We start from the raw sequence: 72,089 nt of genomic DNA on the forward strand, positions 1-72,089 counted from the left end.
AATCCACCTGCCAAATGAAGTTAAAACTTTCAACAACCTAGAGGAAGCTTTGTCTTTTATCAGAAACAACATAATTCCATCCCAGTTGATGTGTACTGGTCATCTTCATCCCTGAAGAGAGCTTTGGGAAAAAAACTCATGGATTGATGTAAAAAAAGTAACAAAAGATATAACCTATGGCTGTGAATTCCAACAAAACTGTAAAAACATCAACCTCTAAATGATGTCTGTTTTACTTAATGCTATAACACTTATTTCATCTTATAATATTTACCATCAAAACTAAGGTTGATTTTCAATGACTAATTCACAGTTTTATTGCATTCACATTCTTAACTTGTCACAAACATTTCTCACAGGTAACTTGTTTCTTTGTTTATAAAGCATAATTGAAAAGTTTATTTAAAAATTAACTGGTATAACATGCATTTCTGTTGTAGTCAGAGTTAACTCTCACGGGTGAATTGTTTCTTATTTTGCACTATAAATGGCTGTTTGCACTTTTATTCATTTGGTGTTAGTTGGGTGGTTGGTTTGTGGGTTCTTGGATCTGTTGTACTTGACAGACTCATTTATTTTTCAAATAAGGTTTTAGCAGTGTATTTTGGAGATGAAATCTGTTTAAAACAATCTGTAAATGATCTGTTTGTGTGACTGCCTGGAATTTTCTTCATTCTGTGATACTGGGAGAGGTGAATGAGGAATGCATGAGTTTTTGTTGCAGTTTTTTTCTGCATGTAGAATGCTGCCCTAGTTCAATGTTAAAAAGAAAAAAAGAAGGAAAGCTGAAGGTTGCTCATTTTCATCTCGACCATTATTTTAGTGGAAATTTCAGTAAGAAACCTTTACACTTACCTTCAAGACATTTTCGTGAGCTGTTTTTGGACTTGTGTATCTCCTGTGCAGTTGCTGCTTAAATAAGCATTTCCTGCTCATACTATTTATGAAGGGATGTTATAAACTTCCGTAATAAAACTGCTTCCTGTGCCGAGTGGTTTAGAATCACTTCCTTTCCCTCTAGAAATGAACACTTTGAATTATGTCTGCACTTGCATTGTTTGTATGAAGATATATATTTGGAAATAAGCAGAAAGAGTATATTTCTGCCATGTAAGCATCGCAAGTGTACTATGTGACTCTAAAGAGAAGAATGATAAAACGCAAGACCAGTAATCGCAGATACATCAGTTACGATGAAGAACAAGATCCTAGTGACTAAAACAGATCTTTCAGGAAACTGGAAGTACTAAAGGGAAAATAAGACTGCATGGGGCATCAAAGAGGGTAATTGATGAAGATCTTTTGTCATATTCTCGTAGTAATTCTCTCTGCTTTAATGTTCCTACTGACATGCAATCGAAGGTAAATAGAAATTAGAGACTTGGGAGGAATGTAAAAAGAATCAGTAGAGCCAGACAGGTTATCTTCATATTTCATTCATGTGCAACTGGTTTGTTTTCCGGAAAACCTTCTGAAGTGACTATTTAGTTATTAGTGGAAATCATTGTATGCAACCAAAGTTTATTTTTTAAATGCTGTTTGTATACTTCATGGTGGTCAGGTAAAAGGATCCCATAAGCAAATTTCAGCATAATTCCAAACCTTGTTATTAGTGATGAGGGCATTCGGTGAAGTAAGGTAGGAACTGAAAAAAAATGTCCCTTGTTTGGTTGAGTTGTTGTAGTTGTGCAGATTAAAGATTTTCCATTCCAGAGGTAGTTCAGAAATGTATCTGAAAAATATAAGATGCAACAGTGTCTACCTTGCTAGACTTCAGAACAGTGAAGGTAGCTACTTAGTGGGAATTCTGGGGAATTACTTAGTCATCCAGCAAAGGGAGAGAAATTAAGGATATAGCTCTCCATCCAGATGTGACAGCGAAAAGGGCATAGCACAAAAGACAAGGGAGATATTAAACCTGATTGGTTACAAATATTTTATAACTGTTTTCTGCTAAAACAATGTTGGTGGGTTTTAGATGAGTTTTAAAAGATTTGTTTTCTGATTCCTTTTCATTATCAAAATCTTTAATTTTATTTAATGTTAATGATAGTCTTGCTTTGAATAAAAATAACCTATTTTTACTTTGGACTATACTTGCAGTTGCAAGGAAAAGTATTTCCAGAAAATAGAAATCCACTGAGGTGCCGCTTTTGAGAACTTTTTGTCCTTTCTAAACGAAACAGCTCACAAGCAAACTAAAGTTAAAGAACTCAGGATTTTTCCCAAATCTTTCATCAACAACCCTTGGAAGAAAGTGATATCTCTTACTGATATTCTTCAGCTGGATCATGACTCTGCATAATGGGAACTAGAAGGTCTATATTTTTTTCTTCATTTATTCATCTAAGAATGCAATGCTTTAATTTTTTTTTCTTTTTTCAGGCCTTTATATATATTGTAAATAGTTTATTTTGGTTAATGAGTATTACTAGTTACTAGTTTATTGTAATGTATTATTTCATTATCATTAACAAACAATAAAAAAATCTTTGAGTAAAAAAAAAACAAAATGTTCCATCATGGTACCAGATACATTCATGCATAGCTCTCAACTGTCCAGATTTTTGTCTCAGATTCTTGGTCTGTTCCTCATAAAATTTGTGGTTTTCTGGAAAATCATGTAGGACTATTAATGAATGACAGGCATCTGAGTTTCAGACTTCATATCCTTCTGAAAATGCAGGTTAATGCCAAATCTTTTATTCTAAAAACTTTCTATAATTATAAAAGTAATATTTAAAATCTTTTCCTATTTTTGGGGCTTTCTCCCCACATAATTTAAGGCTTTGCCTAGATTTCTTGCACTAAGAAGTTGTGAGCTAACTTGGCAGAAGGAGGCTCTATGACTAGTCAACTAAGTCTTACCAAAAGTAATGCAAGGCTAAATATTCCAAGCATTTCTTAAATAAGTTCTATTTTTTGGAAAATGTTTCACATTAATGATTACTTCTGTTTATGTAGTAGTCCTTAAAATAGCATAAACAGATGCAGCGGTGGTTCACTTGAGCTTTGACTCCCTTAAGTAGCAGATATGGTCAATTAAAGTTTTGAAGTAAGTAAGTAAAAGTATTTTAAGATACAGCTGTCTTATAAATAACTGCAAATGAATCCTGAAGGCCTGAGATACTTCTGTAGATGATATTTTGTGGTTACTACAATACTGAATTTCTGGTATGGACTTTTTTTCTACATGCTATATAGAGAACTCTAGCAAAATATGGCATTGCACCTCAATAATTATTAATTTGGTCCATTTATCATTTCCTTTTGCAAATTTAAGTAGCCATGACTTGCATCCAGTGTCTCCAGTACTTATCTCATGTAAATAACATCAGCAAATGCCACCAAGGCAAAGTTTAACCAAATTAATAATTTGGGGGAGTAAATTACTATAATCTGAATCCAGACACATTTATACAAATGTGGCTGTGTCACCGTTTGTCCATGGAGTAGATGTTGAAACTCTGGCTAAGAACCAGGCATAGCATAAGGTTTAGAATTCATTGTAAAATGCACAGAAAATCTTGGAATTTCATTTGTATAAAATAGAAAGCAAACTCATTATTAAAATTTCCTTAGAAAATAGGCTCATATGTAACAAAGCCTTCAATCTCTGAGTTCCATAGGTGTGTGTGTGTTGGGGGGGGGGGGGTGAAATATAAGGCAGAAGCCATAGTTAAACTTAAATATGAATTTAAAAAATCAGAATAAAAATAACTTTGCAGACTGCCTGGGGCAATACTTGATCTTGTAGTCTGACCTAAAATGCCAATGGGCATTATTATTTCTCAGTATCAGTCAATTTTTCTGGTATTATTGTTTGTATTATCATTGCAACTACCCTACCACATACCTCACTTCATAACCATAACTGACTGGTCACAGAGACTGTAAAAGGAGACGCCTTAAACTCATGGTATCAGTTGTTTACTGTCTACTTCCTACCTTACTATACGGTGTTAATAATGCTAATGAAAGAATGACACCCTACTTATCAAACCATAATAAACTGTTAATAAAATATCTGTTCATATTCAGTTGTGGTTCAGCGGTATAATTCTTGCCAACCATGTGGAAGACCTGGCTTTAGTTCTAGGCCAGTGGTCTGAATCTAGTATATCCAAGGCTGATATTAGTGTAACATGATTTAGGGTTGGGGTTGTCATAATTGTTAAAGTGTTTCCTTTACAGACACAAGGTGCAGGGCTTGATTCTCACATCTGCAAAACATGGTTAGGTTTAGAAAGCCCACACTAGGGTCATTAGCCTAATAATCATGTATGAACAATGGCTGAGGTTGCATTTATGTGACAGCAAAAGGATACAATGAGCCTATCTAGTCTGCTTTTTTGCCTCCTGTCCATACTTATCTTCTACATTACCCCGTTTCCACCTGCACTGTGCCATCTTGAATGTGTGTGTGTGTGTGTATTCCTTCTCCAACACCTATTCCAGTAGTCTATTCCATGCGTCCACAACGCTCTCGCTGTAAAAAATACAGTCAGATGTCAATGGAATAGTTAGTCTGTACATTCATACATACAAAGATAATATACTTTTGAATACTTTAATTATACGCTGTATAGTGCAAATGATCATGTCTCCCAGCAGTCAAAACTACAACACTTTAGTTTATTTATTTTATTTTTTATTTTATTTTACATTTGTTGACAAGGAAAGTCTGACTGGAACGAGTTCCATTTACAGCGGTGGTCCGGGGAGAAAAGCTCAACATTAAACAATATTTGCAGTGGTAATTATATAAGCAAAAAGACAAATCATACAAGAAATAATATATTTTTACAATGGTTTGTTCCAAGCAAGCTTAATTTGCACATAGTCAGGCCCTGGATGGCAGCATTTGAAGAGCTTAGTACTGTAGCACAAAGACAGTAAGCAGAGAAGAGAGGAAGGTAAGAAGGATTGGAAGAAAGAAGGAGAGTGTTTATGTGATGCAAGGACAGAGCCAGGAATCCATGAGGTGTGACTTAAGTGATTTTTTGAACTGTGAAATAGATGGTGCCAAAGAGACATTCTGGGGAAGGTTATTTCACTTTCTAGCCATGGTATGAGAGAAAAAAGCTTTCCCTGCAGTGTTGTTGGCATTGGATATACAGAGAAGGGTTTTGCTGGATGAGCAGAGAGGATGATTTGCTGAATATTGGGTTAGTAGTTGGTTTAGGGCTGGAGTCTTGTGAGGATTATTTAGGATGCTAAAGGTAAGAACTAGTTGGTGGTAACTAAGCAACTGAGGAAGTTCTAGCCACTGTAGTTCCTTTAGGGCAAGGCAATGATGGCTTCTAAAAGCAGAGTTATTGGCAAATTTTGCAATCTTATTGTAACATGACTCAAGTTTGTCTAGGTCTATTTTCCTGATGTGGGTTAGGATTGGTGCTGCATGCATCAGGGTAGATAAAAGGTGGGTTTGGGCTAGGGTGACCAGTGCTTGACGTGATAGGAAGTTTTTGTGTTTGTATAAAGTCCAAAATTTTTATGTACTTTTTTGATGGTTTGAAAAATATGGACATCAAAGTGAAGATTTTTATCTATTTCAACACCAAGGAGCATAGTATGGGGAGAGGGAGAAATTGCAGTGCCATTACTGGAGGTGACAGTGAAGGAAAGAGGAGTGGTTTTGGATTTGTTGGGGGTAAATAGAAGTAATTTGGTCTTGCTGGGGTTTAGGATAAGTTGGATATCAGTGATCCATTTTTTCACGGTGCTGAAGGATTCCTGGGTAAGTTTTTGTAACGTGGTTAGGGATGGGGCTGAGAAGATATAGGTAGAATCATCTGTGTACTGTATAAGTGATGCATGCTGGGTGGAGGTGCATAGTTTGTTGGTGTAAATGGAGAATAGTAGTGGCTCCAATATTGAGCCTTGTGGAACACCTATGGTAGTTGGCAGTAGAGGTGATAATACATCTTGCCATTTGATTGATTCTTTCCTATCAGAGAGATAGCTTTTGAACCAGGCAGTAGTAGAGGGGTCAAAGGACAGGGAGGACTGAGTGTCTAAAAGTAGGGTATGTGAGACCATGTCAAATGCCTTAGAGAGATCTAAGAATATAGCTGATACAAAATTGTTGTTGTTTCTAAGTTGGTTAACCTGATTAGTAAAAGAGAGAAGTGCAGTAGTTGTACTATGGTTTGGGCGGAAGACATGCTGTGTGAAGGAGAGGAGATTATGTGAATTTAAGAAGTGCATCACTTGAGTGTAAATGCATTTCTCAAGGAGCTTAGACACGGATAGGATAGCAATTGGGCGGTAGTTTGATAGCTCACAGGAGTTGCCGCCTTTGTGTAGGGGGATGATATATGACACTTTCCATAGTAGAGGGATGTAAGCTTCCTGTATGGAGTGGTTGATAAGAACTGAGATGGTATGCTAAGGATTCTGCTGCTATTTGTAGGAAATTAGCAGGTAAACCATCGGCTGTGAGAGCGGTATGTTTCAGTTTTGAGATTAGTTTTTTTTAATTATGGAGGTTGGTATGGATGAGAGTGTAAAGGAAGGTATATTATTGTGACTTGTGGTGGGGATGGATATAGAGTTATTCTTGGATAGTTGGGTAGATAATGACAGAATAGATTCTGTGAAGTGATGGTTAAATTGAGAAGCTATGCTGTCATTATTAGTGTTGGTGTTAGGAGCTAGGGTGGTAGTTTTGCCGGGTTTTAGAAGGGAATTGATAGCTTGCCAGAACTTTTGGGGGGTTTTGGAATGTTTGTTTTGGATACCTAGGAAGTAGTTCTGTTTATCAAGTTTTGTTTGTTTTTTACCTGATTCCTAAGTTGTTGGTAGTTTTTTTTTGGCTAGGCTAATGTTATTCTTTTTCCAGATCTTCCAGGCTTCATCTCTGGACTTTAGTAAGGCTCATGTGCTCCTACTTAGCCATGGGGCATAGTTTGCTTTAGCTCTAATTTTTCTAATGGGAGCAACTGTATTAAGGACATTGGTAAAAGTACTGTTGAAGAAATCAACTGCCTGGTCTAATGCTAGAGTTTGTAGTGGGTGCCAGTTACATTGTTTTAAAATACTGTTAAGAATTTGTGGGTTTAGTTTGTGTTCATCCCTAGTTTGCTTATAAAGTAAGGGTTTGGGTATGTTTACATGTTTCTGAAGGAGGAATGTGGGGAGGTGATCACTAAGCTCATCAGATAGACAACCCACTTGTTAATTTTGTTTGGGGAAGTTTACTAAAGTCTGATCAACGATTGATTGTTTTTGGGATTTTCTGCCCACTCTAGTGGGTTCTTGGATGAGTTGTGAGAACCCAAATAAGTTAATATGATTTGAGGGACTGTCAGAGTTGTAGGCTAGCCAGTTTACATTTAGGTTGCCTAATAGGAACCTTACCAATAGACATTATACCAACCACTGCTTTTAGAAATTACTATATAATAGTAACCGTAATTTGCAGTGATAAAAAATGTTAGTACTTGGCTATGATTTAGAACATTTATTAAAAGAGCCATCAGCCTTTTCCCCCATTGGAATGGGAGCAAGTACTTCAACAAATTGATTAAAGTGCCCCATTTGAACACTTTCAAGATATTCTATTAGCACTGCAGAATAATTTTCACTCCTCCAGAAGACGCTGCTCTTTGGATTGCACAAGACATAAGAAAAATCATCAAGGCATATGATAAGACATAGGCTAAAAGCAAAGTAACTAACTCACCTGCTGAATGGAATTCACACTGCAACCTTAATAATGAAAAGAAAAAAATGCACAACAGAGTCAGAGTCTAAAAACTACACACCTTACTCCTGCATAATTCTACACATTTATGGAAATAAAATTGCCTAGCAGTGATGTACAAAACAAACTCTAATCTAGATATTGTGCAGAACTAGCATATTTTAACAGCATCAAGTGTTATTGCTGAGACTTTCTGCAAATACTGTCACCACAGTTTAAGCATCTTGATATAAATGTGAGCAAGTAGCAACATTACACACCTGTGAATGTTTATTTATTTATTTATTTATCAATTTATTAACATTTAACTACCAGGAAAGTCCGACTGGATAGAAGCCCGTTTTCAGCAGAAGCCTGGGGAGGAAACCTCCAAATTATTACAAAACATTTTAAGAACAATAATTTTACAATCTTCAAAAATAAAACAAAAACATCTGCAGTTTAAATAATTATAACAAATTAGATAAAATATAAAAACACTGGTTAAGAATCAATACAAGGTATATGACAATCATTTAATATTTAGAAAAAATTCAGTTTGTAGTGAAATTAAAAGTAAGTTCATCTAATACAAATAGGAATTGCAATATGAAGTGAGGGAAAAACTGGCTTATGGTATATTTAGAGAGAAAGTCAGAGAAGACAACTAGATAACAATAAGGAAGTAAGTAAAGAAGGGAAAGTAAGGAGGTATAAGGAATAAAAAGGTACTTGTTCGCATTTAGAGATATAGGTTTTGAACAATAGAAGGATGGGCTGACAGAGATCTAGTGAGGACATTTGAAGTTGAAGTTTGCTTTGACCAACTATGTTGAAAGCTTTAGACATGTCTAGAAATAAGGAAGAGACTAGTTTGCCATTACCTCTAGCTTATTGATGTATCTATATAGGTCAGAAGGGTAGTGCTAGTACTATTGGAATGACAGAAGTCATGTTGTTTAGGGGATAGGAGTTCTTTCTGCAGGAGATAGTCTAGCAATTGTTTTTGAATACATTTTTCAAGAACCTCCTGAAGGGCGGTTCACTCCGAAAACACACCACAAATAACTGAAAAGGAGTGAAAAAGAATGTTGGAAACCACAGTCCATAAAATATATTTTTAATCCAAACCACAGGAATACAACACAAAGAAAAATGATTAAGCGCTTTTGTCTCACTTGGTGGACTTCATCAGAATGCCCTTATCAAATTCATTACATAATTTGTACCCTAATTAATCACCATCTAACTGTATTACCTAGAATAGTGCCTAATACATTAAATTTAAAGAGACATACACATAGAAAACAGTGAGGGAACATATAATAGTTTATGAGGAAAATATACACCACAATCATACTATTACAGCAGGGTTTCAATTAAAATTCATTGAGCATATAGAATCCTGCATAAAATATACATAGATATAAAATAAAAAAGTTCAAAATTTGTTTTACCTATGTCCTTCATTTAACAACATAATACTGTTCATGTTAACAACTGTAATTACAATTATCATAAAATCACTACTAAAAATTGAATTTATTACTACTTCAAAACCAGTCCTAGAACACCTTATTATGTTAAATTCCCTTGGTAGATAATGCCAGAATGGTTAAAGCTAAATAATATTTATGCAAATGGATTATCATATTTTAACTTTTTGTTGCTCTTAATAGTAGTGCTAGTTGTAGATTAATAGCATCATTTAAATCTGCAGGAAAGGTATTCAACAGTATTTACCATATAATTTATCTGTACTCCAAATAATTCTCCCAAATACCCTCACAGGGATTGATCTTGAGATAATAAATTCAGTTATAGTACTGAGTTTGTAATAGTTGTACTTACATTTGTTTACAATAGTAGTGTTATGTTTAAAAGAAGAACATAGGTAAAATAATTTTTTAACTTTTTATATATATATATATATATATATATATATATATATATATATATATATATATATATATATATATATACATATATATATATATATATATATATATATATATATATATATAAATTATTTTTAGATATATTAATGTTTCTGAGAGGATTCTTTAAAGGTGATCAGATGGATCTGGACAAGGTGGGGAAAAACCTTATATTGTGTATAAGAAGGCAAAGCCTTTCAAATGTTTTTAGAGAGAAATAACACTTTGGGAGGTGGAAATTAAATTTTAAAGGTACACCAAGGTATGCTCAATTGTGGATGTTGTCCTTATTGTGCTCAAATAAAGGTAGTTGACAGTTCCCAAATCAGAGACACTATGTATAAGTTAAGTGGTAAATATTCCTGTAATTCAAAAAATGGTGGTCTATTTAGCCCAATGTAAAAAGCGTCCAGCATTTTATATTGGAAAGAATAGTTGGAAGAGCAAAGAAAGTATTTATGAGCATTTGTTTGATATTTATAAATATAACACTACCAATGCATTATATAAGCATGTTGAGAGAGAGAGAGCACACACTGATTTTTGTTTATGGTTATTGAACAAGTAAGCAAGGATCCCCGTGGAGTGATTACATATGATCATCCTGATTAATGGGAATTAGAATGGCAGTTGAAACTAGATGCAATGAATCACCCGGAATTAAATGAATCCTATTCTATTTATTCTGTTAGGTAAGATCGAAACACTGGATGTTGTATAATCATGTAACTTTTTAAATTTCTATTTTAATGAATAGTAAAGTATGTTTTTTATTGTTCTGAGGAAGTGGTGGAATGAAAGTGCTCAACTTTCAAATAAAGTGTTTTTTTTATATCAGTTTCATCAGTTTGTGCCTACAGCAAGTCAAGTAGATCACGACTCCTAACCAACTCACCATACAGCTCTTATGATACCCTCCCCTTTTCAAAATCACTTGCATTATCACCTAATCTCTCTTCAGGAGATGTGTATGACATATGTGCCCTTGGCATACTATGATTCAGATATGACATTTCTGTTACAATTTGATACACATCAGTGTTTAACTCAAAGGGGCTAATGTAAAAAAAAAAAAAAAAACATAACACACTTTTCAACTTTATGCCTTTCATTCCTCTAATGGTATTGCTTAAAACGTCATGGAACTGTGTAAATAAAACTATATATCATAACATAACATAACATGCCAGTGATTAACATCATTAATGCTGCATGCATTATCGTTGTTACATTTGACAATTATCTACAACTTAAAAGTGATGATACACAAGTATTCAGAGAAACACTAAAAACAAAACTAAATGTGAAATGAGTATCCTGTCATATAAACAAACACTGCTAACACTTCACCCTCACTACTGCAGAAATGATTTTTTTTCTCTCCAAGACTACAAATTACTGTATATAACAGTATGAAATAATCTGATGTGCAGTACTTTAACACACAAAATAATTTAAACTGAGGAAACACTGCATGATATAAAAACCAATAAAACATTTTCATTAAAATACAAGGTATGCACTCATGTTAAATACTGAAGTAATGCTTTTTTACTAATTGTACCACTTCAGGACATTCAGTGTGTACACACGTAGGTACACAGACTCAGCAAAATACATTGTGCAGAACAGTTACAAATGTGATTATTCATAGGTTCATAGGTAGGTACTAGGCTATCAGCCCAAGGGCCTACGTAAGCCTAGCCAGAGCAAGGTTCCATAGCTTACACCACTCAAGAAAGTTATTTTCCTGTGCCACTGTCCAGCAGAGACACAGAAGTAATCCCTGGGGTGTATTTCCTATTTCCCATCCACTCATCAAGATTTTTCTTGAAGAGTGCTAATGAAGAACTTTGCTTGACATAGATGGGTAGCTTGTTCCAGAGTATAGGAAGTCCCTGGAACAGGAATCTATCCGTCCAGCATGTCCTGTTTACTGTGGTGACAAGGTTTAGGTCCCTATAAAGTGTAGCTCAGATTGGGATTTCTTTAAGTGGAGCATGTCCAACAGCTCTGAGTTTTACATAGTATTCAAATTAAAAGGATAGTAGCTCTGTTTGTGCCATATGGGCAGTGTTCTGAATCACGAAGACTGAGTGAGAAAAATAAAACCCATGCATGAGTTGCAAAAAAATTATATATATATATATATATATATATATATATATATATATATATATATATATATATATATATATGTGTGTGTGTGTGTGTGTGTGTGTGTGTGTGTGTGTGTGTGTGTGTCCGTGTGTCTGTGTGTATATGAATCCCTATCAGTTGATTGAGTTTTCAGAAACTAGAAATTCATATGGTTGAGACCATATTATTGAGTTTTTGAAAGCTTGAAGCTTTGAAGCTTTTGAAAGGAGATCACAGTACAGCAAGGATCGGGAAATTTACACTTTTCTTCATTGTAGTGCGATCTTGGAGTTGGTATATATAATTTTCAGGGGGCACATGGGGTCTTGGCCCCCTGCATAAATGTAAAAGAAAAGTAGATGTTTGTGGGTTTTTTTTTTTTCCTTTATGTTCTAGTTTTTGGAAACTTGATCATATGGCCTCATCCATATGAATTTGGATTTTCTGAAAACGTGATCATCTGATATAGATCTATCTATCTATATATATATATATATATATATATATATATATATATATATATATATATATATATATATATATATATATATATATATATATATACATATATATATATATATATATATATATATATATATATATATATATATATATATATATATATATATATATGTATATATATATATATATATATATATATATATATATGTATATATATATATATATATATATATGTATATATATATAGGGAGAAAGAGAGAGAGAGATAAAGATAGTTATATGTATATGTGTGTAGACACACACACACACACACACACACACACACACACACACACACACACACACACACACACACACACACACAGACACACACACACACACACACACACATACCTCCCTAGTTTTTTAACCTTAAGCTGCCAGACATCAGCTCCGAAATGTACTATTATTAAGTTACCTTCTTCTTTGTCATTATTCTGCCCCACTGTAATAATTTATGCAGAGGCTAGCTAGTATACCCAGAGAAATAAACAGTACCTTTTCATCGTCTGCAACAGCAGGCATGGAGAAAACATTTAGTTTAAGTCTACTTGTGTTTAAGCATTCTTTAACACTAGAGCTGTAAATTCATAAGCAGTGTAATTAGATGTGGTCTTCCATAGATCACGATCTGGGACCAGATACAAAAGTATTGATCGAAGCAGGCTGGCGCTACATAACTCAACCTTTCATTAAGTGCACTGACTGCATTCATTCCTCAAATGTAAAATGGTAATGATCTTTTATTAATATTACTAAATTACAGAGTGCATTATTGTGGTATCCTTCAAGATATTCAATACAGTTACTTTACTGAGGAGATCATTTCCTTATTAATTTTAGAGAAATATTAGCAGTAATTTATGTTGACTTATTACTGATTACCCTTATAAAGATAGAAAACAAACTGATAATAATACATTTCCTAGCAATCAGACAAGTCAGTTTTCTTCACTGTAATATAGACGTACATATTCATTTATAAGGCAATTGTGAGCTCCATAATGCTTAGTGCTGTGTAACCGCAAATTAAAAATGTTCTACTGCAATCCATTAACTACAGTTCAAGCAACGACGGCAACAGGAACGACATGAGCTGATGGAACGTTTTAAGCTCAGCTGCTCCAGTTCTTGAATTAAGTAAATAAATAGGAAAGTGGACACTGGTTTAGTATGGAAAATTAAGGTAAGTATTAATGCTGATAATATCAAAGTATATCAGAAGCAGCTACCAGGATGTGTAAGATGGGATTATTTGTAGAGGCTGCAAACTATGCTGTTTTATCTTGAATCTTAATCAGGTATTAAGGAATTTTTATGCAGCAAAAGTATGTTACTTTTTTCTAAAGAAATGTAATCTTGATTTTTATTTGCAAAAGAAAGCTCAAAACCTTTGTTTGCTGAACTCTATGCTGAATAAGTGTTGAAAACCCTGTATGTAAATTGTAATCCTAAGAAAGTCACTTAACCAAATATTGTCCCTGAACCACTTTCCAAGTACATTTGTCTCATGGGCTTTCTCCATTAACAAATTAATTCAATTAAAAATAAGATAACTGAAGAAAAGCCCTGTATTTCTCTCACAGAAGGATTACATCCAAACTGCTCACATGTCTAGTATATAACCACAAGTTATTCATTTCATACTATATCCTCAGTGCCATCTTAAACCACAGCATATGCACCTGGCATTATGGCTTTATACTCATCTAACTCCAGTATATATACCTGGCACTGTACCTTCATACACACATAACCCAGCATATGCACCTGGTATTATAACCTTATAATCCTCTAACCACAATGTATGCACTTGACACTGTACCTGCATTCCCATCTTAAACCACAGCATATGCACCTGGCATTATGATTTTATACCCATCTAACCACAGCATATGCACCTGGTACTGTACCCGCATACCCATATAACCACAGTATATGCACCTAGCATTATACCCTAATACCCATCTAACCCCAACATATATACCTGGCACTGCACCTTTATACACACACAACCCAGCATATGCACCTGGCTTTATAGCCTTATAATCATCTAACCCCAGCATATGCACCTGGCACTGTGCCTACATCCCCATCTAACCCCAGCATATGCACCTAACACTGTACCTGCATACCCATCGAACCCCAGCATATACACCTGGCATTGTAGCCCATCTAACTATAGTATATACACCCAGCACTCTGCCTTCATACCCATCTAACCCCAGCATATGCACCTGGCATTATAGCCTTATACCCATCTAACCACAGCATATGCACCTAGTACTGTACCTGAATAGCCATGTAACCACAGAATATGCCCCTAGCATTATAGCGCTATACCCATCTAACCCCAACATATATACCTGGCACTGTACCTTCATACACACATAACTCAGCATATGTACCTGGCATTATAGCCTTATAATAATCTCACCCCAGCATATGTACCTGACACTGTACCTGCATTCCCATTTAACCCCAACATATGTACCTAACACTATACCTGCATACCCATCTTACCCCAGCATATGCACCTGGCACTGTAACTGCATACCCATCTAACCCCACCATATGCACCTAGCATTAGAGCCTAATACCCATCTAACCCGAGCATATGCACCTGGCATTATAGCCCATCTAACCACAGTATATACACCCAGCACTGTGCCTTCATACCCATCTAACCACTGCATGTACTCCTGGCCCTTTACCTGCACACCCATCTTATAACCCTAGCATATGCATGTGGTACAGTAGCTGTACATGCACATATTAGATTCCTTATCATATAGTATTTAACTTGTACTGTAGCTGTACATTCTAAGATTGTAGCCCCCACCATATGTACCTTGTACTTCGCTCTGTACATATCATAAAACCATACTGTGTGCACCTGGCACTTTATCTGTATACTCATCATCTAAGCCCAATGCCTGCACCAGATATTATAACTATGCACCAAGACTGAACCCCCTGTCCATGCTTATGTGGTACTACAGATGGATCTGCAGCATATCCATACTATATACAGCTGATGCTGTGGCTATAAATTTCTTTATTATTCCACCTTCTATACCTGGTACTACTGCTGTATATTCTCAGATTATCATCCCCTCCATATACAACTGGAATTTTGCTTTGTATATATCATAAAACCACGCTATATGTACCTGGTACATTATCTGTATACTCACCATATAACCCCACTGTATGCAGCATTTACTATAACTGTGCACTAAATCTGTAGCCACCCTTGCATACTAAGTACTATAGTTTCATACCCGTCTAACAACCTTACTAGCTGCATCTGATAATGTAGCCTAGACAGCTCTTTATAGTTCCACCTTTTATTCCACCTTTTATGCCTAGTTGTGTAGCTATATACAGTTGAAATAACCATACCCCATATACTTGGTACTGCAGAGTATTACTTCTCTTATAGCATATATGTATATAGTACATATATGTGCAATTGTACCTGCACACTCACTTTGAAACTCTACTGCAAGCAGGTAGCACTGCAGTTGCATGTTATAATCCCATCTGATATACAGTGAGCACTGGGGATGCATAGTCCTTTTACACTCCCATCTTAAGTATCTGCTATTATAGTCATCTGTATATCCACTTCTTATCTATCTGGTATTCAGATGCAAATTATAGGCCTAGGTTATACAGAGCTTTTGCTAGAGTGGGGCAAAGGGGGTAGCCATCCTGGATAGAAGGTATCAGTGGACATGACTGTATCAGCATTCACTTTTTGAATGTCAGTACTGTATTTGCAGTCAAGTCTGAAGTGCTTTAGCACTCCATGGGTATATATATAATACCAACTTTCATGGAAATACTGTCTGTACTTCTGGTCAGTCATCAATCCTCTGTGTGTAACACTTTGTTGTTTCACGATCCTTGCTACATTTGTTATCAAGTGGCTTGGTACAGTTTTTTTTCATCCAGTTGGAGGGGACTTTTTTTTTTCTCCTCAGCTAAAAGTTGAGGGGGTATCAGACTGGGAAACAAGACAGGGTACCAAAATAGCTGCTTATGGCTCTGATGTTATATAAGCAGCACTGTAGCTATAAATTCATAGTATAACCACATCACATGTATATGACACTCAATGTGCGATACTACATTATAAGTGCATCATAAGTACCTGGTACTACAGCTATAGTCCCATGTAATAATCTCACCATATGTACCTCCTGCTGTACCCATACTGTAACTCCACCTTATACACTTGATACTGTAGCAACAAACCCATCTTGGAACCCTACTGTCTGCACCTATCATTGAAGTTGTTTGTTATGACCCCATCTAATAGGCCTAGCAGTGTAACTACATATTTCTAATGCAAAGTATAGGACCTGGTCGAAACAGTAAACACCCATCTCATAACCTCAATATGTATATGTAGTATTCTAGTTGCAAATCCATAACTGCATTTGGTGTTGTTTCTACAAACTCATGTCATAACCTCATCCTATCCATCTGATAGCACATCTTTTTGCAGTTCTTTCAGAACATAACTGCTACTGAATGTCCATACTTCAGTAAAACAAGTCCTCAGGCAAAAGATGATCAAAAACCTTAGAGATAGTGAAGGTGAGTGTGTGTGTGTGTGTGTGTGTGTGTGTGTGTGTGTGTGTGTGTGTGTGTGTGTGTGTGTGTGTGTGTGTGTGTGTGTGTGTGTGTGTGTGTGTGTGTGTGTGTGTGTGTGTGTGTGTGTGTGTGTGTGTGTGTGTGTGTAGGATTACTTAAAGAAAGGCTGTAAGCATGCATTCATGTTATTTTATCAAACATTTTAAATGTTGAGTGACATAACACCGATGTCCAAAATGCTGAAAATGAAATGATAAAAAATACAGGGGCAAGCCCCTTGCATCCTCACTCTCTGCTTCTTATATATACTTACTCTGAGATCACACTACAGAGGAGAGAGGGCCAGTTCCCTGATCCGTGCTGTACCATGTTCGCCTACAGTTGGTTTCCCATTTTCTACCATGCTGCAGCATTGTTGTTTTCATTGTTTTCAACACTAAAAACTTCCAGTAAAATAACATGGATCCATAAGCACAGAACCAAGTGGTACTTGTGTGTACAGTAGCTGTCAGGGGAAATAAAATGCATTACTGCACAGAGAATTTTACAATTGCATAGCCATGACATTGAGAAATATAGCCTTTATTAACACAGAAGGAGTGCCTGGCCATCCTTGTCTGCTGTATCCTTGGCTGTTGGATAATCTGTCATTCCTGTTGAAATGCAAATGCACATATTTGCATCTCTCACTTGAGCTGCCTTAAATCTCTCCCATGAATTCCTGAATTCTATTTGTCATGGCACTTTTTAGTTGTCTTTTCAACATGTCCACTTCTTCCTGTCAAAATACTCCTATGTATAATTGTTCATAAGCCATAGCCATTTTTATGTTTTACCACTTTGTCTGGGGTCTACTTTAGAACAGCAAAAGATCAGATGATCGATCGCTGTTAGAGCGAACAACATGTCGAACTGTTAGAGCGAACAGCATGTCGAACTGGCAAAATAACGAATGGCTGGAACAGCAAATATTTTCCCAGGGAAGGAAATCACTGGGCCAGCTGTACAGGTTGTGCTGTTTCCTCCACTGAGTGCGATCTCAGAGTTGGTATATTTAAGTAGGGGGGTGTGGGGGTGTTAGGGGTGAAGCCCCCCATTTTATTTAGTGTTTAGTGTTTTTTTTTGGGGGGGAATTGCTGTTCTGTTTGTTCGCTGTTTTGGATTTTTGACATTTAGGGGTCAATATAACAATGCTCGAGCATCTGATCGTTCATTGTTATAATATAGACCCTCTGTCTGTACACTTTGTTTTTTAATAAAATAATTTGCTATTCTGAACTCTACTGATTTCTTTTAAGTTCTTGAAAGTTACCCCCCCTTTTCCCATGTTTTTCTATAAGACATGGATATTTAATATCCCTTTTTTCTGATCTTGATATGAGAGGAAAGAATAATAATAATAAAAAAAAAACACTGAAAACTGAGGCAGCGAATTACATGTAATACTATATTGAATGAAAGAAGAAAAAGTCCATCGATAGAGCAAGAAAGTGGACTACTTTAATGTCAATCACATGTCTGTCTGCCGTTTGACCTCTCTGTGTCCTTTTTAGGAAACAGATTCTGAACATGAGACAAAGGCAATGAAGTATAAAAATATAAATAATAAAATCATATTATACAGGAGTACTGTGGGTGATTACGGTACTCGGCTATACAGAAATCAATGAATATTTAAAAAGAATGTTGATGACACTGCCAAGAAAAAATATAAAATATGATAAATACATCACCAAAGAATAAGAGCCAAACTCTTATGAAGTTTCCATAACACCAGTCAAAAGCAGAGGTGTCCATTCAGTCCACATGGAATACAGGAAACAGAAGTACGAATAAACCAAATGGGAATATGTTTTGCTCATTGCAGAATGGAAAGTGATGAGTGAAAATGTAGCCAACAAGGAGGTAAAAACAGTTCATTCAGCTACACTCATACTGTGAGTGAGAATATTAAATTTATTTCTTTAATGAGTTCATAAAGTTAAATAGTTAAAATATACTGCAAATATACAGAAACCAAGCCATAAAAAAATAATAATGTAATATTCACTGAAGTGACCATTCTCATTCCTAAATCGATTAGTGTATGGTAAATGCATGGCAAAACAGAGAAGCAGCTTATGATTCTAGGACTGCACTGGCTTAGTCACAATAACTCTGCTCTGCAAACTTGGTGTTGGAGGGCTCAGTCATGACATGTAGTCATTGTCAGTGAGCAGTTTTGCATGTTCTCCTTCTATATGCTTGGGCTTTCTCTATGTACTATAATTTTCTCCCCAATACATGTTGGATAATTGTAAACAATAAATTATTCCAATATATGTTGGATTTGCTGTTGAGGGTCATGGTCAAAAAGGGTCGAAGTTCAGTGCACTCAACTGGATAACAAATAAGTAAATTAAAATAAATAAATAAATAAATTCATCAGTAGTCTGTCAATTCCTTATGTAATGAGGGACAGAATTTTAGAGACCTGAGTTAGCAGAAGAAAAATAAAATCCTAGACATACTTCCACATACACTCTTGGAATCTCCAGCAGTTTGTCATTGGAGGACCAGAAGGAGAAGGCAGTCCCTTAATCTGTTAGAAGATTTTTAAGGTAATGTGGACTCAAATTAAGGTAAGACTACATCTGTATATAGTGATACCACACTTGAAGTAGTAAAGCACCTGGAAACCATAAAGAGAAAGGGAAGTTATGCTGACAGGAAGCAGGGACATTCATAGTCCAGCTCTGCACAAATGTTTACAGCAAATGACCGCAACATGCTCCTTTAACTATTTGTAAAGACATTAATTGCGATGTGACACTGCTCTTCACATCTGTGAAGAAAAGCCCACTTAGACTGTATAGAGCTGAAACAGTGTATAAAATCAGTTAGAAACCGTGCAAGAATATGTGTCTTTTCCATATGTGTATAACTGTTGCCTGTGTTTGTTAGTTCCTGTGCAACCTTGCATGTTTTTTTAAATAGTTGTGAGCCTCTGTAAGCATGTATAGTGGAGGATAAGAAAGTAGAAAAATTGGGGAAAGCAGACAAAGGAAACACAGTAGGATAATGTAAGACTTGGGATGGAGGATGTTGGAAAAGATGGGCAATCTTATTCTGTTTTTAATGTTCTAATTTTTTTGGAAGAGATAGACTCCTTTTTTCATATATATATATATTATATATATATGGGAAGATGGGCAGAAGAAAGGGTAGCAGGGGAAGGAATGAGGGTTAGAAGAAATAAGAGTATTGATGATCCCATATAAAAACAGACTGGCCTATGCAGGTAAACAGTAGGTAGGGTTTACAAATGGAAGGGGAAACAGACAGAGGGTAGACAGTGATGATGGGGATGAATTGTGGAAATGCACAAGTGGTGGATTTGATACTAGAGAGTTGGTGCCCAGATGGTTATGGATGTGGGGGTGAATACAGGACCACCATCATTGACATCCTGGCTGGCAAACGTCATAAAGACCCTGCTACAAAGGGACATGGGGGGAGATCAAGATGTTCACGGGGTCAGTGCTTCGGTGGCAAGAGACCGTCTGATCAGTGAGATTTGCATTTGCTGCAGGAAGCTTGTGATACAGCCCTAGTGTCTCTCCACAGCTGTCTTTACTGCAGCCTCCACTAGATCCTGATGCTCAGGGCTCTGGCCTTCCAGGCTGTTCCACTATGGGTTGCCAGCAGGAAGAGAGCCACCACTCCCGCTTTATGAAGCTTACCCTTAAATAAAGGGCAGTGTCCTCTCTTTTACCTCTGTCAACTGTAGCTGAAGTGTCCTAGGCTCAGTTGGATCTATAGAAGTTGACAAAAATAGGAGGGAAAAAAAAGAAGTACAGGAATGTAATAGCTGCTGTCTTATAGTACTATGTGTGATCAGAATTATTATTCAATAATGCAATGATACCAAATCATGATCCAGTCTATTAATTGAGATAATATGGCATTATACGGATTCACTTTAGAAGCTCAAAATACTGAAATACTGAAATTCAGTATTTCGAGCTCATAAAGTGGAATCCTGAGAACAGCAAAAGCTCAGAAGCAAGAAATTCAAAACCTCGAATACTGGACGTTTTGAATTTTCCGCTTCTGAGTTTTCACTGTGGTTATGTATTCAGGTAAGTATGTGCGTGTGTGTGTGTGTGTGTGTGTGTGTGTGTGTGTGTGTGTGTGTGTGTGTGTATGTTAAGTGTTTGGGTAGGGGCTGTGATGTGTGTCAGTGTGTTTTGTTGCTGTGATGTCTGTGTGCGAGGAGAATGTAGCTTGTGTGGTGGTGTTTTCTGCATGTTTGTGTGTAGTGAAACCTCGGAGTGAGAATATTTAAGTAGGTGGGTGGGGGATGCAGGGGGGCTTGCCCCCTTCTTTTATGTAGTAGAGAGCTTGTGTTTGTGTGTGAGGAGGATGGTGTGTGTTTGTGTGTGTGTGTGTGTGTGTGTGTGTGTGTGTGTGTGTGTGTGTGTGTGTGTGTGTGTGTGTGTGTGTGTGTGTGTGTGCAGTAGAAGCGTGGAACTCAAAATCTCCGATGTGTGAGATTTTGAATTTCGCGTTTCTGGGTTTTCATGGTTTCAAAAATTTGACTTCATAGCTTCCAAATACTGAATTTCAATATTTCAGTATTTCGAGGATATAAAGTGAATCCGGCATTATACATATAGTTAGTAAGCTATATTTTATCATGGCAATGGACAATTTACATATTTTAAGTACTTTAATGCACTACTCTTTGATGTAGTACACATTTTACATTCTGAATCAATAGTTGTATAAATTCATATTTTTATAACAATTTAACAATTGTTTTTGAGAGAGAGGCATTACTTACTGGGTTGGTGAGCCAAACTTGCTTTCTTTCTGAGAAAATGCTAACTGTTTAATGTTATTTCCTCTTACAGTGCAGAAGAAAAAAGGAGAAAGTGGAGTTACAGAAAATACTTGCATTTATATGTATAGAAAACTCTGTTCCCTGCAGTGCTGTATATGAATTATATTTTTGTATTTCCCTATAACTAGAGGAGGACTGATGAGCAAATTAAGAGTTGCATGTAAGATGAATTTGCTCCACCCCACCCCCATTTGCCTTACATTGTCTGACTGTGGTGCGCAACCATTTAACCCTGTAATTTGCAAAAAAGTGCAAATATAATAATGAAAACAGTTTTATGATGTTTCTTCCTTCACTTACACCCAACCAGCAAAGAAAATGAACTTCTTGTGTTACACATTTTACTATTCTATAGATTCATTAGGAAAAGATAATACATAGAAATTGCTATCATTCTTCCTCCTTCTTCAAGTAAAGAAATGTGTTTTGCACGGGGTTTCACTTACTATAAATCTCTAGTACACCTTACAGCAGACAGTTCATGCAGAACATAAAGGTATGCTTCTATTATCTGCATGTTACCTTCTACATCTCCCTCTCATGACCTGGTTGTTGTTGTGACTTTCGGCTTTTTCCCAGTTAGGGGTCGCCACAGTGGAACTCTGGTCCGCTAATGACTGGCAGTTGATTTTTATGTACCAAGTTGCCAGCCCTGACGCACAACCTTCAACGAAGGTACGCCCATTCACGTATATCTCCATGCAGAAGACGCTCTAACTGAGAGTCGAACCAGACAGCATCTTACTGTGAGGCGACAACTCTACCGCAGCACCACCACCGCAGATCGTGCTGTGAATAATATACTGCTAAAATTGCGATGTTATTTAAAATCTTAAAATGGATTAGCCCATTACAAATTAAGTGGTATAGTTCCAGTAATATTTAAAATGAATAACACTCAAATATTATTTCACCACATAGAATGAAAAAGCAGCCAGCAAATCTTTGACGTTTTATTAAAACGAAATGCACCAAACCACTGCTCTAGCGCCCCGGCTTATGCAAGCCTTTAACAGAGTATGACTTGTTCAAAAAAATGGCTTCATTAAATACTTCTTACAAAGCATCAATCAATCAATTAACATCAATTAATTAATTTCTATAACATTTAAAGCAGTATTTTATAAAAACAAATTTATAAAAAACATCTCCAGTTACATTCTTGATTAAGTCCTGCTGGTCTTAATGTGTTGTATTTTAAAATAAATATAGATTATTTTTCCCTTAACTTCTTTTTTATATCTACTGTGCTAAAATTTACCATGTCAATGCACTCTAAAATGGTTACTTGTAGTTCATTAAATTCTCCCCCATGTTTTCCAAGAAAATGTGATGCAACTGGGCTGTATTTACTGCCCTTTTTAATATCTCGTATATGCTCTTTTAATCTAGTTGCTAGACTTCTTTTGCTTTCTCCAATATAATATTTATTACATGGACATTTTAAATAATAAATTATTCCTTCACTGGTGCAACTATGTAAGCCTCTTTCCTGAACTTTTATCCCATTCACCCTTGTGAAAGTGTTCTTTACAAAAGGGCAGATGCTACATTTACCACATGGGAAGGTTCCTTGTTGACCCATTTCTCTGCATCTTATGTTATCCAGTAACTCAAAATTCCCATGCACTAAAAAAATCCTTCAAATTTCTACCTCTAGTGTATGAGGAAATTACCTTCTTATTGTAAACATCTATTAAACGCTTAACTTTTCCTAATAAATCCATCCATATTTTATTCCTTCCTTAAACTTCTCACTGAAAAGGGTATATTTTGTCAGAAAAAATACATTTTCTTTTGAATTCATGTTACCTTGATTTTCTCTCTCATTCGCTGTATTGTAAGTTACTCTTTGCCCATATCTTTTTAAACTTGCTTTATTTATAGCTTGTTGTATTTTTTCAACTTGGTATCCTCTATTTATAAACATTTCCACAGTTGTATGCATTTCTTCTTCCGCATCTTTTAGATCACTGCACATTCTGTTTATTCTTAACATTTCTCCAAATAGTATTGCCTCCATTATATGTTCCGGATGGCAACTCTCTCCATGTAATATATACTCCCTTTCTTCAAATTTTCTATATATTTTAGTTCTAATGCTACAATCCTCTCTACCTTCTACCCTTAAATCCAGAAAATTAACATTCTGTCCTAATTGTATGCCATCAAATTTTATCCCAAATTTATTATTATGAAGGCCCTTTATAAATTCCGGGACAAATTTTCATCCCCCCTTACACACAAAAATTAAGTCGTCAATGTATCTGTAATATTTCTCCACACATCCATTAAAGAATGTACTACTATAAATATGAAGGTTCTCAAACAGTCCCATGAACAGATTGGTGTACATAGGGGCAAAATCACTCAAATATTATATACAATAGATTTCTTATTGACAATGCTGTCCCCTTATTGCATCTTGTGCCACACCTACCTGAATGTGTCCTTGCTGAAATGGACAAACAGTAAAATTTCAAATGCAGCAGCATTCTTGACCAATAAATAGTTTAATAGTTCCTCAATACCAACCCAAAGAGTACATGGTGCTTTAGTTAGCATCTTCCCCCAAAAGTTATTAAATGTTGGAAACTTTCCATTGCATTAATATTGATTGCAATCTTTAATACTATAACTGAAAAAGATAAAAAAGTGTGCTTCGTTGTGGATAATCTCCAGGATTACATAAGGTTCCATGCAGGAATAGCTTATTCCTGCATGGAAACGACCATTTAGGAGCAGCACAGCAGCCCGCCATGCATAGTAATGAAGGTGCGCTGCCTCTGCTCCTAAACGGACATGGAGCATAGACGAGTGCAGGGGGTGCATCTGAGTGCAGAGCTCTCACAATGCACACCCCCCTGCACTCAGGAAGTGCTGTTCAGCAATAACAATGAGCGAGAATGCTCATAGGAGGTTGCATATCTCCCAACTGTACAAATCATTGCATAATGTCCACATTTGTTGCCCATACAGTTGGCCTGTACCCCAGTTGTACCATGAAATCACAGGATGATGTCAGGAATGAAGCCATAAAATAATGGCATACATATCAGTGTTAGACACCAAAATCCATCAGAAAATGTATATTAAAACAAATCCTGTTACTCTAGCAACTGTCCCAAGTTTATAAGAGCAATAATTAATATATGTCCTTAGTTGGATCTCATGTTGTCAAGCTTTGTCCAGATAATGTGAACTAAGAGGTTGAGAGGTTAGGGAGGTTGCTAGAATGTCTGCCAAATGTGCAGATGCATGCAAGAATCCACAGCAATATATGAAATCTCTCCCTTCCTAGAGAAAATAGCAGTAGAGACTTTTTTTATCAAACAGATTAAATTTAACCGTAGGTGCGCAGGTTTGCCCATTGTTTAGCTATACATACTGTAGCTTAAATAGCATAAGAAGATAAATAGCAAGATGCATTCAGTTGAAACAGTGCTGCAATAGTATAGTGGTCAAAGTGTTCACTTTGCGAGCAGTCATTCCTGGTTCGATTCTCACTGTAGTAAGTTCCATTTTCCATGTGAAATCACTTTATGAACATTTTTTTTGCTGTATAACATACTAAATAACATATATTTGTGAACTGGAGTACTGCATTAAGTGCAGATGTGAGGTGTCAATGTAATAATGTGGTACAATCCACAGATAAACACAAGTGCCCCATACAGTATGCGTACACATGAATCAGGGATACTAAATGAAGGTATAATGTGTAATGAATGATAAATCCATAAAGTGTCCAAATCTACCACTTTCCCAAGACCCATGTTTCATTTTTTTATAAATTAGTGTGGGGATAAGCGGGAGTAAGCACTTTTAAGCAGTAGTAAGCAGGTGTAACCCTATTTGCACGGGGGTAAGCAATGCACACACAGGTTAAGCAATTTTGAAGCTAACTTTCTGTAAGCATATTTAACCAGAAGTTAGCATTGCTTACCATTGTGCAAACCCACTTACAACTGCTTAAAAGTGTGTTAATCATGCTGTATCCAACAGCCGCTGGTCTGCCCAGCAACGAAATAAACAGCCCTTGCAGGTCTTGAACCCAGGTCCCTATACACTATAGTCACAGCAGTTAACCAGTAAGCCAGCACAGCAGTGCATAAAAGTGAGGTATCCCCAAACAGATCCTCACTATAGCAAAATCACAATTTACATGTGTAAGGAATCTGTATACAGTTTTATGTTGTATAACCTACTACATAACATAAATATGTGAAATGGAGTACTACATTACGTCCAGATGTGAGGTGTCATTGTAATAAAATGATGAAATCCCCCAATAAACACAAGGACCCCATACAGTGTACATTTATTTATTTATTTTACATTTGTTGACTGGGATAGTCCAACTGGATACATGTCCATTTTCTGCAGAGGCCCGGTGAAAAAAGCTCCAAACTTACAAACAGATAAAGACAAGCAAGTTACAGTATATGCAAAAACATATTGTATTAACATACAAGTTACAGTCTCACATTTCAAGCTTATGAAGAATACAGTTTATGTACAGAAATATATACAAATATGTTACAGTTTCTCTTATCAGACCTATAGGTGCAGCTTATATACAGAGTATCTGAAAAGATATTACAGTTTCTATTTTCAAACCTTTTAGTGTAAGAGGTTAGTTTCTATGAATAAGAAATTGCAGGGATATGGAAGTAGATGAGGCTTTAGTCAGGGTTAGAGCAAGGACATGACCAGTGAGTTCTAAAATACTTTTTTAACTGATTACAGATGGGAGGGAATTCCATGTTTTGCCTACTGAATTTGCAAACAACGATTCTTCAGATACATTGTTAGCTTTAACAGACTGAACCAAAAGTTTTGTAGTGGAACAAAGAGGCCTAGCATTTTTGTAGGCATGGATAATGTTTTTAAGGGAGGGTGTTTTTTCTGGATGGTTAATAACCTTGACTGCTACAGTAAGTTGATTAAATTGAAATAGCCTGGGGAGTTCTAGCCAACCTAAGAGGTATAGGTTTTGACAATGGTGTGTCCTGTAGGGAGTTCCTGTGGCAAACCTGGCAATTTGATTGTAGCTGCTAGAGAGTTTTCTGAGATCAGTATTGTTCAAGTTAGTGAGTATTGGTGAGGCATATAGTAGAGTTGAAAGCAGATGGGTACGGGCAATGGCAGTCCTAGCTAGAGGGGTAAGAAAAGGTTTGTTATTAATGGTTTTAATTGTTTGGTTTACGTGCGTATCATATTTGAGGTTGTTGTATATTATAATACCCAGGAGTTTGGTATACATATCTGGTGAGATTATGGTCTCATTGTTAGATGTTATATAAAACTAAGGTTAAGAAGGAGAGAAGAGCAATAGCTTTGTTTTATTAGGGTTTAATATCAGCTGTTGATTAGAGATTCAGTTTTCCACTGTATTATAGGTTTTCTTCAGTATATTGTATACAGGTTGTATCTGGGATTACAAAAAGTAGGGGACCTAATATGGAGCCTTGAGGTTTGTCCTGCCAAAGGACAGCCTGCTGTCTTCCACTAAGATAAGATTGAAACCATTGTATGGCATGGTTGTTTAGGGATATTTTATTTAGGGTAAGTAAGAGTAGCTGATGGTTAACCATGTCAAAGGCCTTTGAAAGATTGAGAAACAGGGCAGAAGATAGTTTGTTGTTGTTACGGTTGGAATTTATGACATTAGAAAAGGAGAGGAGGGCTGAGGTGGTACTGTGCTGTGGTCTAAATCCATGCTGGGAATTGGCCAGATTATTTTGAATAAGGTAGTATAAGAGTTGTTTATGGATACACTTTTCCATAATTTTAGACAGAGGGGAAATGATAGCTATTGGTCCATAGTTTGACAGTTCAATGGAGCTGCCACCTTTATAGAGTGGTATGACATGGGATATTTTCTAGCTAGAGGGGATAGAGGCTTTGGTTATGGTTCAGTTTATTAAAATAGTAACAGGGTATGCTATGACATCAGCAGCAGCTGAAAGGGTGGTTGGTTTGAGTTTTCAATTAGGGCTTTAATAAGTGAAGTCAGAACACAGGAATCAAAGATATTAAACAAATATATAACATGTATTAAATGATAAATCAATGCCAAACAGCAAATAGTGTGCAGATTTCAGCTAAATAAATCTGCCCATTGGTAAGCAGGTTTGCCCATAGCTTAGCATTTTCAAAACCATCCAATAACGGCAAAGTGCAGGAAATTTGCCCTATTTAAACCCCACAGGTGGGAATACATCTCATAACTGGTTGCAGCTTCCTCCTGTAGGTACTATGGCCTGTGTGGGAGAAGGATCGTGCTTCCAGGCACAGCGCTGGGGCATCCAGGAGTCCAAAGTCATGGTAGGACTCCTTGTTAAAGACCATGAACAGAGACTGCTGCAGAGCCAGTACCAGGGTTCCCAATATAAAGCAGAAGCCTGGGAAAGTCTCGCGCATGACCTCACCAGTGCCACTGGCATCCCTTGAACTGGTGAGCAGGTCAGGCATCACTATGCTGACCTGAAACTGAGGAAGAGGGAGCTCTTGGATCAGTGAATCCAAGAGGCTCATCCTACTACCTGTTTAATAATTGCCAACTCATGTATATTATGGATAGGTATGGCTAAATATTCCTCTTATGTCTTTGACAGTGGCAGCAGAATGGACTGTGAATCAGGAAGCTCATGCCTGTAGCTTGCAGAGGCTGCGTTGTGAGGCAGGTTAGTAATAATCTTGCATGTATTGTCATAAGAAATAAATCTAAAAGTAGAAAGTTAAGCCAGTATAAAACCTATATTGTGTATGGCATGTACTGAATAAACCAGACAATATGACAGGAAGGGTCTCACATATGTTGTATGTATATGAAAGGGTAACATCCTGGCAAAAAAGGTCTAACTCCTGGACTACTTGTGTTTACTCTTGTATCATATGGTAATGTAGTGTTGCAATCTCTTAATAGTACTGTTGTATTAAGCACTGTTACCCACACTGTGCTACATAAATAAAATGTGTAGGAATGTCTGTATATGACTGTTGTAATCAGAAGGTCATATTGTACAACTGAAAGAGACTTAGGCAAAAAAACAATGAAAAGATAGATAACATACTTCAAATAGCACACTCAACTGAGATGTGAAGTGTTGTATTTTTAGCACACACAGCCATGGATCAAATCCTGGGAGTGGTAGTAAGCTGTCTGCACAATCATACCCCACAACTGTACAGATATTGTCAGAAAGTCCAGATAATTGATGCAATTCCCCTGCCTGTCACCCTGTCCCCCTGGCAAATCAGTGGGATGATCCCAGAAGTCTAGGCAGCAGATAATGACATACAACTGATTGTCAGATATCATAACTGTCAGAAATATATCTATAAGAACAAACTTGTCACTCTAGCAACTCACCAAATTGTTATGAAAGTAATAAGCAAAGTAAGGCCCATCCCCCACCCCCATGATGTGAAGCTATGACCAGTGTGTGTGCAGTAACAGAGTGAGACGTATGTGCATAATAATAATGTGGAATCTGGTAATATGTGTGGCAACATTCAGGTAGTGTTAACAAACATTCCGCCACAGGTGTGTTAGAGAAGAAAAATGCACCTAGAAATAAACAATTGAAATCCTGGACTGGCACTGTTCAGTCTGGTATTGTATGGCAGTGTTAGTGTTGCAGTTTCTCTGAATAATAAGGTATTACTCATCACTGTCATCCACACTGTGCTTCATAATAAGACTGTCTAGGAAACCCTATATAAGAGTGTTGTAATTACAAGGTCAGATTGTAAAACCACGGGAGACTTATAGACAGAAACCAGAGAACATATACACAGCAATATCTATATTGCACACTCAACTGTGATGTATACTGTCTAATTTTTCGCAGACACAGCCATGGTTCGAATCCTGGAAGTGGTAGTAAGCTGTATGCAGAATCATACCCCTCAACTGTACATATTTGTCCAGAATGCCCAGATATTTGTCCCATATCTGCTGCCTGTTACCCTCTCCCCCTGGCATATCAGTGTGTTGATCTCTGACATTTAGGCAGCATTTAATGTCATATAACTGACTGTCAGACCTGTAAATATTCAGAAAATGTATATGAAAACAAACCTGTCATTGTAAGAACTCACCAAAGGTTTATGAGGGCAATAGTCAAAATATGTCCCAGTTTCACCTGTATGTTGTCAAGACTTGGCCAGAGTGTGTGCAATAAGAGATGGAGAGGTATGTGCATAACATCAACCTGTAATCTGGGAATATGCGTAGAAACAGTCAGGTAGTGTTAACAAACAATGCCTCCACAGGTATACCAGATAAGAGGTGCATACTGCAGGTAAAACACAGTTCATGTATATAGTTGTCTACAACCATACCACTGTCCAAACTAAGGCCATAGGGTAATGTAATAATACCTTTAAGGTACAAATTACAGCACTGACTAAAAAAGTAATGAGGACTACAGGAATATACAAGTTGTTAATTGACATCTTTCTCCTCGCCCCCACCATATCTGCAACAATAATCTAAATACACAACTCAATGGGTATGTGTACTATTAAATCCTCTGTTGGGACATATGTCCTATTATTTGATAAATATTGAAATTTGTTGCTATGCATATGCCATGTTGAAATACTCCCACATTGGTGGCATGCTGCTATCAATGTACCTGCATGCTGTTGTAATGGCCACTGGTTCCATATATGCATGTGTTCTGTTTACTATGCAACTGTTCCATATCTAGTGCTTTGGGTTAATGGGAATATTCATGCATGCTGTTATACCTAATCCTGGAATGTGTTAACTATTACTAACTCATATATACTATAAAACTGAAACACCATAGCACGTTTGGGAAGGCTAGTCCCAGCGGACCCACCTCTCCCACCTCATCTAGCCATGGCACTGGGCACCAGCACATCTGGGGCCAACCCTGGGACCACCTCTGCTGGTCCTGCACCACCTTCGGGTGGAACCGCCTCAGGGGATGGGGCTTGCCCCCCCCCGGGAGTGGGCGCAGACAGGATACTGTCACCCAGAGTCAGGTCCAGGGTCTGGTGCAAAGCGAGCTCCGAAGGAAGTTTGGAGATCTGCTACACCAGCTTTACAGCCACATGGCACATCTAAAGGGTCAGCCTGCTCCTCCTACCCAGCACAGCCACCTTTGGGCCGAGAAGGTGCAGTGGTGACTGCCCATGGGTGCGGACCTCAGTCCCATTGTTTCCACTGAGGGTCATAGGCTTCCGAGTTCCAAACACCCCTCCCCATCCAAGGTGTTTACCCCCCACATGTGTCATATACCACGCTCGTATGTCGTCTTGTCTGTCTTGTCTCTCATCCTACCCAACCTACCTCTCCAAATATACCTACTATCCCTCCTCAACATCCCACTCTCACCTTAAAAAAAAAGTGCAATCTGTTCCCAAAAAAAATCTCGCCCCATACATAGCTGTTCATTTCACACACATGTCCACTGGACACATGTAATCTGATCTAACTGGCTTCACAGCATATTATTGTTGTCCTCACCCCCTCTCTCAGTGGTATGACTGTCCAAATCTATATCTAAATTAGTGTATATGCACAGCTGTTGCTGTAGAAGAAATGGGCAGCTATAGATCTTCCCTACACCCATCCTGAAAATCCCTAGATATTTTCTCTACTGTCTTTCCCTCTTTGTGCCCCTTTTTCACCACTTTCCTATCAACCCTTTTTTTTTCTTTTAAAGAAATTAGCGCAGGGGTAAGCGGCAATAAGAAATTTAAGTAGCAATAAGCAGGTTTAAGCCTGTTTGCGAGGGAGTAAGGAATGCCTACAAAGAATAAGCAATTTAGAGGCTAACTGACTGTAAACATATTTAACCGAAAGTTAGCATTGCTTACCGTCATGCAAACCCGCACAAACCCACTTATAACTGCTTAAAAGTGCCTTAATCACTCTGCATCTAATAGCCCTTGTTTTGCCCAGCAACAAAATAATCAGCCTTTGCAAATCACGAACACAGAACCCTGCACACCATAGCCAAAGTGATTTACTACTAAGCCATGTCACATATACATAGCCCTGATGTTTTAACAAACATAACATCCAGCATAGTCATGTGTGTGTGTGTGAGTGTGTGTGTGTGTGTGTGTGTGTGTGTGTGTGTGTGTGTGTGTGTGTGTGTGTATATATATATATATATATATATATATATATATATATATATATATATATATATATATATATGGATTCCATTCACTTGGTCGAATTACACTTGGTTGAAAATTATTCCGGCAGTTCATTTCACTGAAAGCTCACTGGACTGAAAGCACACTTGGTCGAAGTTCATTTGGTCGAAAATGGAATATAGCCCCTGCCCCACTGCAGTGCAACCCTGGAGTGAGAATATTAAATAAGGGGGAGTGTGGGGGGCACAGCCAACCACATTGTGGGGTGTGGCGGGCGTAGCCCCCACATTATGCTAATAGTTTTTACTAAATATATATATATATATATATATATATATATATATATATATATATATATATATATATATATATATAAAACAAACCCAAGCAGCTAGGAGCTCACAATTAGATGAAATAAATAAAATAGCAATCCTGTCAGCTTTGCAGCCTTGCAAGAACGAAATAAACGAACGTAGTAAAAAAGACTTTATTGCAGAACTTCAAAGAAGAATGTGAGCGCTTTCACGGAAGTCAATCCGCTTCTTCAGACATAATAAAAGTAAACTCAATCCTAGCTTTATATATATTCTATAACATCATGTGACTATTACATTGATTCATCAATAATTCAATTAATCAATTAAATCACTGGTAGAGCAATTAGAAATTCAGAAATTCACTTAAAAATTTTTTAAGTGAATTTCTGAATTTCTTATTTTATTTATTTCATCTAATTGTGAGCTCCTAGCTGCTTGGGTTTGTTTTATATAACTCTTTGGGCCTTGGTGTGTTTTTTATGATATATATAAACATACATATATATATATATATATATATATATATATATATATATATATATATATATCTACACATATATATATATATATATATATATATATATATATATATATATATATATATATATATATAGCAATGTATTTGTAATGGATATACCTTCTTATAACAGTGAATACATTTGCCCCCCCCACCCCCCCTATTTATAGTGAGCTTTCAGTCAAGCGAGCTTTCAGTGAACTGCAATGCCTGAAATCATTTTCAACCAAATGAAATTCGACCAAGTGTATGGAATCCACATATGTATATATATATATATATATATATATATATATATATATATATATATATATATATATATATATGTATATATATATATATATATATATATATATATATATATATATATATATATATATATAAAACATCCTGCATGCATTTAATTGCTGGAACCTGTGTTCTGAGAGACTGCTTTCCAATCTAACTGCAGATATACAGAGCTGAGAATATTTTTTTTAGATTTAGAGTTTGTACTATTAGTTGTTAATCTGACCATATATCTCATTTCCTCTCTACTTTCAGTGGCTTGTGTGAGTAATCACTAAATTAAAAAACCCTCCCCTTCAACTATTTAAATTTATTGGCCATCCTACTGTATTCCATAGTACCAGAATACAAATGTGACCACCCCTTTCAACCCATCTTGCTGATTTAAAAATAGTAACTCTCCACTAAACCTTAACTTTTTAAACAAGTAAAACTTAAGTTACCTACTTTCACGTCTACCTTCTCTAGTGCACACTGCAGTGTGCATTTTTTTTCATCTTACTTTTAAGCATCCCTTTGACTAGCACTTACTCTAATACCTGCTGGAAAGCACTAGGAAGCCTTAAACTGATACAAGCACTCAACTCTCCTTGTTAATAAGGAGAAATTAATAGTAGGCACTAAGCAGCCTATAATTGCAAAGTACCTTGCTAAGGTAAGGGAAAACAGCTCCTGTACTTTACAAAAAAAAAAAAAAAAGCATCAAACCAGGCATGTCCAATGGTCAGCTTCTGGTGATTTCTCCTGTCCACCTGGTGAATCTGGGCATACTGGGGCAATGCAGCAATTGCCTCATGTACACAGACAACCCTCTCCTCCTACCACCCAACACTACAACCTGTGAGAGATGCACTTACATAGCCAAAATGGAAGCAAAGCTCTCTCCACCCAAGATTGTGCTAGACAGTCAAGAGGAGAAAGTTAACATCCACATTACACCTCAAGCAACACATAGCCCTTCTAAACCCACACCACCAACACCCACATATAGCAACACTAAATCCACATATACAGAGGCCCTTAACTGTAACCCACCCAAGCAACAAGGACCTCTGAAGCTGAAAAGCAAACAAACACCAATCACAACCAAAGTGTCACATAGTTCAGAACACCTGTGTGCCACCCAGCAACAGCCCCTAAGGCAAGACAATGTACCTAACACTTTAGTCATAGGTGACTCTATAGTCCGGCACACTGATGTCCCTCTCACCAGGTTGAACAAGGAGAAAATTACAGTCAGCTGCCTGTCGGGTGCCAGGATCCGCCACATAATGCATGCACTCAAGTCACTCCACAACAAGTACAAATATGACTCTGTCATTGTCCATGTTGGAGTGAATGACTTGAGACGTACCTCCCTGGACTACATGAAAAGAGACATGGAAGAGCTCTCGGATCATGTGGCCCAGGCAGGTATGACCCTAGCCCTGAGTAGCATCCTGCCTTCGCCCAGAATGATATCACAATATAAGGACAAAATGATTGACTTCAACAATTGGCTAAGCTTCTGGTGTCATTCAAAGGGGATCCAATATCTGTCTGCCTGGGATGACATAATTGACAGACCACGGTGCTTTGCCAGAGATGGTATGCACCTGTCGCCTCTGGGATTCAGGTTACTGGCTAAGGCTCTTGCCACCCCTATAGTGCCTTCTTTAGACAAAGTTCAAAGAACAAAACCACCACCATAACAGGTACAAGCATGCAAAATCTGAAGGTAATGCTACTCAATGCTAGAAGTCTAAACCTCAAAATGCACTCTCTCGAGGCACTCCTAAAAATGGAGAACATCGATATCTGTGCAGTAACTGAGACCTGGTTCAAGGCTCCAAAGAGCACCCCTGCAATACCAGGCTACAACTCTTACCACACTTTTCGGCCACCAAAGCAGGACCGAAACACTAAAGGTGGAGGAGTGTCAATATTCACCAAGGATATTCACACCACCAGGCTAGTTGCCCAACACAATGCATCTGAAATTCTCCAGGTGCAACTAACACTAGGTAAGACTGCAATCCAAATTGTAGCTTGCTACAGATCCCCCACCATACCCCAAGATTCTCACTACACCTTTCTAAACATACTGGAAAATATTAAAATTGAACCAAACACCCTAATACTGGGTGATTTTAACTACCCTGCCATTAACTGGGAAAGCTACTCATGTACCAAGACCTTTGCCCAACGGTTCTTGGAATTCATAAATTCCAATGCCCTGGATCAACTAATCCATAGTCCCACCAGGGGCTCCAATATCCTAGACCTGGTCATTACCAACATGGGAAATCGATGCTCCACACCTGTGGTCACCCCCTCGTTAGTCACGTCTGACCATAAGCTAATCACCCTTAACATGCACATCCCACCCCCACCCCCCAGTAAGGAAATCTCCATAAAAAACTTCTCCAAAGCCAACTTCATGCTACTCAAGTCAGAAGTGACAAACTTCATGACACCCATGCAGACGGGAGCTGAAAGTTCAACTGCTGAATCCTACACTAAGGCACTGTATGAGCACATCCACTCATGCATAAATCGTGCCATCTCAAACAGAACCAAGATGCTCTCATCCAGAAAAAAGAAGCCAATCTGGTGGTCCCCTGCCATAAACAAACTTTACAACAAAAGGAATAAACTGTTGCAGAAAAGAGGAATATCCCAGGATGCAAAAAACTTCCTTACCAGCCTCAGTAAGAAACTGAGATCCCTCATAAAATCCTCCAAAGCTAGTTACGAAAATAAAATTGCCAAAGATTCCAAAGACAACAACAAGGCATTCTATAGCTATGTCAAGAATCTAAATGGCAATGCTCAGATCTGCTCTGAGCTAAAACAGAATGGCATTAAATATACTGATCCCAAGGATATTGCCAGTATCCTGGCAGATCGATTCAGTGCCAACTTCACCCCCCTCTCACCCCCTAAATGGCCCATCTCAATACCGGAAGATTGCCACATTCCGGTAATAATGGCCACACAGGTAAAAAACGCACTCTCCAAAGCTAAGAATACAGCATCCATGGGACCAGATGACATCCCGGGCTGTGTACTACATGAACTACAATATGAACTGGCACCTCACCTAAGTGTCATGTTTAATCATAGCCTCACCTTAGGTTTCATGCCCACTGAGTGGCACACAGCTACAGTTATCCCACTCCACAAGGGGGGATCCACCTTGGATCCCGGAAACTACCGTCCCATCAGTCTGACAAGCCTTATCTGCAAGGCCATAGAGCATATTATCATGGAACTTATAAACAAAGACATTGGCAACCTTTAAACACTGGACCCCACCCAGTTTGGGTTCGTGAAGGGCCGATCCTGTCTTCTGAACTTGATTGACTTCTTCGAATCAGTCTCCAGAGCCATGGACAAGGGTAAGGTGGTCCACACAGCCTATCTAGACCTTGCCAAGGCCTTTGACACCACCCCCCACTCTGGAATCATAGATAAACTTACTAAGCTGGGTATTAATCCCTACGTCACCCAATGGGTTGCTAATTGGCTTACTGATAGAACCCACACTGTAAAAGTAGCCAAATCCAAATCCAGCTCCAGACAAGTGACAAGTGGAGTACCTCAGGGTTCAGTCCTGGGACCGCTCTTGTTTGGCATCTTCTTCTCTAAAGTACAGGCCAACACTAAGGGACTCTGGATAACAAAGTTTGCAGATGACTGCAAACTGGGAGCCATTATTGAATCCCCAAATGATGTGGATACTCTACAAAAGGGCCTTACAGAAACAGATGCTTGGTGCCAGAGCCATGGGCTCAAGCTCAATGCCAAGAAATGTATAGTTATCCCCTTTGGGAAAAAACATATATCCGTGAATTACCATATAGGTGGCAGTACACTAAACACCGAAAGTTTGATAAGAGACTTAGGGACACAGGTGGACAGTGGTCTCACCTTTGATAACCACATCACCACAACAGTCAGGAAATCATTCTATGTGGCACACCTCATCACTAAGGGCTTTTCTTCCAGAAAAAAGGAGGTCATTGTCCCACTGTACTCATCCCTCATTAGACCCATTATAGAATACATTGCCCCGTTTGGTATGTACCTCTCAAGACATCTGCAACAACTGGAAAGGCCACAGAAATACCTCACTAAAAGAATCACAGGCCTAAAGCAGATGCCCTATGCTGACCACCTTAAAAAACTCCAGCTATACTCTGTCGCATATCATCTACTCAGAGGCGATCTTTGCTTAACATACAAGGCCATGTCAAACCCAGAGCTGTTGGACATGCTACACTTAAAGAAATCCCAATCCCTCAGAGCCACACGCTCCAGGGATCTAAACCTTGTCATCACAATAAACAAAACATGCTGGAGGGATAGGTTCCTGACCCAGAGACTCCCCAGTCTCTGGAATAGATTGCCCATACTCTTTGGTCCTCTTCAAAAGGAACCTTGATGATTGATGGGAGACAGGAAATTCACCCCAGGGATCACGTCAGTCGCCCTGCTAGACAGGGGTCCATGGAAGTAAATAGTGTGGGAAGAAATAGCCAGGGAATTGTTATGGCTAGGCTTGTATAGGCCCTAGGGCTGATAGCCTAGTACCGACCTATGAACCTATAAGATCTCTGTTGAAACTGTTTACAATCCAACTGCAAATATACAGAGGTGAGTATATTTTTTTCGTTTAAGAGTTTGCACTGTTAGTTGCTGCTTAGATCTCTGTTGGTACAGTTTTCCAATCTAACTGCAAATATACAGAGCTGAGTATATTTTTATGGTTTTAGAGTTTGTACTGTTAGTTGTTGCTTAGAACTCTGTTGAAACTGTTTTCCAATCTAACTGCAAATATACAGAGCTGAGTATATTTTTTTGGTTTTAGAGTTTGTATTGTTAGTTGTTGCTTAGATCTCTGTTGAAACAGATTTCCCCACCCCAACCCTATTTTCTGCCATGTCTTCAGTTGGTATAACTGTTTTTTACAGCTTGTGTGTTAACTAACTCAAGGATCACTTGCATAAAATTAGACCTGTTAGTAACAGCCTGCATTTAATTGCTGGAACCTGTGTTCTGAGAGACTGCTGTCCAATATAATTGCAAATATACAGAGCTGGGTATATATTTTTCTGGTTTTAGAGTTTGTACTGTTAGTTGATGCTTAGATCTCTGTTGAAACTCTTTTCGAATCTAACTGCAACAATACAGAGCTGAGTATATATTTTTTTGATTTTAGAGTTTGTACTGTTAGTTGTTGCTTAGATCTCTGTTGAAACATTTCCCCCACCCCACCCCCTATTTTCCGCTGTGTCTTCAGCAGGTATAACTGGAGTTTACAGCTTGTGTGTTATCTAACTCAAGGATCAATTGCATAACGTTAGACCTATTAGTAACAGCCTGCATTTTGTTGCTGGAACCTGTGTTCTGAGAGACTGCTTCTAGTCTAACTGCAAATATACAGAGCTGAGAATATTTTTTGGTTTTAGAGTTTGTACGGTTAGTTGTTGCTTAGATCTCTGTTGAAACTGGTTGCCAGTCTAACTACTAATATACAGAGCTGAGTATATTTTTTTGGTTTTAGAGTTTGTACTGTTAGTTGTTGCTTAGATCTTTGTTGAAACTGTTTTCCAATCTAACTGCAAATATACAGAGCTGAGTATATTTTTTGGTATTATAGTTTGTACTGTTAGTTGTTGCTTAGATGTCTGTTGAAACTGTTTTCCAATTTAACTGCAAATATACAGAGCTGAGTATATCTTTTGGTTTTAGAGTTTTTACTGCTATCTCTGTTGAAACATTTCCCCACCCCCACCCCCTATTTTCTGCTGTGTCTTCAGGTTGTATAACTGGATTTTACAGCTTTTGTGTTACCTAACTCAAACATCACTTCCATAAAATTAGACCTGTTAGTAAAAGTCTGCATTTAATTGCTGGAACCTGTGTTCTGAGAGACTGCATTCCAATCTAACTGCAAATATACAGAGCTGAGTATATTTTTTTGGTTTTAGAGTTTGTACTGTTAGTTGTTGCTTAGATCTCTGCTGAAACTGTTTTCCAATCTAACTACAAATATACAGAGCTGAGTATATTTTTTTGGTTTTAGAGTTGGTACTGTTAGTTGTTGCATAGATATCTGTTGAAACTGTTTTCCAATCTATCTGCAAATATACAGAGCTGAGTATATTTTTTTTGGTTTTAAAGTTTGTACTGTTAGTTGTTGCTTCGATCTCTGTTGAAACATTTTTCCCCACCCACACCCCGTATTTTCTGCTGTGTCTTCAGTTGGTATAACTGGGTTTAACAGCTTGTGCATTATCTAACTCAAGGGTTACTTGCATAAAATTAGACCTGTTAGTAACAGTCTGCATTTAATTGCTGGAACCTGTGTTCTGAGAGACTGCTTTCCAATCCAACTGCAAATATACAGAGCTGAGTATATTTTTTTGGTTTTAGAGTTTGTACTGTTAGTTGTTGCTTAGATCTCTGTTGAAATTGTTTTCCAATCTAACTACAAATATACAGAGCTGAGTATATATTTTTTGGTTTTAGAGTTTGTACTGTTAGTTGTTGCTTAGATCTCTGTTGAAACTGTTTTACAATCTAACTGCAAATATACAGAGCTGAGTAATTTTTTTTGGTTTTCGAGCTTGTACTGTTAGTTGTTTCTTAGATCTCTATTGAAACTGTTTTCAATCTAACTGCAAATATACAGAGCTGAGTATATTTTTTGGTTTTAGAGTTTGTACTGTTAGTTGTTGCTTAGATCTCTGTTGAAAGTGTTTTCCAATCTAACTGCAAATATACAGAGCTGAGTATATTTTTTGGTTTTAGAGTTTGTACTTTAGTTGTTGCTTATATCTCTGTTGAAACATTTTTCCCCACCCCCACCCCCTATTTTCTGCCGTGTCTTCAGGTTGTATAACTGTGTTTTACAGCTTGTGTGTTATCTAACTCAAATACCACTTCCATAAAATTAGACCTGTCAATAAAAGCCTGCATTTAATTGCTGGAACCTGTGTTCTGAGAGACTGCTTTCCAATCTAACTGCAAATATACAGAGCTGAGTATATTTTTTTGGTTTTAGAGTTTATACTGTTAGTTGTTGCTTAGAACTCTGCTGAAACTGTTTTCCAATCTAACTGCAAATATACATAGATGAGTATATATTTTTGTTTTTACAGTTTGCACTGTTAGTTGTTGCTTAGATATCTGCCAGAACTGTTTTCCAATCTAACTGCAAATATCCAGAGCTGAGTATATGTTTTTTTGGTTATAGAGTTTGTACTGTTAGTTGTTGCTTAGATCTCCATTGAAACATTTTCCCCACCCCCACCACCTATTTTCTGCCATGTCTACAGTTGGTATAACTGTGTTTTACAGCTTGTGTGTTATCTAACTCAAGGATCACTTGCATAAAATTAGACCTGTTAGTAACAGCCTGCATTTAATTGCTGGAACCTGTGTTCTGAGAGACTGCTTTTCAATCTCACTGCAAATATACAGAGCTGAGTATATTTTTTTTAGAGTTAATATTTTTGTTGCTTAGATCTCTGTTGAAAGGATTTTCCAAACTAGCTGCAAATATTCAGACCTGAATATAATTTTTTGGTTTTAGAGTTTGTACTGTTAGTTGTTTATTAGATCTCTATTGAAACTGTTTTCCAATCTAACTGCAAATATACAGAGCTGAGTATATTTTTTGGTTTTAAAGTTTGTACTGTTAGTTGTTGCTTAGATCTCTGTTGAAACTGGTTGCCAATCTAACTGCTAATATAACGAGATGAGTATATTTTTTGGTATTAGAGTTTGTACTGTTAGTTGTTGCTTAGATGTCTGTTGAAACTTTTCTCCAATCTAATTGCAAATATACAGAGGTGAGTATTTTTTTTTGGTTTTAGAGTTTGTACTGTTAGTTGTTGCATAGATCTCTATTAAAACTGTTTTCCAATCTAACTGCAAATATACAGAGCTGAGAATATTTTTTGGTTTTAGAGTTTGTACTGTTAGTTGTTGCTTAGATCACTGTTGAAACTGTTTTCCAATCTAACTGCAAATATACAGAGCTGAGTATATTCTTTTGGTTTTAGAGTTTGCACTGTTAGTTGTTGCTTAGATCTCTGCTGAAACTGGTTCCTAATCTGACTGCTAATATACAGAGATGAGTATATTTTTTGGTTTTAGAGTTTGTACTGTTAGTTGTTGCTTAGATGTCTGTTGAAACTGTTTTCCAATCGAACTGCAAATATACAGAGCTAAGTATTTTTTTTGGTTTTAGAGTTTGTACTGTTAGTTGTTGCTTAAATTTCTGCTGAAACATTTACCCCACCACCACCCCTTATTTTCTGCCATGTCTTCAGTTGGTATAACTGAGTTTTACAGCTTGTGTGTTACCTAACTCAAAGATCACTTCCATAAAATTAGACCTGTTAGTAAAAGCCTGCATTTAATTGCTGGAACCTGTGTTCTGAGAGACTGCTTTCCAATCTAACTGCAAATATACAGAGCTGAGTACATTTTTTTGGTTTGAAAGTTTTTACTGTTTGTTGTTGCTTAGATCTCTGCTGAAACTGTTTTCCAATCTAACTGCAAATATACATAGCTGAGTATATTGTTTTGGTTTTACAATTTGTACTGTTAGTTGTTGCTTAGATCTCTGTTGAAACTGTTTTCCAATCTAACTGCAAATATACCGAGCTGAGTATTTTTTTTTTTTGTTTTTTAAGTTTGTACTGTTAGTTGTTGCTTAGATGTCTGCTGAAACTGTTTTCCAATCTATCTGCAAATATACAGGGCTGAGTATATGTTTTTGGTTTTAGAATTAGTACTGTAAGTTGATGCTTAGATCTCTGTTGAAATCCGCCCCCCCACACAATTTTCTGCCGTGTCTTCAGGTGATATAACTGGATTTTACAGATTGTGTGTTATCTAACTCAAGGATCACGTTCATAAAATTAGACCTGTTAGTAACAGTCTGTATTTAATTGCTGGAACCTGTGTTCTGAGAGACTGCTTTCCAATCTAACTGCAAATATACAGAGCTGAGTATATTTTTTGGTTGTATAGATTGTATTGTTTGTTCTGTCTTAGATCTCTGTTGAAACTATTTTCCAATCTAACTGCAAATATACAGAGCTGAGTATTTTTTTTTTTGTTTTAGAGTTTGTACTGTTAGTTGTTGCTTAGATCTCAGTTGAAACGGTTTTCCCCACCCCACATCCTATTTTCTGCCATGTCTTTAGTTGGTATAACTGGCTTTTACAGCTTTTGTGTTGTCTAATTCAAGGATAATTTGCATAAAATTAGACCTTTTTATAACAGCCTGCATTTAATTGCAGGAACCTGTGTTCTGAGAGATTTCTTTCCAATCTAACTGCAGATATACAGAGCTGAGTATACTTTTTTGGTTTTAGAGTTTGTACTGTTAGTTGTTGCTTAGATCTCTGTTGAAACTGTTTTCCATCTAACTGCAAATATACAGAGCTGTGTATATTTTTTTTGGCTTTAGAGTTTGAACTGTTAGTTGTTGCTTAGATCTCTGTTGAAACTGGTTGCCAATCTTACTGCTAATATACAGAGCTAAGTATATTTTTTGGTGTTTTAGAGTTTGTATTGTTAGTTGTTGCTTAAATCTTTGTTGAAACTGTTTTCCAATCTAACTGCAAATATACAGAGCAGAGTATATATTTTTTGGTTTTAGAGTTTGTACTGTTAGTTGTTGCTTAGATCTCTGTTGAATCCGTTTTCACCACCCCTACCCCATATTTTCTGCCATGTCTTTAGTTGATATCACTGAGTTTTGCAGCTTGTGTGTTATCTAACTCAAGGATTACTTGCATAAAATTAGACCTGTTAGTAACAGTCTGCATTTAATTGCTGGAACCTGTGTTCTGAGAGACTGCTTTCCAATCTAACTGCAAATATACAGAGCTGAGTATATTTTTTTGGTTTTAGAATTTGTACTGTTAGTTGTTGCTTAGATCTCTGTTGAAACTGGTTGCCAGTCTAACTACTAATATACAGAGCTGAGTATATTTTTTTGGTTTTAGAGTTTGTACTGTTAGTTGTTGCTTAGATCTTTGTTGAAACTGTTTTCCAATCTAACTGCAAATATACAGAGCTGAGTATGTTTTTTATTATTATAGTTTGTACTGTTAGTTGTTGCTTAGATGTCTGTTGAAACTGTTTTCCAATTTTGCTGCAAATATACAGAGCTGAGTATATCTTTTTTGGTTTTAGAGTTTTTACTGCTATCTCTGTTGAAACATTTCCCCACCCCCACCCCCTTTTTTCTGCTGTGTCTTCAGGTTGTATAACTGGATTTTACAGCTTTTGTGTTACCTAACTCAAACATCACTTCCATAAAATTAGACCTGTTAGTAAAAGTCTGCATTTAATTGCTGGAACCTGTGTTCTGAGAGACTGCATTCCAATCTAACTGCAAATATACAGAGCTGAGTATATTTTTTTGGTTTTAGAGTTTGTACTGTTAGTTGTTGCTTAGATCTCTGCTGAAACTGTTTTCCAATCTAACTACAAATATACAGAGCTGAGTATATTTTTTGGTTTTAGAGTTGGTACTGTTAGTTGTTGCATAGATATCTGTTGAAACTGTTTTCCAATCTAACTGCAAATATACAGAGCTGAGTATATTTTTTTTGGTTTTAAAGTTTGTACTGTTAGTTGTTGCTTCGATCTCTGTTGAAACATTTTTCCCCACCCACACCCCGTATTTTCTGCTGTGTCTTCAGTTGGTATAACTGGGTTTTACAGCTTGTGCATTATCTAACTCAAGGGTTACTTGCATAAAATTAGACCTGTTTGTAACAGTCTGCATTTAATTGCTGGAACCTGTGTTCTGAGAGACTGCTTTCCAATCTAACTGCAAATATACAGAGCTGAGTATTTTTTTTTGGTTTTAGAGTTTTTACTGTTAGTTGTTGCTTAGATCTCTGTTGAAATTGTTTTCCAATCTAACTACAAATATACAGAGCTGAGTATATATTTTTTGGTTTTAGAGTTTGTACTGTTAGTTGTTGCTTAGATCTCTGTTGAAACTGTTTTACAATCTAACTGCAAATATACAGAGCTGAGTAAATATTTCTGGTTTTAGAGCGTGTACTGTTAGTTGTTTCTTAGATCTCTATTGAAACTGTTTTCAATCTAACTGCAAATTTACAGAGCTGAGTATATTTTTTGGTTTTAGAGTTTGTACTGTTAGTTGTTGCTAAGATCTCTGTTGAAAGTGTTTTCCAATCTAACTGCAAATATACAGAGCTGAGTATATTTTTTGGTTTTAGAGTTTGTACTTTAGTTGTTGCTTATATCTCTGTTGAAACATTTTCCCCACCCCCACCCCCTATTTTCTGCCGTGTCTTCAGGTTGTATAACTGTGTTTTACAGCTTGTGTGTTATCTAACTCAAATACCACTTCCATAAAATTAGACCTGTCAATAAAAGCCTGCATTTAATTGCTGGAACCTGTTTTCTGAGAGACTGCTTTCCAATCTAACTGCAAATATACAGAGCTGAGTATATTTTTTTGGTTTTAGAGTTTATACTGTTAGTTGTTGCTTAGATCTCTGCTGAAACTGTTTTCCAATCTAACTGCAAATATACATAGATGAGTATATATTTTTGTTTTTACAGTTTGCACTGTTAGTTGTTGCTTAGATATCTGCCAGAACTGTTTTCCAATCTAACTGCAAATATCCAGAGCTGAGTATATTTTTTTTGGTTATAGAGTTTGTACTGTTAGTTGTTGCTTAGATCTCCATTGAAACATTTTCCCCACCCCCACCACCTATTTTCTGCCATGTCTACAGTTGGTATAACTGTGTTTTACAGCTTGTGTGTTATCTAACTCAAGGATCTCTTGCATAAAATTAGACCTGTTAGTAAAAGCCTGCATTTAATTGCTGGAACCTGTGTTCTGAGAGACTGCTTTCCAATCTAACTGCAAATATACAGAGCTGAGTACATTTTTTTGGTTTGAAATTTTTTACTGTTTGTTGTTGCTTAGATCTCTGCTGAAACTGTTTTCCAATCTAACTGCAAATATACATAGCTGAGTATATTGTTTTGGTTTTACAATTTGTACTGTTAGTTGTTGCTTAGATCTCTGTTGAAACTGTTTTCCAATCTAACTGCAAATATACCGAGCTGAGTATTTTTTTTTTTGTTTTTTAAGTTTGTACTGTTAGTTGTTGCTTAGATGTCTGCTGAAACTGTTTTCCAATCTATCTGCAAATATACAGGGCTGAGTATATGTTTTTGGTTTTAGAATTAGTACTGTAAGTTGATGCTTAGATCTCTGTTGAAATTCCCCCCCCCTCCCACACACAATTTTCTGCCGTGTCTTCAGGTGATATAACTGGATTTTACAGATTGTGTGTTATCTAACTCAAGGATCACGTTCATAAAATTAGACCTGTTAGTAACAGTCTGTATTTAATTGCTGGAACCTGTGTTCTGAGAGACTGCTTTCCAATCTAACTGCAAATATACAGAGCTGAGTATATTTTTTGGTTGTATAGATTGTATTGTTTGTTCTGTCTTAGATCTCTGTTGAAACTATTTTCCAATCTAACTGCAAATATACAGAGCTGAGTATTTTTTTTTTTGTTTTAGAGTTTGTACTGTTAGTTGTTGCTTAGATCTCAGTTGAAACGGTTTTCCCACCCCACATCCTATTTTCTGCCATGTCTTTAGTTGGTATAACTGGCTTTTACAGCTTTTGTGTTGTCTAATTCAAGGATAATTTGCATAAAATTAGACCTTTTTATAACAGCCTGCATTTAATTGCAGGAACCTGTGTTCTGAGAGATTTCTTTCCAATCTAACTGCAGATATACAGAGCTGAGTATACTTTTTTGGTTTTAGAGTTTGTACTGTTAGTTGTTGCTTAGATCTCTGTTGAAACTGTTTTCCATCTAACTGCAAATATACAGAGCTGTGTATATTTTTTTTGGCTTTAGAGTTTGAACTGTTAGTTGTTGCTTAGATCTCTGTTGAAACTGGTTGCCAATCTTACTGCTAATATACAGAGCTAAGTATATTTTTTGGTGTTTTAGAGTTTGTATTGTTAGTTGTTGCTTAAATCTTTGTTGAAACTGTTTTCCAATCTAACTGCAAATATACAGAGCAGAGTATATATTTTTTGGTTTTAGAGTTTGTACTGTTAGTTGTTGCTTAGATGTCTGTTGAAACTGCTTTCCAATCTAACTGCAAATATACAGAGCTGGGTATATATATATATATATATATATATATATATATATATATATATATATATATATATATATATATTTAGAGTTTGTACTGTTAATTGTTGCTTAGATCTCTGTTGAATCCGTTTTCACCACCCCTACCCCATATTTTCTGCCATGTCTTTAGTTGATATCACTGAGTTTTGCAGCTTGTGTGTTATCTAACTGAAGGATTACTTGCATAAAATTAGACCTGTTAGTAACAGTCTGCATTTAATTGCTGGAACCTGTGTTCTGAGAGACTGCTTTCCAATCTAACTGCAAATATACAGAGCTGAGTATATTTTTTTGGTTTTAGAATTTGTACTGTTAGTTGTTGCTTAGATCTCTGTTGAAACTGGTTGCCAGTCTAACTACTAATATACAGAGCTGAGTATATTTTTTTGGTTTTAGAGTTTGTACTGTTAGTTGTTGCTTAGATCTTTGTTGAAACTGTTTTCCAATCTAACTGCAAATATACAGAGCTGAGTATGTTTTTTATTATTATAGTTTGTACTGTTAGTTGTTGCTTAGATGTCTGTTGAAACTGTTTTCCAATTTTGCTGCAAATATACAGAGCTGAGTATATCTTTTTTGGTTTTAGAGTTTTTACTGCTATCTCTGTTGAAACATTTCCCCACCCCACCCCCTTTTTTCTGCTGTGTCTTCAGGTTGTATAACTGGATTTTACAGCTTTTGTGTTACCTAACTCAAACATCACTTCCATAAAATTAGACCTGTTAGTAAAAGTCTGCATTTAATTGCTGGAACCTGTGTTCTGAGAGACTGCATTCCAATCTAACTGCAAATATACAGAGCTGAGTATATTTTTTTTGGTTTTAGAGTTTGTACTGTTAGTTGTTGCTTAGATCTCTGCTGAAACTGTTTTCCAATCTAACTACAAATATACAGAGCTGAGTATATTTTTTTGGTTTTAGAGTTGGTACTGTTAGTTGTTGCATAGATATCTGTTGAAACTGTTTTCCAATCTAACTGCAAATATACAGACCTGAGTATATATTTTTTTGGTTTTAAAGTTTGTACTGTTAGTTGTTGCTTCGATCTCTGTTGAAACATTTTTCCCCACCCACACCCCGTATTTTCTGCTGTGTCTTCAGTTGGTATAACTGGGTTTTACAGCTTGTGCATTATCTAACTCAAGGGTTACTTGCATAAAATTAGACCTGTTTGTAACAGTCTGCATTTAATTGCTGGAACCTGTGTTCTGAGAGACTGCTTTCCAATCTAACTGCAAATATACAGAGCTGAGTATTTTTTTTTGGTTTTAGAGTTTTTACTGTTAGTTGTTGCTTAGATCTCTGTTGAAATTGTTTTCCAATCTAACTACAAATATACAGAGCTGAGTATATATTTTTTGGTTTTAGAGTTTGTACTGTTAGTTGTTGCTTAGATCTCTGTTGAAACTGTTTTACAATCTAACTGCAAATATACAGAGCTGAGTAAATATTTCTGGTTTTAGAGCGTGTACTGTTAGTTGTTTCTTAGATCTCTATTGAAACTGTTTTCAATCTAACTGCAAATATACAGAGCTGAGTATATTTTTTGGTTTTAGAGTTTGTACTGTTAGTTGTTGCTAAGATCTCTGTTGAAAGTGTTTTCCAATCTAACTGCAAACATACAGAGCTGAGTATATTTTTTGGTTTTAGAGTTTGTACTTTAGTTGTTGCTTATATCTCTGTTGAAACATTTTTCCCCACCCCCACCCCCTATTTTCTGCCGTGTCTTCAGGTTGTATAACTGTGTTTTACAGCTTGTGTGTTATCTAACTCAAATACCACTTCCATAAAATTAGACCTGTCAATAAAAGCCTGCATTTAATTGCTGGAACCTGTTTTCTGAGAGACTGCTTTCCAATCTAACTGCAAATATACAGAGCTGAGTATATTTTTTTGGTTTTAGAGTTTATACTGTTAGTTGTTGCTTAGATCTCTGCTGAAACTGTTTTCCAATCTAACTGCAAATATACATAGATGAGTATATATTTTTGTTTTTACAGTTTGCACTGTTAGTTGTTGCTTAGATATCTGCCAGAACTGTTTTCCAATCTAACTGCAAATATCCAGAGCTGAGTATATGTTTTTTTGGTTATAGAGTTTGTACTGTTAGTTGTTGCTTAGATCTCCATTGAAACATTTTCCCCACCCCCACCACCTATTTTCTGCCATGTCTACAGTTGGTATAACTGTGTTTTACAGCTTGTGTGTTATCTAACTCAAGGATCACTTGCATAAAATTAGACCTGTTAGTAAAAGCCTGCATTTAATTGCTGGAACCTGTGTTCTGAGAGACTGCTTTCCAATCTAACTGCAAATATACAGAGCTGAGTACATTTTTTTGGTTTGAAAGTTTTTACTGTTTGTTGTTGCTTAGATCTCTGCTGAAACTGTTTTCCAATCTAACTGCAAATATACCGAGCTGAGTATTTTTTTTTTTTGTTTTTTAAGTTTGTACTGTTAGTTGTTGCTTAGATGTCTGCTGAAACTGTTTTCCAATCTATCTGCAAATATACAGGGCTGAGTATATGTTTTTGGTTTTAGAATTAGTACTGTAAGTTGATGCTTAGATCTCTGTTGAAATTCCCCCCCCACACACACAATTTTCTGCCGTGTCTTCAGGTGATATAACTGGATTTTACAGATTGTGTGTTATCTAACTCAAGGATCACGTTCATAAAATTAGACCTGTTAGTAACAGTCTGTATTTAATTGCTGGAACCTGTGTTCTGAGAGACTGCTTTCCAATCTAACTGCAAATATACAGAGCTGAGTATATTTTTTGGTTGTATAGATTGTATTGTTTGTTCTGTCTTAGATCTCTGTTGAAACTATTTTCCAATCTAACTGCAAATATACAGAGCTGAGTATTTTTTTTTTTGTTTTAGAGTTTGTACTGTTAGTTGTTGCTTAGATCTCAGTTGAAACGGTTTTCCCCACCCCACATCCTATTTTCTGCCATGTCTTTAGTTGGTATAACTGGCTTTTACAGCTTTTGTGTTGTCTAATTCAAGGATAATTTGCATAAAATTAGACCTTTTTATAACAGCCTGCATTTAATTGCAGGAACCTGTGTTCTGAGAGATTTCTTTCCAATCTAACTACAGATATACAGAGCTGAGTATACTTTTTTGGTTTTAGAGTTTGTACTGTTAGTTGTTGCTTAGATCTCTGTTGAAACTGTTTTCCATCTAACTGCAAATATACAGAGCTGTGTATATTTTTTTGGCTTTAGAGTTTGAACTGTTAGTTGTTGCTTAGATCTCTGTTGAAACTGGTTGCCAATCTTACTGCTAATATACAGAGCTAAGTATATTTTTGGTGTTTTAGAGTTTGTATTGTTAGTTGTTGCTTAAATCTTTGTTGAAACTGTTTTCCAATCTAACTGCAAATATACAGAGCAGAGTATATATTTTTGGTTTTAGAGTTTGTGCTGTTAGTTGTTGCTTAGATCTCTGTTGAAACTGCTTTCCAATCTATCTGCAAATATAAAGAGCTGAGTATATATATATATATATATATATATATATATATATATATATATATATATATATATATATATATTTAGAGTTTGTACTGTTAATTGTTGCTTAGATCTGTGTTGAAACTGTTTTTTCACCACCCCTACCCCATATTTTCTGCCATGTCTTTAGTTGATATCACTGAGTTTTGCAGCTTGTGTGTTATCTAACTCAAGGATTACTTGCATAAAATTAGACCTGTTAGTAACAGTCTGCATTTAATTGCTGGAACCTGTGTTCTGAGAGACTGCTTTCCAATCTAACTGCAAATATACAGAGCTGAGTATATTTTTTTGGTTTTAGAATTTGTACTGTTAGTTGTTGCTTAGATCTCTGTTGAAACTGGTTGCCAGTCTAACTACTAATATACAGAGCTGAGTATATTTTTTTGGTTTTAGAGTTTGTACTGTTAGTTGTTGCTTAGATCTTTGTTGAAACTGTTTTCCAATCTAACTGCAAATATACAGAGCTGAGTATGTTTTTTATTATTATAGTTTGTACTGTTAGTTGTTGCTTAGATGTCTGTTGAAACTGTTTTCCAATTTTGCTGCAAATATACAGAGCTGAGTATATCTTTTTTGGTTTTAGAGTTTTACTGCTATCTCTGTTGAAACATTTCCCACCCCCCTTTTTTCTGCTGTGTCTTCAGGTTGTATAACTGATTTTACAGCTTTTGTGTTACCTAACTCAAACATCACTTCCATAAAATTAGACCTGTTAGTAAAAGTCTGCATTTAATTGCTGGAACCTGTGTTCTGAGAGACTGCATTCCAATCTAACTGCAAATATACAGAGCTGAGTATATTTTTTTGGTTTTAGAGTTTGTACTGTTAGTTGTTGCTTAGATCTCTGCTGAAACTGTTTTCCAATCTAACTACAAATATACAGAGCTGAGTATATTTTTTTGGTTTTAGAGTTGGTACTGTTAGTTGTTGCATAGATATCTGTTGAAACTGTTTTCCAATCTATCGGCAAATATACAGAGATGAGTATTTTTTTTTTGTTTTACAGTTTGTACTGTTAATTGTTGCTCAGATCTCTGTTGAAACATTTTCCCCACCCACCACCCCTATTTTCATCCTTGTCTTCAGTTGGTATAACTGGTTTTTGCAGCTTGTGTGTTATCTAACTCAAGGATCACTTGCATAAAATTAGACCTGTTTGTAACAGTCTGCATTTAATTGCTGGAACCTGTGTTCTGAGAGACTGCTTTCCAATCTAACTGCAAATATACAGAGCTGAGTATTTTTTTGGTTTTAGAGTTTTACTGTTAGTTGTTGCTTAGATCTCTGTTGAAATTGTTTTCCAATCTAACTACAAATATACAGAGCTGAGTATATATTTTTTGGTTTTAGAGTTTGTACTGTTAGTTGTTGCTTAGATCTCTGTTGAAACTGTTTTACAATCTAACTGCAAATATACAGAGCTGAGTAAATATTTCTGGTTTTAGAGCGTGTACTGTTAGTTGTTTCTTAGATCTCTATTGAAACTGTTTTCAATCTAACTGCAAATATACAGAGCTGAGTATATTTTTTGGTTTTAAAGTTTGTACTGTTAGTTGTTGCTTAGATCTCTGTTGAAAGTGTTTTCCAATCTAACTGCAAATATACAGAGCTGAGTATATTTTTTGGTTTTAGAGTTTGTACTTTAGTTGTTGCTTATATCTCTGTTGAAACATTTTTCCCCACCCCCACCCCCTATTTTCTGCCGTGTCTTCAGGTCGTATAACTGTTTTTTACAGCTTGTGTGTTATCTAACTCAAATACCACTTCCATAAAATTAGACCTGTCAATAAAAGCCTGCATTTAATTGCTGGAACCTGTTTTCTGAGAGACTGCTTTCCAATCTATCTGTTAATATACAGAACTGAGTATATATGTTTTGGTTTTAGAGTTTGTACTGTTAGTTGTTGCTTAGATCTCTGCTGAAACTGTTTTCCAATCTAACTGCAAATATACATAGATGAGTATATATTTTTGTTTTACAGTTTGCACTGTTAGTTGTTGCTTAGATATCTGCCAGAACTGTTTTCCAATCTAACTGCAAATATCCAGAGCTGAGTATATTTTTTTTGGTTATAGAGTTTGTACTGTTAGTTGTTGCTTAGATCTCCATTGATAGTTTTCCCCACCCACACCCTATTTTCTGCCATGTCTACAGTTGGTATAACTGTGTTTTACAGCTTGTGTGTTATCTAACTCAAGGATCACTTGCATAAAATTAGACCTGTTAGTAACAGCCTGCATTTAATTGCTGGAACCTGTGTTCTGAGAGACTGCTTTCCAATCTCACTGCAAATATACAGAGCTGAGTATATTTTTTTAGAGTTAATATTTTTGTTGCTTAGATCTCTGTTGAAAGGATTTTCCAAACTAACTGCAAATATTCAGACCTGAATATAATTTTTTGGTTTTAGAGTTTGTACTGTTAGTTGTTTATTAGATCTCTGTTGAAACTGTTTTCCAATCTAACTGCAAATATACAGAGCTGAGTATATTTTTTGGTTTTAAAGTTTGTACTGTTAGTTGTTGCTTAGATCTCTGTTGAAACTGGTTGCCAATCTAACTGCTAATATAATGAGATGAGTATATTTTTTGGTATTAGAGTTTGTACTGTTAGTTGTTGCTTAGATGTCTGTTGAAACTGTTCTCCAATCTAATTGCAAATATACAGAGGTGAGTATTTTTTTTTTGGTTTTAGAGTTTGTACTGTTAGTTTTTTCTTAGATCTCTATTGAAACTGTTTTCCAGTCTAACTGCAAATATACACAGCTGAGTATATTTTTTGGTTTTAAAGTTTGTACTGTTAGTTGTTGCGTAGATCTCTGTTGAAACTATTTTCCAAACTAACTGCAAATATACATAGCTGAGTATATTTTTTTGGTTTTAGAGTTTGTACTGTTAGTTGTTGCATAGATCTCTATTAAAACTGTTTTCCAATTTAACTGCAAATATACAGAGCTGAGAATATTTTTTGGTTTTAGAGTTTGTACTGTTAGTTGTTGCTTAGATCTCTGTTGAAACTGTTTTCCAATCTAACTGCAAATATACAGAGCTGAGTATATTCTTTTGGTTTTAGAGTTTGTACTGTTAGTTGTTGCTTAGATCTCTGTTGAAACTGTTTTCCAATCGAACTGCAAATATATAGAGCTAAGTATTTTTTTTGGTTTTAGAGTTTGTACTGTTAGTTGTTGCTTAAATGTCTGCTGAAACATTTACCCCACCACCACCCCTTATTTTCTGCCATGTCTTCAGTTGGTATAACTGAGTTTTACAGCTTGTGTGTTACCTAACTCAAAGATCACTTCCATAAAATTAGACCTGTTAGTAAAAGCCTGCATTTAATTGCTGGAACCTGTGTTCTGAGAGACTGCTTTCCAATCTAACTGCAAATATACAGAGCTGAGTGCATTTTTTTGGTTTGAAAGTTTTTACTGTTTGTTGTTGCTTAGATCTCTGCTGAAACTGTTTTCCAATCTAACTGCAAATATACATAGCTGAGTATATTGTTTTGGTTTTACAATTTGTACTGTTAGTTGTTGCTTAGATCTCTGTTGAAACTGTTTTCCAATCTAACTGCAAATATACAGAGCTGAGTATATATTTTGGTTTTAGAGTTTGTACTGTTAGTTGTTGCTTAGATCTCTGTTGTAACTGTTTTCCAATCTAACTGCAAATATACCGAGCTGAGTATTTTTCTTTTTTTGGTTTTAGAGTTTGTACTGTTAGTTGTTGCTTAGATGTCTGTTGAAACTGTTTTCCAATCTGTCTGCAAATATACAGAGCTGAGTATATGTTTTTGGTTTTAGAATTAGTACTGTAAGTTGATGCTTAGATCTCTGTTGAAATTGCCCCCCCCCCCCCACAATTTTCTGCCGTGTCTTCAGGTGATATAACTGGATTTTACAGATTGTGTGTTATCTAACTCAAGGATCACTTTCATAAAATTAGACCTGTTAGTAACAGCCTGTATTTAATTGCTGGAACCTGTGTTCTGAGAGACTGCTTTCCAATCTAACTGCAAATATACAGAGCTGAGTATATTTTTTGGTTGTATAAAATGTACTGTTTGTTCTGTCTTAGATCTCTGTTGAAACTATTTTCCAGTCTAACTGCAAATATACAGAGCTGAGTATTTTTTTTTTGTTTTAGAGTTTGCACTGTTAGTTGTTGCTTAGATCTCAGTTGAAACGGTTTTCCCCACCCCACATCCTATTTTCTGTCATGTCTTTAGTTGGTATAACTGGCTTTTACAGCTTTTGTGTTGTCTAATTCAAGGATCATTTGCATAAAATTAGACCTTTTTATAACAGCCTGCATTTAATTGCAGGAACCTGTGTTCTGAGAGATTTCTTTCCAATCTAACTGCAGATATACAGAGCTGAGTATATTTTTTTGGTTTTAGAGTTTGTACTGTTAGTTGTTGCTTAGATCTCTGTTGAAACTCTTTTCCATCTAACTGCAAATATACAGTGCTGTGTATATTTTTTTTTGGTTTTAGAGTTTGTACTGTTAGTTGTTGCTTAGATCTCTGTTGAAACTGGTTGCCAATCTTACTGCTAATATACAGAGCAGAGTATATTTTTTGGTTTTAGAGTTTGTACTGTTAGTTGTTGCTTAGATGTCTGTTGAAACTGCTTTCCAATCTAACTGCAAATATACAGAGCTGAGTATATATATATATATATATATATATATATATATATATATATATATATATATATTTTTTTTTTTTTTAGAGTTTGTACTGTTAGTTGTTGCTTAGATCTCTGTTGAATCCATTTTCCCCACCCCTACCCCATATTTTCTGCCATGTCTTTAGTTGATATCACTGAGTTTTACAGCTTGTGTGTTATCTAACTCAAGGATTACTTGCATAAAATTAGACCTGTTAGTAACAGTCTGCATTTAATTGCTGGAACCTGTGTTCTGAGAGACTGCTTTCCAATCTAACTGCAAATATACAGAGCTGGGTATATTTTTTTGGTTTTAGAATTTGTACTGTTAGTTGTTGCTTAGGTCTTTGCTGAAACTGTTTTCCAATCTAACTGCAAATATATAGAGCTGAGTATATTTTTTGGGTTTTAGAGTTTGTACTATTAGTTGTTGCTTAGATCTCTGTTGAAACTGTTTTCCCCACCCATCCCCTATTTTCTGTTGTGTCTTCAGTTGGTATAACTGTTTTTTACAGCTTTTGCGTTATCTAACTCAAGGATCACTTTGCATAAAATTAGACCTTTTAGTAACAGCCTGCATTTAATTGCTGGAACATGTGTTCTGAGAGACTGCTTTCCAATCTAACTGAAAATATACAGAGCTGAGTATATATTTTTAGTTTTAGAGTTTGTACTGTTAGTTGTTGCTTAGATCTCAGTTGAAACTGTTTGCTAATCTAACTGTTAATATACAGAGCTGAGTATTTTTTTTTTGGTTTTAGAATTAGTACTGTTAGTTGTTGCTTAGGTCTTTGCTGAAACTGTTTTCCAATCTAACTGCAAATATACAGAGCTGAGTATATTTTTTGGTTTTAGAGTTTGTACTGTTAGTTGTTGCTTAGATGTCTGTTGAAATTATTTTCCAATCTAACTGCAGATATACAAAGCTGAGGATATTTTTTTGGTTTTAGAGTTTGTACTGTTAGTTGTTGCTTAGATCTCTGATGAAATTGTTTTCCAATCTAACTGCAGATATACTTAGCTGAGTGTATTTTTTGGTTTTACAGTTTGCACGTTTAGTTGTTGCTTAGATCTCTGTTGAAACTGTTTTCCAATCTAACTGCAAATATACAGAGCTGAGTATATTTTTTCGGTTTTGGAGTTTGTACTGTTAGTTGTTGCTTAGATCTCTGTTGAAACTGGTTTCCAATCTAACTGCAAATATACAGAGCTGAGTATATTTTTTGGTTTTACAGTTTGTACTTTAAGTTGTTGCTTAGATCTCTGTTGAAATTGTTTTCCCCACCCCACCCCTATTTTCTGCCATGTCTTCAGTTGGTATAACTGGCTTTTACAGCGTGTTTGTTATCTAACTCAAGGATCACTTGCATTAAATCAGACCTGTTAGGAACAGCCTGCATTTAATTGCTGGAGCCTGTGTTCTGAGAGACTGCTTTCCAATCTAACTGCAAATATACAGAGCTGAGTATATTTTTTGGTTTTATAGTTTGTACTTTGATTGTGTCTTAGTTTTCTGATGAAACCATTTTCTAATCTAACTGCAAATATACAGAGCTGAGTATTTTTTTGGTTTTAGGGTTTGTACTGTTAGTTGTTGCTTAGATCTCTGTTGAAACTGTTTTCCCCACCCCACCCCCTATTTTCTCCCATGTATTCAGTTGGTATAACTGGCTTTTACAGCTTTTGTGTTATCTAACTCAAGGATCACGTGCATAAAATTAGACCTTTTAATAACAGCCTGCATTTAATTGCTGGAACCTGTGTTCTGAGAGACTGCTTTCCAATCTAACTGCAAATATACACAGCTGAGTATATTTTTTTGGTTTTAGAGTTTGTATTGTTAGTTGTTGCTTAGATCTATGTTGAAACTGTTTTCCAATCTAACTGTAAATATGCAGAGCTTAGTGTTTTTTTTGTTTTGGTTTTAGGGTTTATACTGTTAGTTGTTGCTTAGATCTCTGTTGAAACTGTTTTCCAGTTTAACTGTGCATATACAGATCTGAGTATTTTTTTTTGTTTGTTTTAGAGTTTGTACTGTTATTTGTTGCTTAGATCTATGTTGAAACTGTTTTCCAATCTAACTGCAAATATACTAAGGTGAGTATATTGTTTTGGTTTTAGAGTATGTACTGTTAGTTGTTTCTTAGATCTCTGTTGAAACTGGTTTCCAATCTAACTGCAAATATACAGAGCTGAGTATATTTTTTGGTTTTAGAGTTTGTACTGTTAGTTTCATAGGTTCATAGATTCGTACTAAGCTAACTGCCCTTACGAGCCATTTTAAGCCTAGCCAATTATCCCTTGTGAGTCTCAAACCCTGCACCTTGTATTTGTAAGGCAAGCACCTTAACCATTAGGCCACCCTCCCAACCCCTAGTTGTTGCTTAGATCTCTGTTAAAACTGTTTTCCAATCTAACTGCAAATATACAGAGCTGAGTATATTTTTTTAGGTTTTAGAGTTTGTCCTACTAGTTGTTGCTTAAATCTCTGTTGAAACAGTTTTATGCCACTCAATCTCCCTAGTTTTGGCTTGTAGTTTAAATTTGGTGGCTTTTTCAGTTGCCCACCCCACTGTAGATTTGATCTGGGACACTCCACCAGTCCCATCCCTTTACCACATTCTAACTAATAAACTCTTTCTCCACTTGCTTTTAGTCCTTTTTAATTTAATTGCATTTTTTAAACAGTGTTTGTTCTAATATCACTACGTACTCAAGTGTGCTAACTTGCACTGCATGTGAATTGTTTTTTACTACTTTTCTGTATGTGAATTGTTTTTTACTACTGTTTTTGCTACTTTTCTGTAAAAAAAAAAAAAATAAGCTTGTTTCTTACCTTTCCTGTAACTAGTGTTCCAGATACTGATTTGCTGTATCCAGCACTGTATGAAAGCTTCTGAGCCCCCCCAAGGCATTCTGTGTTGGAGGGAAGTCTTCTAGGTTTTCAGTGGGAGTGGTAAGCACAAGGTAACCTGTCTCTCACATAAGGAGTGGTTCTGGCCAAGAAATTGTTGTTATTGGCCGTTTGGACAATATTTTCCATCTCTCTCAACTTTCTGATTTGAAAGCCTGCATTTGCACTTGTTTCTGTTCTGTAACTCGTTTAGTATAGATGCAGATTCTTAGTTTTAGCACTTAAATTTGCTTATTCATGCTCAGCACTTGTTCAGAACTTGTAAGCACTAAATAAGCTACTAATTACTATAGCACTCAACCTTCCTCATTACCTAGAGGAAAAAAGTTTTTGTACTTAATTTTCTCACTTGCCTAAGAAAAATAGCTCTTGTACTCACTTGCCTCACTTATCTAGAGGAAAATAGTTTTTTATTCAGGCATGTTCAAGGGTCAGCTCCCAGTGTTCTCTCCTGTCTATCTGATGAATCTGGGCATCTTGAGGAAATGTAGAAATTGCCTCATGTACACAGATAACCCTCTCCTCCTACCACCTAACACTACAACCTATGAGAGATGCACTTATCTAGCCAAACTGGAGGTAAAGCTGTCTCCAACCAAGACTGAACTGGACAGTCATGAGGAGAAGGTAAACATTTGCACCACATCACACTCATCACATAGTCTCACTAAATCTATACCACCAAAATCCACACATAGTAACACAAAAACATTTGCGGAGGTTCTCAATAATAATCTGTCTAAGTAACAGAGACCTCCAAAGCAGAAACGCAAGCAACCTCCATCCCCCAACACCACCCAAATGACACATAGCCCACAGACTCAGTGTGCCACTCAACCACAGCCAATAAGGCAAAACAACGTACCCAAAACACTTGTCACAGGTGACTCTATAGTCAGGCACACTGATGTCCCACTCCCCAGCCTAAACAAGGAGAAGGTTACTGTCAGCTGCCTGTTGAGTGCCAGGATCTGCCACATAACCCATGCACTCAGGTCACTCCACAACAATTACAAATATGACTCTGCCATTGTCCATGTTGGTGTGAATGACCTGAGATGTACCTCCCTGGACTACATAAAAAGAGACATGGAAGAGCTCTCCGATCTTGTAGCCCAGGCAGGTATGACCCTAGCCTTGAGTAGCATTCTGCCATCGCCCAGAATGATACCGCAGTGCAAGGACAAAATGATTGACTTCAACAATTGGCTAAGCTTCTGGTGTCATTCTAAGGGGATCCAGTACCTGTCTGCCTGGGATGAAATGATCAACAGACCACAATGCTTTGCCACAGAAGGCCTGCACCTGTCGCCCCTGGGATTCTGGATACTGGCGAAGGCTCTTGCTGCCCCTATAGTGCTTTTTTTAGGCTAGGTTCAAATAACAAATTCACCACTGTAACAGGAACAGGCAAGCAAAAACTGAGGGTAATGCTACTCAGTGCTAGAAGTCTAAATATCAAAATGCACTCACTCAAGGCACTCCTTAAAATGGAGAACATCGATATCTTTGCAGTGACTGAGACCTGGTTCAAGGCTCCAGAGAACACACCTGCACTACCAGGCTATAACTCATGCCACACTTTTTGGCCGTGTAACCTGGACCAAAACACCAAAGGCAAAGGTGTGTCCATATTTTATAGGTTCATAGGTAGGTACTAGGCTATTGGCCCTAGGGCCTATATAAGCCTAGCCAAAGGTACTCTGGCTTTCGCCACCCAAGAAAATTATTTTCCTGTGCCACTGTTGAGCAGAGCCACAGAAGTGATCCCTGGGGTGAATTTCCTATCTCCCATCCAATCATCAAGATTTTTATAGGTTCATAGGTAGGTAAGGATATCCACATCTCCAGGCTAGTTGCTCAGCATAATGCATCTGTGGTTATCCAAGTGCAACTAACTCTGGGCAAAACTGCAATCCAAATTGTAGCTTGCTACAGATCCCCCACCATGCCCCAGGATTCCCACTCCTCTTTTCTTGATGTACTGGAAAATATTAGGGTTCAACCAAACACCCTAATAATGGGCGACTTCAACTACCCCACCATTAACTGGGAAACCTACTCATGTATCAACTCCTTAGCTCAACTCTTTCTGGAATTCATAAACTCCAATGTCCTGGATCAACTTATCCACACTCCCACCAGGGGTAACAATATCCTAGACCTAGTCATTACCAACATGAGTGACTGGTGTTCCACACCTGAAGTCAACTCCTCATTGGTCCGATTAGACCATAAGCTAATCACCCTTGATATCCACATCCTGCCCCCACACCCCATTAAGGAAACCATGGTAAAAAATTTCTCCAAAGCCAACTTCATGCTTCTTAAGACAGAAGTGGTGAACTTCATGACACCCATGCAGATAGACAATATAGTTACAACTGCTGAATCCTACACAGATGCACTCTATAAGCACTTACACAAGTGCATGGATTGTGCTATCCCAAACAGAACCAAGATGTTATCCTCCAAAAAAAGGAAGCCAATCTGGTGGTCCCCTGCCATAAACAAACTGTATAACAGAAGGAAGAAACTGTTGCAAAAAGAGTAAAATCCCATGAGTGGAGGAGCTTCCTGGTCAGCCTCAGTAAAAAGCTGAGATCCCTTATAAGATCCTCCAAAGCTAGCTACGAAAACAAAATCACCACTAATTCTAAGGACAACCACAAAGCATTCTATAGCTATGTCAAGAATCTTGATGGCAACACCCAGATCTGCTCTGAGTTACAGCACAACGGCATGAAAATTACAGAACCAACTGATATTGCCAACATCCTGGCAGATAGGTTCAGTGCTAACTTTACCCCTCTCACCCCCTAAAGGACCCATATCTATACAGGAAGAATGCAGAGTGCCTGTAATCACAACTACGCAGGTAAAAGCTGCTCTCTCTAAAGCCAAAAACACAGCATCCATGGGACCGGACAACATCCCAGGCTGCGTTTTACATGAACTTCAAAACAAACTGGCTCCCCACTTAAGTACCATGTTCACTAATAGCCTTGCATCAGACTTTGTGCCCACTGAATTGCACACAGCAACAATTATCCCACTCCACAAAGGGGGAGCCACCACTGATCCTGGGAACTAGCAACCTATTAACCTGACGAGCCTGGTCTGCAAGGCCATGGAATGTATCATCATGGAACTCATAAACAAAGAAATTGGTAACTTCCAAACTCTCGATCCCACCCAGGTTAGATTTGTGAAAGGCAGATCATGCCTCCTGAACCTGATCGACTTTTTTGAGGCAGTCACCAAAGCCATAGATGAGGGTAAGGTGGTTCACACAGCCTATCTTGACTTCTCCAAGGCTTTTGACACCATCCCCCATTCTGGAATTATAGCCAAACTAACTAAACTAGGTATAAATCCCTACGTCACAAAATGGGTTGCCAACTGGCTCACTGACAGAACCCACACTGTAAAAGTTGCAGACTCCAAATCTGACCTCATAACAGTGACAAGTGGAGTACCACAGGGTTCCATCCTGGGATCTCTCTTGTTTGGTATCTACTTCCCTGATGTACAGGCTAGCACAGAAGGCCACTGGCTAATGACATTTGCAGATGAATGCAAACTAGGAGCCATAGTCAAGTCCCCAAATGATTTGGACATGCTACAGAAGGGCCTTGCTGAGACAGATGCCCAGTGTCAGAGCCATGGCCTCAAGCTCAATGCCACAAAGTGCAGTGTCATCCCCTTTGGTAAAAACTCTGTACCCATGAACCACCACATAGGCAGCAATCTACTTAACACCAAATGTGTGATAAGAGACCTTGGGACCCAGGTGGACAGTAGTCTCTTCTTTGATAGTCACATCACCCCTGTAGTCAGAAAGTTCTTCTATGTGGCACACCTCATCATAAAAGTGTTCTCATCCAGGAAAAAAGAGGTCATTGTTCCCCTCTACTCGACACTCATTAGACCCCTTATAGAGTATGATGCCCCATTTGGAATGTACCTTACAAGACATCTGCAACAGCTGGAAAGGCCACAGAAGTACCTCACAAAGAGGACTTCAGGCCTCAAAGAAATGCCCTACACTGACCGCCTCAAAAAACTCCAGCTTTACTCCATAGCATATCGCCTACTCTGAGGTGATCTCTGCCAAACATATAATGCTATGTCAAACCCAGAGCTGTTGGACATGCTACACCTAAAGAAATCCCAATCCCTCCAAGCTACACTCTCTAGGGACCTAAACCTTGTCACTACAATAAACAGGACTTGCTGGAGGGATAGATTCCTGTCCCAGACACGTCCCATACTCGGGCACAGGCTACCCATCTATGTCAAGCAAAGTTCTTCATTAGCACTCTTCAAGAAAAATCTTGATGAGTGGATGGGAAATAGGAAATGCACCCCAGGGATCACTTCTGTGTCCCTGCTCGACAGTGGCACAGGAAAATAACTTTCTTGGGTGGTATATGCCAGGGAACCTTGTTGACTAGGCTTACGTAGGCCCTTGGGCTGATAGCCTAGTACCTACCTATGAACACACACACATATATATATATATATATATATATATATATATATATATATATATGTATATATATTTATATATATGTATATATTTATAGATATATATGTCTGTGTGTGTATATACAGATATATATCTATAGATATAAAAGAGAACACAACAAATACATATATGACCAAAGGCACCGTTAATAGGGGTGAGGGGGCCCAAGCTACGTACCTCTTGTAGTTATTGATATCACCCCCTCCAACACAGCCAAACAGATCTGCCTTGCAACACAATACCAACACTCGCATGTCCCATACCTAGGACCCTACACAACATAGCCACAAGAAGTTAACTGTAATCCATCCCACCTGTATGATGTCTGGATGGTATCAATAACATATCATGCAGTACCGTCTGGCTACCATAGGAAATGTACAATGATACATATACACACACACACACACATACACACACACACACACACACACACACACACACACACATATATATATATATATATATATATATATATATATATATATATATATGCAGATACATATGTATGCAGATACACACACACACACACACACACATATATATATATATATATATATATATATATATATAGATATATATATATATATATATATATATATATATATATATATATATGTATATGCACATACACACATATACATATATTACTATGTATAGATATGTACAGGAAGATACATATTTAGAGAGCGCACAGCATATTGAACAGCCAGTATTCCTACAGTTGCCACCTTTTAAAATGGACAGTGTATGATACTCTCATACAAAAGACAATTATTGCATGAAACATATACCCACAGAGTAGTCAAAGGATATGACGCCACACACAGGTTTACATACATAAGAAATGTTTATTTGTGTACTATTACAGTTGTAAATGTCATGTCATATAGCTGTTAGGTGTTTGAAAAACATACTGAGTAATGCAACTCTCAAGCAGATCATTTTATACAGTAATCCGAAAGCACAACATATTTTGCTGTCCAGGTCAAGGCCTTCAAGTAGTACAACAGTAAAGAAAGACTGGGCCAGAGTATAAAAATCAATCAACAGTAAGTAATGCAGATGTACTTCCACAGCCTCTAATTACATTCTGTGCTCAACCCATAGGGGGAAAAGAATTATGTTGTCACAATGAGGAGGTATCTGTTACATAACAATGCTTAACTTAAAACATCACTATCACACTGACAAACAGAACAGTCTGTATGACAGTAAGCACTAGGCCACCAATCTTCCCAAGGTGAAATGCATGAAAATGTACAGCCATATACCTTAAGGAGTCTTACTACTGATACCCCTCACATGTTGTAACAGCCTAGGTTATATATGGTGCATACCCCTTCACAACAGACTGACTTACAGGGGCATATAACAGTGATACATACACTGACCTCTGGGCTGCTGAAGGGCACACATGTTTTGTCCATCTGTAGCCACATATATATGGACCCTACCCCACAATATGTGTGGGGACTACAAGATCACTGGAATGATGGCAGGAATGGCAGCACGACATAATCACAGGCCACTACATAACCTCTTACTGCATGTCATATGGACAAAGCCTGGTATATAGGTGGAGGGCAGAGACCTGAACACAGGGCCATATTTACAGTACTGTTGTTATACACTGAGAAAGTTGCTGGTGTTGCAGGATAGTCTGCAACACACCCTCAGTCAGGAATATGAAGTCAGAAACACAAATGGATGTAGCCATGTACTGATAGCACTCAACACACACAATGCCAGTGATGTATCTGACACAAGACCTGTGTGGTGGACAGACAAAACATAGCAGGCAATCCTCTGGCCATCATGTGGATAGGCCCACAGTTGAGAGCTATCCAGACAGACTGCATTCCATGCTAAACTAGTATGAATACACAAGCCCTGTGACACCAGTGGTATACAATGCATATAAGAACACTACTCACACTGTCTCTTGGTCCGGAACCTTATAGAAATATGTAGCTGGCCTGAGTCTGCAAGTCCTGCTGTCTGTAACACTGCTGCCTATACACAGGAAGGATGTTCTCCATACAGGAAAGGTAAAGGAACCATGCTCACACAATGTAGGAATTTATAGTAGTGGGTTGCTATGACAGTGGTACTTGGAAGTACTACACAGAAGGCTGCATGCAGGTAGCAAGTGATGGACACTTATTGGTGCAGAGGACTTCACCTGATCATGTGCATCACCTACAAAATTGATGCTGCAATCTATTCAAAGCAGCTCAATCCCTTTAGTGGAGACAAAGAGAGAGCGAGAAAAAAAAAAACAGCCAACAAACAAACACACATCCATCCATCCATCCATCCACACAGCAAACTGTATCCAGAAGAGACAACATTCCCACAACAGGTATGTGAAGCATATATGCATGTAATTGAATGTAGTACTTGGACCATAATAATGGGATAGATGATGTGGAATGATTTATATGTGCCAGCTGAACAACTGCTATGGACATTAGTGTCTGTTCCTGTGGGCAATGAGCCATACCTGTCACTGACTGACAAGATGTAAGCCATCATAGTGTATGTTGTGTACTGCAAGACATGTATATTAGTGTGGCCAATAGCTGGTGGTGGAAGTAATGCTGTTATGATGGACATGTGGGTTCCAGAGCCTACCACTTGCAGGACAGTCATGTTAACATGTAATGTAGCATGCACAAATGCCATATGTGTGTAATAGGCTTACCTGCAATCTGTCCCTATATATACCCCCTAATGTTAGGCTGTGTCTACATGTGCCACCTGTCTATGTTGTAGCAAGGCAGAACAGTGCAGCTGTACAGGAATGTGAGTTAGAGAGTGTGGACCTGATGTCTGAATGCACCCCATATATGTATGTATATATATATATATATATATATATATATATATATATATATATATATATATATATATATACACACACACAACTCATAATATATAGCTACACATATATAGATATATATATATATATATATATATATATATATATATATATATACATATATCTACATATATACAAACGCACACTATAAATACATATCCCCTACTGCTGAATGACAGTGCTGTGTGAGGGAATATCACACGTATCAATACACACAAATATATACAGCAGTAAGTGGGTGCAAAATGGTCAGGTGTGAACCCATTGTTGTGAACACATTGCCCTTGTTTGTGAAGGTGGGATTGGTAATTTGGGGAAGGATAGTAGGTACATTTGTGGAGGTAGATTGGGTTGAAAGATAGAGAAGACAGCATATAGGGGAGGTATATGACACATGTGGTGGGTAAACTCTCTGGATGGGGAGTGTTGCCTGTGATGTGGAAGCCCATGAGCCCCCATATGGAAACAATGGGACCAAGGTCCCCATCCATGGGTAGTCACAACATCAGCAGTCACAGGCCTGAAGGTGCCTTGGCTGGGGGCTGAGCAGGTGGAGCATGTGGACCCTGTGAGTGTGTACTGAGAGCCTCAAGATGCTGTATCACATCTCCCAAGTCTCTGTTGAGCTCCCTATGCACCAGACCCTGGACCTGACTTCAGGTCCTGTCTGTTTGTGCTTCCAGGGGGGTGTACACAATCCCCTGAGGTGCTTCCACCCAAAGGTAGTGCAGGACCAGTAGATGAGGAGGTCCCAGGATGGGTCACACATGTGATGTGGCCTGATAACATGGCCAGATGAAGTAGAAGAGGTGGTTCTGCTGACAACTGTTCCTCAAACATGCTATTGTGTCAATGTTATAGAACATATGTGGGTAGTAATAGCCCACACATTCCCACATTATGTCTAACAGCATGCATAGATATCCCCATTAACACAAAACAACAGATGTGCAGCAGTCATATAGCAAATGGAACGCATGCATATATGGAGTCATAGTGGGCCTTACAATGGCATGCAGATGGCATTGTCCATAACAGGCCACCAATGATAGTGTCCCAACATAGAACATGACTACAAACACATAGCACAAATTGTTGTACAATACGATATATGTCCCAACGGTAGGTTTTCTGTAGAAATACCTATTGAGTTGTGTGATCTGATTGTTGTTGCAGATATGGTGGGGGAAGACAGAGATGTGTATTAACAACTATGATGACTTGCAGTATGAGGTCCTCAGACCTGTTTCCATCTTTATGTCTTTCAAGCAATATGTTGAGGGAAGGCTTGCCAATCTATACAGCGGAGGAGAATGATGTCATCCTCTCATACCTGGTGCAGCACTGCCACAACTTGTTCAGCCATACAGTCCATGATCTGAAAGAGTGGACCGCCCTGTGGAATGATCTTGTCCACAACGTAAATGATGTCAGCCTGCATAACCCCAGTAATGAGCAGGTTCGACATTGATGCACTGATCTACTCAGCCAAGCCCGTCGGCGTGCTGCTGCGGTCAGGCTGGACCAGCTTGCAATGGGGGGGTCATGCCATCCAGCCCCCCTAACACATGTTGAGGAGCTCCTTGCCAGCCTCGGGGCACCTGCCCACCCGCAAACACATCACCTGGCAGAGAGCATAGTGAAGGTGGGTGCTACCTACACAATGGCAGAGGAGCATGCAAGTAAGGCCACAGGGCACATCAGAAGACCATTGTTACATGTCCATCTGCATCTGTAGAGTTAGATCATGCATATGTGAGATGAAATATATATAGTATGTTGCTGGGTTGTATTAATAAACAGAAGTGCATAATCTGTAGTATTGTAAGCTTGTACTGTTGATGTACTGTAATGCTGCACCCACCCTGTACCAATGCCACAGGTGTGGCTACTGACATCACATCTCTCACACAATTATGTAGGTCCCTCTGGTATGCCTCCAGGGCAGCAGCCTGTAGCTGGTAAGTATCGTGTTTGTTCAGGTTTGCTGGGTACACCGGTCATGTTGTGGCCATGGTATATTCCATGCACACATTTAACACACCTTCCCATAATGCATGCTGTAGATGTGATTGTATTGTTGCTGTTAACTGCACTGCATCACAGTGGTTACCATTATGGTGTATCTGAAGGGTATGTCAGACTCCTGCAATATTACTAACATCCTGTCATTGCAAAATGTGTGCACAGAGATGAACACAATGGTGGGACAAATGATCTACGGTAGGGACATGTTTGAAACATCACCCTTATACAGTGCTACAGTGGTGTATATGCCAGTATTACAATGGCAACTGTTACAGATCTACACTACGGCATATCACAATACTGCAGTCCACAAACCTTACAACCTGCAATTTGGTCCTAACATCAGCAATGAATGTGTAATATGGAATCCTATGTTAGGACAGCAAATATGGGGAATACATACCTTCAGAAACACTGGAAGTATATGTCTGCATACACTCCAGATAACATATAGTGGAAGCAGCTGTTGAGGTACTGACAGCATGCATTCTTCATAAGTATGGACATTCCAACAAGTACAGGTCCACAATCTCACACCAATAAATGGTCTGCTGTCCAAGATGTTTGGCCATCAAATGTGACCACTTACCTGCAACAGAGGCAGCCATGGCTTGCACACATCTTACATGCCATGGCATGGACCCCACATCCAACAGGTAGCATCCAGGAGTTGGACATGTAGCCATACCTCACCTTTGCATATACCATGGCAAACAGTGCAGACAGTCATGTATGTGGTGAGGATGTATGGGACAGGATTAATGTAGAAAATAAACAGATGGCCATCCAAGACAGATGATGTCACATGTTGCAAACTGGTCATGCAGGATGCCAATTAACATGCTACAACACTGAAGGAGTTACGGTAATGTCTAGCAAATACTAGCTGTGCAGTACCTGTGTAAGCAATTGTCTGGGCTCTGCATAAGTGTGGCCAATGGGTTAGGGTAATCAGATGGGACAGTTGTACCACAGGCAACATCAGCCAGGCCTCTCTACAGGTAGTGTATGCATAACAGAAAAGGTCCCCAAAAAGCATGGGTTGCAATGTGTACTGGTATACCAAGACCAAGTTGGAAACCTACAGACAGTATCAATTAAAATACATGTGATGCACAACCAACACCTCACCCCACCTCAGGCCCATCATCCCCATCCGTACCCTGCTGGTGCCAGTGTACACCTGTATGTTTGCCATTCATTACCTGGGACTAGGCTGGTACACATGGTGTTCAGTGTTTGGCACACTGCAAAATGACACATGTGTAGGCCATAGTTATCAAGCTTCTGCAAAAAGGCTGAGGATGGGGAGGGGAGTGTCATCATGACACAACAGTACACTGAAGCTGAGAGCCAACAGATGCTATAAATGGCTGTATCTGCACACAGTCAGGGTCAGGAACTGTGGCAGACATAACTCTGACTCCACAGCAATAGTGATGGCACTATGTGACCTCCAAGGAATGTGAACATGAGTTGACCTTGCAGTCATGCTGAGTTGGGGACATTTGTAGGGCAGACTGACCAAATACTGGCAAATGCAGATGGCCCATGCTAGTGTACCCCTGCCAGGAATAGTGACTGTTGTTATACACATAACAGTAGGGGCAACAAACCATCATGATAAGGGCGTGCACACATATGCAGCCACAAAGTGTATGCATCTCAATCAGCATCTGCACAACTAACACATTTGTTTGACACTGCATTTGATTGTACAGGTCATATGTCACATATCAGGTTCATGTAATGTTAACATATGCAGTAATGTGGTCCCATGCCATATCAAGGAAGAGGGCGTCATATCAATAAGGGTGTGTACATTCCCCATAGCCATGGTAAGGCTTGAAGGCTGTCAATATAATTGTATCATATTGGCCATACATGCACCGCTGATGATGAGATTTGTAAGTCAGACATCAGGCATTCACAAATGACATCTGTCCACATATCATCCCAGGTATGTGTCGGACAAACACATAGGGCCTGTGAGCAACAGAGCAAACATAACTGACAAAATAATACACATTCAACAATAGTGTGTACACCTGTGAGTTATAGTGCACAGTACATGCTAGGATGCCAAACAGGTGCACAGCAATACTGTGTATATGGGTGCAGTGTGTTTTAGGGGAAGGGGCACCAACTACTAACACAACACATGAATCACAGAGGTGTATAATGTTGCTAGCAGGGAATGACTATAGCTGCACTGCATGCTGTTGAGTGCCATATGTCATGCATGTTGACAGATGGGTCATGGGAGGTCTGTGTGTAATATCTTTGTGCAACCTCACCTATAAGTGTGTGTGTGCATGTTTGTGTGGGGGGATTATTTTGTCTTTAAGAGCAATCTGGTGGAGTGGAGGGGGATTGATGTATGTAGTGTGTGTGTGTGTGTGTGTGTGTGTGTGTGTGTGTGTGTGTGTGTGTGTGTGTGTGTACTGTTAAGCAATGATGTACAGGTCTTAAAGTGCATTTCTTGTTTTCCCCTCACAAGTGGTGAGGTGGGTCAGGGTCCCTCTTACAGTCAACCTGATGTTGGTGTCCATACAGACACTAACAATGATGATAGGTGTGTTGAGGCACAGGTGGGGTTGTCAGAGGCCAAAGTTGTGCCATTGTTTGACATCCCGCTGTTATCCACCCCATCCCCACACACAGTCACAGTGCCTATACATACCCCATCACCAGTGGCCATAGCAGAGGGACAGTTGGTGGTTGGTGGCATGGAACAGGACAATGTGGTATCTATGGCATGTGTGTCTGGACACAGCAGTCATAGCCAGATGTCTCGTAGGGTACCACATAGGTAGATGTACAGGGGTGCTCATTGGAGGGCTGCTGGTCATCGTGCCCCTGGCAGAAGTGCCACATCTGGTACCACCAGATGCATGTTTCAGGCTGTCATGGAGGCGCAGGCACATATGGAACAGTACAACAGACAGGCTCTGAGGCTGCAGAGGGCTACACTTTCAGCTATTACTGACAACATCCGTGATCTTGCAGGTGCCCTCTATTATTATACAGAGGTTATGGATAGACGGTGGGGTGAGATGGTGGGACTTCTCAACCGTGGATTGTCTATGCTCAAGAATGTTGTGTGAGTGCTGCGACTGCCATGTGGATGTAGGCCAGCAACACCAACAGCTGGAGGTTGACGTGGATGGGCAAGGACACTAAGCCAGTCCTGTAGTGGCAGTACCAGCCTCAGCACTGCAGGGGGGACCACTGTCCATAACACACCACACCACAGCAGGCCATGTGTACGTGGCCCTGACCAGTCCCTGGAGGGACCTGGTTCCAGCGGACATATGTCATCATCATGGGAGAGTACATATCGTGGCTTGTACCTGGAAGTGCCCATGGAACCCCTGGCAGGCACAGTTCTCGTGTCCTTGGCTGGGGGTGGTGAATTGCACACCCTGCCAGGTATGGTCTGCAGCTGTCTAACAAACAACTGTATAGGGCAGCCACTTGACAGAACTGTGTGCATGCATACTCACACACAATACAAACAAATCTAGGGCAACCCCATACCAACACACACCACATCATCATGGCCATATCAATAATTAAAACCACTCACACACATGGTGTCAAATGTATGACTCAGCGTAGGTCTCTGGCAAACCAACAACACACCCTGTGCATATGATGATACCTGTGTCACATCCCTGTCATCCATAACATTGATGCAGGGACAGCCTAATATGGTTCTGACTGTACTATGGTGTACCAATGTACTGCTGTGTAACATGTTGTCAGCAGTAAAGTTTAATGCTCACATGTCAGGAAGTGCAGCTGTCCAGCCATGATGCATTATAGCTGCTATTAACACTGAGTGATTGTGGTCTCAATAATGTAATCTATTTGTGTTGTAGGTGTCCATGTGTCAGCAGGAGGATGGTCTGCTGTCATATCCTACAAGGGTATGGCACTATGTAGACACCTTGGCTGTGCCATATCCTGGGTACAGGTGAACACATATCACAGGTCTATATAACAGTTACTGCATGTGCCACATGGCTGATAGGTCTGGGGGTGGTGTATACAGATGAGTGGATGGTGGCTGCTGTTAGCAGCTCTTCTACAGTAGACAATGGTAAGTGTACTGGGTGGTACTCACCACATGTTTGTGTATAACACACACAGAGGCTTTGGTGTTGATGCAATACACAGAGAATGCTGTGCACATGGATGTATGTACCTGTGCAAGGAACACATCGTAGCCTATGTAATACCAACAAGCCAGAATAGGCACAACAACACATTGGGGAATAAGCAGTCTGCTAGTTTAATGTCATTGATGATGGAACAGGCAGGATATATGCCCCCTTCCCCAATGTAGTGCAATCCTGAACTCGGTAAACATATATGTGCTGGTGTGGGTGGCACACCCCTACACTTTGGAGGGTGGGAGGTGCTGTAGTACCACACATAGTATGATAGACAACTACCTAACCTGTTAACATGCACTGTACAGTATTACAGCCAGCTAAGTGGGGGGATACACTCAACAGTAACTGCAATGATGGTGGCTGTGTCCATAACAGCCACACCCAGCTATATATACCAACTCCAGTATCACTGCATACCTATACAGTGGGAAAGAGGGCATTTACACATCTAACACTAGTTGTGATGGAATGTATGTCCACAGGATGATACCTGTGAAATGTTAGCATATGCCAGGCAGTTCTCAGACAGATGACCTACTGGGGCATGTATATTCTGCAGACTGAAGTAGATCCCTTCACATACACACACACTCTTACTTGGCAACACTGGTACTAGACTCCTAAGTATGTAGTGGTACTGATGTGTGTGTCTTTAATTGCACACACCACACAGCTTTTAGGATGAGGGGTGTTCCAGGTTACATGTTACATGAAGAACATCCCCAGGCATGTACAGTATGGTAATGGGGGATATACTGGTTGTTTATGGACAATACATAGTATGACATACTGTCATATAAACATTGACAAACACATAACAGTCAGACACACATCTGAGAGACATGGGCCTCTCAGTGCTAACTACCTTGTGAGTGTGTCCATTGTTTTACAAGTATGTTGTACACAGCACATGCATATCTGGGCTGGATAGTGTTATCAGTTATATGTATGGATGATGGTGACAGTGGTCCCCATACAGTGGAACATGGGACATGTACCGGGGGTACCATGGTGTAAAGACAGTATACCCAGCACCCACACCCCACTGTGGATATTGTACACACTGAAACCCATGATAACACTCTGACATACCCACCATCACACA

This window comes from Protopterus annectens, chromosome 8.part0, assembly GCF_019279795.1.
Source record: "Protopterus annectens isolate FY-2018-M chromosome 8.part0, PAN1.0, whole genome shotgun sequence".
Classification (NCBI taxonomy): domain Eukaryota; kingdom Metazoa; phylum Chordata; order Ceratodontiformes; family Protopteridae; genus Protopterus; species Protopterus annectens.